The sequence below is a fragment of the Loxodonta africana genome, chromosome 20 (assembly GCF_030014295.1).
Source record: "Loxodonta africana isolate mLoxAfr1 chromosome 20, mLoxAfr1.hap2, whole genome shotgun sequence".
Lineage (NCBI taxonomy): Eukaryota > Metazoa > Chordata > Mammalia > Proboscidea > Elephantidae > Loxodonta > Loxodonta africana.
Window position 1 is genome coordinate 74127547 of NC_087361.1, and position 71722 is coordinate 74199268.

A 71722-nucleotide genomic window follows, 5' to 3' on the forward strand; every position below is an offset into this window, starting at 1 on the left:
AAGGCTATTATTAATAGTCAAACATTGATATTCTAACATCAACTGGGCACCTGCCAGAAGCTAAGCACTTCCACACAAATTCATCGTTTAATCCCGGCAACCACAGAACACAGGCCTTATCACCCTCATTTGGTGGATGAGGGGCTGGAGTGTCCCTGAGGTCTCCTGGAGGCTGGTGGCCAGGGACTCCACAAGGCACTCCAGACAGGAGTCTGATGCCTGGGCCCAGTCCAGCTGTTAGCTGAGCAGCTTCAAGGGACCCTGCTTCAGGTGGGCCAGCCTCTCCTGCAGTGTGCCTTCTGGTCCGGCAGCTCCATCCTGGCCCAGAGAGCCTGGGCCAGTCTCACCCGCGGTGGGGAGGGGGCTTTGCCCAGTATCTTTTCAAGCTCCCCTGTGGCTTCTCAGAGCTCCTGCCCCTGCTGGGTCTGCACAGTCCCAATCTCAACCAGCTCCTGCTCCAGGACCCCACATTACAGCTCTGCAACATGGCAAAGCAGGGAGTCACCTTATCTGAGCCATGTCCTGCGCAAATGCTGCTCTCTTAGCCATTTATGGTTACAACAGCCCATAGGGCACCTTCTCCGTGCCAGCCCCTATGGGAGGCATTTTATGGACTTTTATTCTCACAGCTCCTTGAAGGGAGTACGGTTTTTGTGTCCACTTTACTAATAAGGAAGTCGAGGTTTAGAGAGGTTAAGTAACTTGCCCAACATCACACAGCTGGTGAGTTTATTGAATTGAGACATCAGTCTGACTCCAAAGCCCATAATTTAATTACTACCCTGTTCACTATCAAAATGTGAGTATCTATTGTGTGCCAGGCATTATTTTAGACCTGGGGATAGAGCAATAAACAAAAATGACAGTGTTTTGTTCTCATGGAGCCTATATGCCCATGGGAAGAAACAGACACAAGGCAAACCAGTAAAATGAATGTCAGCGATAAGTGCTTTAGAGAAAGCTGTTGTTAGTTTCCATCAAGTCAATTCTGACTCACAGTGACCCCATGTATGCAGAGGACAACTGCTCCATAGGGTTTTCAAGGCTGCGACCTTTCAGAAGCAGATCACCAGGCCTTTCTTCAAGGTGCCTCTGGGTGGGTTCAAACCACCAACCTTTCAGCTAGTAGTCGAGTGCTTAACTGTTTGTGCCACCAGGGACTCCAATGAAGAAGGATAAGCCAAGGAAAATGGACAGGAACTGCTGGGGTAGGGGAGGGGTGTTGCCATTTGAAATAAGGTGGCCAGAAAAGACCTCACTGAGAAGATGGCTGAGCACTGACCTGAAGGAGGTGAGTGACCCACACAGTGTCTGGAGGAAGCCTCTTACAGCTGGGACCAGCAAGAACAGTGAGGCTGGAGCAAAGGGAACCAGTAGCTGAGCTCAGAGAGGAAAGAAGGGCCTGAGACTCCCCAGAGAGTGATGCTGGGTGGAGTGACAGGACTTAACAAAAAGAAGTCAATCCTTTGGAATCCCAGAAGAGCTTAAATCAGCTGTGGGTGGAACCAGGATTCTCATTCACCCCACATCCACTGAATCACTTCATCAGCCCTGCAGTGTGGAGAGGCCTGTAAGGGAGGATGGACTAATCTTACAGCCATGCGGCAAATCCATGGTAGGACAGGGGCAAAAACTCAGACCCTTATCTCCGAGAACTAGGTTCATTCCTGTCTCTGGGCCCCTCTGTCCATCACCCACCCGTGAAGTGTCCCATCTCCAGGCGGCTCCTTGGCCAGAGCAAAAGGGGAATTGCCCAGATGACAATGTCTGTTCCTTTGCCTCATCAGGATCTGGGGGAAGAGTGGAAAGAGATACTGTTTCCTTGGCACAGGGGTATATGCTAGTTTGTACCCAGAAGCTCTGTCCTCCCCAACCAGCACCATGCCTGACTTTCACCTGGGCTGCAGGGTCTCCAACCCAGCCAGTGTCTTTTTAGGGTGGTGGGTTAGAGTCTGGATTGAGGAGAGATATCAGTGAGGTCCCTGCTGTGCTTGCTCTTGGCATCCATGGACAGGACTAGGCCCAGCTCCGCCACTAACCTAGCTATGTGGTTGGACAAGGCCCTTGCCCTCTTTGGGCCTCAGTTTCCTACACTGTAAAGTCAGAGTGATGGACTGTTTAAAGAAGGCGGGTCCTAAACAGTGGTCTGACCCTTTCAGAATGGCTTGGGGGGCACCTCCTTCCATGGATGCGGTGGAGGTAAAGCAGTACCCAGTTTGGATTGGTACCACCGGCCTCCAGTAGCACACACTTCCTTGCCCCCTGCCGAGCACCGCCTACTACAGAAGCCTAAGGCTGCGCCCTCTGCCTACTTGCTCGCTGAGCTTGTCCGGACTGTCCTGCAGCCTCTGCACCGTGGCCCCCAGTGTCTGCAGCTGGGACGTGAGCAGCCAAGCCTGCAGCCCCACGCCGACCGCTGCCAGCAGTAGGGCAGCCAGGAGTAGTCTGGCCCTGCGGACCCGGGGCTCCAGCGCGCAACCACTGGGGGGAGTGCTCCGAACTCCTGTAGGCTGTCTTCCAGCTCACCTGTGAGTGCCTCAACGCCATGCCTGCGCCACACAAGGCTAGGCCCCGGCCTGCGACCACCTGTCGGGCAGCCAAGGGCAAGGCTACACAGAGCCCTCAGCTCACCCCTCGGCGCGTCCCACAGCGCGAGAGCCCAGTGCGCCCCGGGCCCAAAGCGGCCGGGAAGGGTCATCAGGGCAACCGGCTTCTGATTGGCTGCTGAGCTGCAGCCTTGGCCAATAAGGGGAAAGAGAGCGAGCCCTGGGCTCACTCAGCGAGCAGGTGGAGCCCAGAAGGGGCCTGGGCGAGGAGGGGCGACGCTGCGTGTAGCTGAGTGTTGGTAGGGGACGGGATGTGACTCGGCGAGCCCATGTGGGCTGGGAGGGCAGGTACCCGCCAGCGAGGGCTCTCTGCGCTTCCTGTGAGAACGAAGTTGTCATTATTTTATCTCATATTTCCTTTACCCTCTCACCAAAGCAGACGGTACCCAGCAATTCTACATTATCTTTTATAACTTGGTGCAGGTGAATGAACTTTTTTCCTATGCAGGGTCATCGCCCTTCGAAAATTATGTACAAGTAAAAGGCACTGTAATTTAGTTTAAAAGACAGACGCGGGGAACATCTCACTCACTCACCTTAAAATTAAGAACAGAAGAAATGCAACACAAATAAATCTGCAATGTTTGTCACAAATCAATGCATTCAGCAGCGCTCTTTTAATGTGATGTATTCCATATCAAAGTCAATCAAGGTGAGAAGGTGAGTCAGGCAAGAAGGGGGAGGAAGCAAAAAAAAGGGGGGGGAAGGTGAAGAAAAAGAAGAGAAATTCAGCACAGATTTTTGTGCAATGGTTCATTTCTTGTTTTTGTTGTTTAATACAGCATACATACACATGTGTATAAATGTAATTTTTAAGTTTAAGGAATGATAATAAAGTAAACTCCCTGTAACCACTATCAAATTAAGAGAGAGCTCATTACAGGTTCCTTAAATGCCTCCTCTTAGCTCCGCCCCAGTCTTATCCGCTTACTTTCTCCCAGGAGCAGCCATTATCCTGACACTTTATTTTCTTTGTAGTTGTACCACGTATGCATGCGTCCTAAACAATGTGTGTTTAGTTTTGTGGAGTTTGGACCTTTATGTAAATTAATCATACTGAATTTAGCATATGTAACTTGCTTCTTTCCCTCAAATTGTTTTTGAGATACATCCATGCTGATGAGTGAAGCAGACGTCCAGTCTTTTTCAAAGCTTTATTACATTTCATTGTATTTTTTTAACCATTCTCCTATGGATAGGATATCGGGTTGTTTGCAGTTCGTGGCTATTACAATAGCCACAATGCTGCTATAACATCCTTCTACAAAGGACACCTTTACAAAAGTTTCTTGTCTAGACTATAGATCTAGGAGTAGAATTGTTGAGTCAGAGGGCATAAGCCTAATGTTCAACATTGTCAGAAAATACCAGAAGGTTCTACCAACTTACACTCCTACCAGCAGAGGGTGAGAGCTTCCATTTCTTTACAGTCTCACCAACCCATGTAACAGAGGTGAATTGTCACACAACTACGGTTTTATTTTGCACCTCGAGGATTACAAGGGGAGCCCTGGTGGTGCAGTGGTAAGGAGCTCGGCTGCTAGCCAAAAGGTTGGCAGTTTGAACCCACCAGCTGCTCCTTGGAAGCCCTAATGGGCAGTTCTACTCTGTCCTATTGGGTCACTATGAGTCAGAACTGGTTTCACAGCAACGGGCTTGGTTTTCGGTTTGCAGAGTTACAAGGAACCCTGGTGGTACATGGTAAAGCCCTTAGCTGCCAGCCAGAAGGTCGGTGGTTTGAATTCACCATCTGCTCTTTGTAAATCCTGTGGGGCAGCTCTACTTTGTCTTATAGGCTTGCTATAAATTGGAATTGACTCTATGGCAATGGGCTTGGGTTTTGGTTTTAGGGTCACAGATGGGGTTACACACCTTTCATATATTTATGGGCCAATGTTTGTATTATTGAATGCTTTATCTATATCTATGGAGAGGATCATATGGTTTATATCCTTTAATATCATTGTGATGAATTATGTTAATTCCTAATATTAACCCAATGTTGCAGCTCTGGTATAAACCTATCATGGTCATGAACATTTTTCCTCCTTTTTGGATTCAGTTTGCTATTCCAGTTTTGCTAAGGGTTTTGCGTCTATTTTAATAAATTAGATTGACTTATAATTTTGCTCTTTCATCCTTGTGGTTCTGGTATCATGGTTAGGCTAACCTCATTTGATAAGTTAGGGAGTGTCCTTTTTTCTTCTGTTCTCTGGAGAAATCTGCAAAGTTTGTGAATGATCCTCAGACATCTGGAAGGACTATTCACCTGTCAGCCTGCTGAGCTATGCTTTCTTTGTGAGAAAGTGTTTAATTACCAAGTGATCTTCTTTAACGATATAGGCTCTTCAGGTTCTCTATTTCTTCTGAGTCTGTTTTGATAAATTATTTTTTCTAGGAATTTACCCATTCATCAAAATTTTCAAATGTATTAATATAGAGTTTTAAGTAATATCCTTTGTCCTGGCTGAACTGGTAATTATGGCCTCTTTTTTATTCTTAACAATGCTTATTTTTGCCATTTCTGTTTTTTCCTTGAGGCTTGTCAATAGTATTAGTCATTTCAAATAAATAATTTTTAAATTTGATTATCCTCCCTATTATGTGTTTTTTTAATTTATTAATTTCTTATCTTTATTGTTTTCTTTTAATTTCTTTAAATTTGTTCTACTTTCCCCCCCCACTTTTAAAAAGTTAGTTGCTATCTTAGGGTAGGCTAACTACTTTAACAAATAACCTCCAAATCTCAGTTTTATTGTTGTCTTGTGCTGTCAAATAGATTCTGACTTGTGGCAACCCCATGCGTTACACAGTAGAATTACTCCATAAAGATCCAAAGATTTCTAGGCTGTAGTCTTCACAGAAGCAGATTCCCAGACCTTTTCTTCCTTGGAGCCTTAGAACGACTCTGTAAAGATCCAAAGATTTCTGGGCTGTAATCTTTATGGAAGCGGATCACCTAACCTCTTCTTCCTTGGTGCCACGGATTGGGTTCCAAACAACCACCTTTTGGTTACCAGCTGAGTGCAAAGTTTGTGCCACCCAGGGACCTTACTTAACACAATTAAAATTGATTTCTCATATCACAGTCCAGTGTGGAATGGCATGGAAGACCTTGTTCTCCATGAAATTATTTAAGGTCACCAACTGGCTCCCCCATATTCTGGGACAGAGTCCTACAAAGGATTCTTTGTATTCCGCTGGTCGATGAAGGCAGAGAGGCTGCATATATGTTTGCACGGGAGCTTTTAGGGGTAGATGTGGCAGTTATACACAGTACTTCGGCCCCATTCCACTGAACTCAGTCATACAATCAAGGCCCAGCATGCCATGAGCACTGGGTCTCAGCCTCCGGGGAAACCCTCCTGTTCTCCCCATTTTTGACACCTCAGCAGATAGGCCTGAGGCCCTGCCCTCCCCCAATCTCCAGGACCCTGAGCTTGGAAGGCACTTATAAGAACAGCCCCACAGAGGCTGAGGTTTCCAGCCATGCCTCTCAGTGTCTGAGTGAGTCTTCTCTTCCCATGGCCCCATTTTGCCCTGCTGTAGTAGGACCAAAGGACCTTCAGAAAAGAACAAACACAGCAGAGATGGCAAGAGAAATCCCCAGGCAACTGGCCCTTGACAGGTTTCCTTGGTAAGGGCAGGGGTGAACCATAGCCGACATTGACAAAGGTCATGTGGTCCATTCCACTGCCTCTGGAGAGACAACTCTCTCTCCAATTCAGAAATGTCTGTCTAATCACTGATTCTGACACGCATCCTCAAGCCCTCCTCCTGTGATGCCAGGGGAGGCAGAGAAAGCAGAAGACTGGGTCTGAGCGCGGGCAGTGAGGAGCAGACTGTGCTCCAGATCACCGGGTGACCTGCTGGGCATCTGAGCTGACTTCCTCAGGGAGGGTGGGACTCGCTCTTTGCCAGGGCTCCCTCCCCTCCTTCTGGCCCTTCGAACTCTGGGATATGTCCTGGGAACCTGAGAGGGTCAGTGGACATGCCTTGCTCCAGTGGCCCGTGGTGTGGGGATGAGGCCTGGTGAGAGCTTCTTCACAGGAAAGGGAGACATCTGACCTGTAGCAGGGGCAGTGAGGGTGTGGAGAAGGTGCGGGAGGCCCTCAGGACCTCGTGTGAGTCAAAATCCTCATACACTTGACAATCTCTCTCCTGCCCCCTCTGACAGGAGTTCAGAGTAGAGCCTGGAGTGGGATTTTCCCCAAACTCAGGCCCTTTCTGGCCCCGGGGAGTGGTAGGCATATGAAAGTAGTTAGCAAACCTCATGTTTCCCACACACGTAGCCCCCGGAGGGGCCTCTAGCCCTGCAGCTCACAGGATTTTCACCAGACAGAGGAGTGCCAGGAACATGGCCCCAAATAAAGGAGGCCTCTTCGCCCTATAGCCCCTCTAGTCTTTCTCGGTCTTTCCGCCCTTGGTATCGGCTGCATTCAGGAGAAGAGCTGAGTCTTCCATCGAGCCAGGCCCCACTCATCTCCACAACTAGAGCCTGGTACAAAGGCTCTGAGTTGGGAATATTCCCTCCAACACACCAACTCCAAGTTAATTTGCAAGTGATTTGTCTGTATTCACCCAATGTTTTAATGAAGAAAAGAACAGAAAGAATTCCCAGACACATACACACACACTTGCCCTTGATGCCCTAGTACTCACCCAGGTCCTCTGACCTTCCTCACTCTTCCCTCCCTGTGGTCACAGCAGGCCCAGCGGGTCCCTCTCTTTCTCCCTTTAGGGGCCCAGGCTAGGAAAGCAAGGAGTTGGCCTCTACTCTGCAAACAGGTTCTCACTGGCTCTCCTGACAAGGAGAAGAAAGGAACCCAAAGGGTGAGCATGGGGCAGACTCAGTGTAATCCCATCTAGTGACTTAGCTTGGGGTCAGGAGGCTGAATGCTGCCCCCCACCCTTCTTCTTTTTCCTCCTAGTCTGCCCAGGAGCCCCTCATGCCTATCTCCCTTGGGTCTGGGCACTACCAGTGGCCCCCAGACTCTTGGGGTTTGCTCCCCAGGCCTGCATGGGTGTCAGGAATGAAACTGTGGCTGCTGGGCCGGGCAAGGCCATCCCAGGTTGAGGCAGGGCTAGGAGCTGGATTCTGCAAGATACAAACACCAGGCTATTCCAGTTGCTTGGGAAGGGGCTGTAGCCCTCCCACCCCTGCTAAGTGGTGGTGGCAGAACAGTGTAGGTGTTAGGCCCGAAGGCTCTGCCACCAGGGTGGGTGGATTCAAGTCCAAAGCCACCACGTGCTCTGTAAGCTTGGGCAAGGTCCTTCCCTGGCCCCTCTGGCAAACATAACCACCCCCAACCACCAGCTTCTGTTCATGACTAGGTGTGTGCACAAGCTGGGGCATCTTGAAAGTGGCTTCCTAAGTGACATGGCATAGATGCCATGAAGAGATATTCTGGTGACTCAGTGCTCAAGGGCCATTTTTGCACAAAAGCCAATTCTGAATGATTAAAAATGTCTAGGAGTTACTTTTTTTTTTTTTGGCTTGTTATTCAAATGTAAGATGTTTCAAGCACCATATGGGAAAAGGCATATTCTTATTAACATGTATTTTTGCTTTGCTGAAAACGGGGCTACCAATAAGAGAATCAGCACAGACGGTTGGACACTAAATATGAGTTGGGCATATTTATACAGGAGCAACACAGAAGAAGTCTCTGACTGTCTCCTCTTGGAATTTGTTGCAAAGCCATGCTGGGAAGCTTAGGTGGGCAGCATGCAGCCTCTTAAACCAAGAGTTGTTCATCACTGATTGAATCCAACTGTTTCTTTACAGATGGGTATATGGAGTGATTGCCAGGTTACATAACAGTTCATACAGAGCCAGCCTTAGACGCCTGGTGTCCTGACCCCCAGCCCAATCACTCTAATGTGGGACAGGTCCCCTTCAGAAGGGGCTCCCTGAAGGCAGGCAATGGCTGCTGCTCCTCTGCCTCTTCCTCTCCCACCCCACCCCACCAGCTTGGCCCCTTTCTCAGGGCAGCCACCATTACCTATGACGATGAGGGTGGCTGTGCTGACAGCCTGGCCCAGTGTGTTTTCAGCCACAGCCTTGTACTGGCCACTGTCCTTGAGGGACACGCTGGGGATGATCAGGGAGCACACGCCCAGCACATTGGTGCTGTAGACCGCAGGGTTTCCTTCCAGGCTCTGATCATCTTTGAACCAGGTGACGTGAGGTCTGGGAGAGCCCCGCACGGCACAGCTCATGCAGCACTCGGAGCCCTGTGGCAGCAGGTGAACCCGCAGGCCCACCGGGAACCAGGGCTTCTGGCTTAGGTTGGGCTCCTGGTAGCTTGGAGCCTTCACCGTGAACCTACCTGTGGTGAAAGTTCAGGACAAGTAGAGGGTCAGAAAATGAGGAAGGCCTAGCCGATGCACTGGGGTAGGAAGAAATAGGCAGTGCTACTTAGGTGCTGGAGCCCTGGTGGTGCAGTGGTTAAGAGTACAGCTGCTAACCAAAAGGTCGGCAGTTTGAATCCACCAGCCACTCTTTGGAAACTCTATGGGGGCAGTTCTGCTCTGTCCTATAGGGTTGCTATGAGTCGGAATTGACTCAATGGCAATGGTTTTTTTTTTTTTTTTTTACTTAGGTGCTGTCTGGGGGAAGGTGGTGGACTTCCTGCCACATGTTACCTGCAAATCTGATCTTCAAGGGCTGAGTCATTTTTTTATCCTTTTCATAAAATACTTCGGATTAATTTTTTTATCCACATAGCTCAATACACATTAGAACATACAAATTAGAATACACAGAAAATCAAAAGAAAGAAAAAATCACGCATAATCTCACTACCTACAGATCACCAACATTAACAATGAGATGTGGAAACTTCCAGACATTTTTGTAGTTTATAAAAATGTAATCACCCATCTCATTTTATTCATTATTTCGTGTTGTTGTTGTTGTTTGCTTTTTTGTTTTGTATTTAATTTCAATTTTTTTTCCATCTCATTTTATAGTCCACTTTTTTTAGTGATTACTTTTAAGATCCACATCTATTTGACTGTAAAATGCACTTCATTTTCAAAGAAATATTAACCTCCGGTGGCCCAATGGTCAAGCACTTGGCTGCTAACCGAAAGGTTGGCAATTCAAACCCACCCAGGGTCTCAGAGAAGGATCTGGCGATCTGCTCCGGTAAAGATGACAGCCTAGAAAACCCTGTGGGGGAAGTTCTGCTTTGTCACATGGGGTTGCCATGAGTCAGAATCGACTTGATGACGCTCAACAATTTACCTTATTGCCTGCCACTGCCCTTGAGAATCCCCCTAAAGCCATCCCAGACACCCCACAGCCCTTCACACTCTCGCTGGGACCCGCCATGAGTCACGGACACAGAGGACGTCACCGTAGGTGTGTATGAGACAGGAGGTGGGAAGAAAAACAGGCTGTGTCTAGCTGTTCATTTAGAAGTGCTCCCACCATTTCTGCCATTGTTCCCCCCCGACCTCCTCCAGCCCCCGCGCCGCCCTGGGCTTCAGTGCGCAGCAGTGGGTACTGCAGCCCCCTGAGCGCTTGGCCCTGGCGGCTCCGCTGGCCCTGGGGGCCTGAGGCAGGAGGAGCGCTCACCTCGACGCCGGGGGATGTACCAGGGCTGTCTGGTGTCTGAGGGTCTGCTGGCCCCCAGCTGGTTCTTGGCCACCACCCGGAAGTGGTACTCGTGGCCAGGGAGGACGTTTAGGAGGGTGAAGCGGTTGGTGTGGACACGGTCAGCCACCTCCCACCAGGAGCCCTTTGCGGCGGAGCGCGTGAGCACCGTGTAGTGCAGCGGGCCACCCCCGGTCTCGGCCTCGTCCGGGGACGGCTCCCACTCGGCGGTCACCATCCCAGGCACGTTTTCCTGCAGATGGATGGGCCCCGGTGCCCGCGGGCACGCTGCGGAAGAGGCAGAGAGAGCCCGCGTTAGCGGGGACCCGGCGGAGAGAGCCCGCGTTAGGAGGGACCCGGCAGAGAGAGCCCGCGTTAGGGGGGACCCGGCGGAGAGAGCCCGCGTTAGGGGGGACCCGGCAGAGCACTTGAAAACGATCACGAGCTTCTGCTGCGGCACCCCCCCCCCCCACTCCCCAAGTCTTCGGGGTCCCCTGGGAATGCAGCCTTAGAGGCTGCTGGTGGCTGGAGCCGGAGAGCTCCACCAGGGATACGGTCATGGCTAGGGGGTGGAAAATGTCTCCAAAAATCATAATTTTAACTCACTTTAGTTTTTAAACAAAATGACACAGGACATGGAGTGTTTTTTTTTTTTTCTCTCTCTTTGGGCAGAGGTAGGAACTTCACATAACCAAGTTATAGAACCCCGTTGTGGGTCTGTACCATCCTTTCTGTATATCCAGAAATTCCTTAAGGTCAGGGGCTGTGTGGGGTCTCAGTTACTGAAAGGCACCCTTTATCTTGCACAAGGATCACAGGCAACTCTTCCCAGGGTGCCCTTCCCAGGAGGTAAGGTAGTGTTATGGATTGAATTGTGTCCCCCCGAAAATATGTATTGAAATCTTGGCCCTTATACCCGTGGATGGAAACCCTGGTGGCTAGCAATGGTTAAGAGCTACTGCTGCTAACCAAAAGGTCAGCAGTTCAAATCCACCAGGCACTCTTTGGAAACCCTACTGGACAGCAATGGGTTTTTATACCTGTGGATACACTCCTGTTTGGAAATAGGATTTCCTTTGTTATGTTAATCAGACCACACCCTGAATAGGGTGGGTTCTAAACCTAACCACTTCTGAGTTATAAATAGAGCAGAATGAACACAAACACACACTGGGGAAGGGGAAGACAGCTGATGGAGACAGAGGCAACTACAGCAATTGCTGGCAGCTACTGGAAGCTAAAATAGACAGGGAACACTCACTTCTGAGAGCCACACCCTGGATTCTGACTTCTAGCCTCCTGAACTGGGAGAAATTAAATTTCTCTTCTTTAAAGCCACCTACTTGTAGTATTTGTGTTATGGCACCACTAGGTAACTAAGACAGGTGAAGACTGCCTTTGCTTACTAGATCAAAATGAAGAACAGCTAAGGTCGGGTGAGGGGGTGTGACTTAATTAACTGCCCCCAAGGTCCTGAGGCAGAAGGAAAATGAAGCCCTCTCAGAGGCTGTTCTCTGGCCTTTCCTTCTTTCTACCTTCCTGCACATAGGGAGTAGCTGTCACCTGGCAGTAGGTGTCACCTGGCTACCCAGGCCTGGTAGAACAGCTGAGACCTATGACCTGGCCAGACCAGTGTCCAGAGCCCTAGCCCATGCCTGCCTCACCTGCCACCCTAACATGGAAGTTGTAAGTAGCCTCCTTTCCCTGCAGGTTTCTCAGCACCACGGTGTAGAGGCCGCTGTCGGAGAGGCTGGCCACAGGAATCAGAAGCTGGGTGAGGCTGTCCTTAGTGGTGGTCACACTTCTTTTGGGCAAGGGCAAGCCATCCTTCAGCCAGGTCACCTCAGGCAGGGGGGCAGCCTGGGAAAAGAGAGGAAGGAAATGTTGAGAGGGCAAGTCTTATGGAAGCGATGCATTTGAGTTGGGCCTAAGGGAGGTGAAAGGAATAGCATGCTGGGAGGAGAAATCAGTCCAAGCTAAAACACAGAGGTGGGAATGTGCCTGGCAGAGGTGATGAAGTGTGGGGTTGGCAAGTGGGTGGGGGAAAGGGGATGGAAGAGGACTCTGGAAAGGGGGTTAGGTCACAGCCATACAGACATCTGGGCTTATTCTATAAGCAATGATTTCATTCTGTAAGTAAGAGTTTGAATAGGAAAACATAATCAGACTGGATTCATATGGGGGCTGGGTGGGTGTGAGAAGGGGCTGGGAGGGGAGTGTTACCACCCTGATGCCCAAGACCAAATGGAGGATGGCTTAGGAAGCCCTGCAGTAGTCTAGGAGGGGCACTATAGTGACCCTAGAATAGTGGTGATGGGGAGGCCAGTCTAGTGGCCTGATGTGACCCTCAGCACTGTGTACACTGGGCATCAGAATTAAATGGGGATGATGACACCCATGGGATCGTCTTAAGGACTAAGGGAGTTAATACATGGAAAGCACAGAACAGGGCCTAGGACATATAAATACTCAGTGTGCTAAACAGTATTATCATTGTTATTATTATGACCTAAGGGTTAAGAACGTGTAATTTGGAGTTAGAAAGATCTGGGTTTGAATCTGGCTCTGCCACCTATGAGCTTCCCACACAGGAATTGCTGATCATTATCATCATTTTAATAACAATAAAAGGTAACACATTGGGTGCTTGCCATATGTCAGGCACTGTTTATGCATTCCCATGTATTCATTCCTTTGCTCCTCAGCTCTTTAAGATACTAAACCAAAAACCAAACCTGTTGCCATTGAGTTGAGATGATTCTGACTCATAGCAACCCTATAGGACAGAGTAAAACTGCCCCATAGAGTTACCAAGGAGCGACTGGTGGCTTCGAACTGCTGACCTTTTGGTTAGCAGCCGAGTTCTTAACCACTGTGCCACATCATTATCCCCATTTGATAGATAAGGAAGCTGAGACACAGAGAGGTCAAGATATTTGTTCAAAGTCAAGCAGTTAGGGAGCAGCTTGTGGGTTCAAATCGCCGACATTTTGGTTAGCAGCCCAGTGCTTAACCAGTGTGCCACCAAGGGCCCTTTTACCCACACGGCCAAAACACCAAAAACCAGTTGCCGTCAAGTAGATTCTGACTCATAGCGACCCTATAGGACAGAGTAGAAATGCTCCATAGGGTTTCCAAGGAGCAGGTGTGGTGATTCGAAGTGCCAGCCTTTTGGTTAGCAGCCACCCGTGCTGAACCTCTACACCACCAGGGCTCCAACAACAACAACAAAACCCATTGCTGTCCATCCATTCCCACTCAGCAAACCTGTAGTTCCCACTTGTTTGCAGGTGCATTACCAGAACGCACCACTAGAGGGCTCTTTAGACGCTGAGCAGAGCGGCCACCCAGTGGCCAGGTGAGCGCTTTGCCGTCAAGGAGGGCCCTTCTTCCTCACGTCTGGTCTAATTTCTAGCAAAGGTCTAGGCCAGTGATTAGGGGCAGGAAAGGAACAGAGAGGGAAGCAGAACCACAGGGCTGAGTCCGGCTCCCTTGGCCTCTCTGAGCTCCTCTCCTCACACCCCACCAGGTACACTCACCTCAAATGGAACAGGCACACGAACCGTGTCCCCAGCCCTGACTGTCAGCAAGTCCTTTGTGCTGGAGTCCTTAAGGAACTTGGGATGGACTGAAACACACAAGATGGCTCGTCACCTCCCTCTGCAGTTGGCTCCAGTCCCAGGTCATCAAAAAGTCAGAGCTGGCCGAAGAAGGCTGGGCCAGTTTAATTGATGCTCAGATCCTGATGGGGACTGGAGGCTCCAAAGGAACTGGGGAAGAGAATCCTGGAGGCAAGTGGCAGGAGAGTGGCCAGTGGGGGGATGCCAGTGGGAGAGGGACAGGAGCTCAGGAAGGGAAGCCACCCAGAAGAGGGTTAGGGTTAGGGTTAGGCTGGAGCAGAAGAAAACAGCAAAATAATAATAATAATCTGACTCCTTGCCTCTACAGATAAAGAAACTGCTGAGGCCAGAAATGACTTGCCTGAGATCACACCCGTGGAGTTAGGGCCAGAAGCCTGGCAATATTTTGGGACTCTGGACCCTGGGTATAGTGTGCTTTTTACCATATTACGTCCCCCTTATTGTCACAGGGACAACTAGGGTCAGTGGGATGGCTCGGTGTCAGCCTGGGTCAAAGACAGGTCAGCTGCTTCCAGGGATCAAAGCCCAAGCGGAAAGATAATCCACCTTCCGATAACAGGACACGTGGGGCTTGCTCCATCTCGAGCAGGAACCACATGAGCCAAGCAACACTGTCTTCTTAGGCTGTGCTTGGAAGGCAGTAAAGGGCCCTGGAGAGGACCAGCTTTGGAGTCAAGAGTCGCCTGGCTTAAATCCCACCTCTGCCACACACCAGTGGTAAATTGGGGATAAAGCGTTAACCTTAAAGGAGTGTTATGAGCTGTCAATGAGAAAACATCTCTGAAAGGGCCTTTAAATAAACATTACTTCACTAAATTGGGGAGGGGTGCATCCTGGCTCAGCAAGTCATGGATGTACCCAGGAAGGGCCTGTGGGGCTCAGGGCTTTGAGAAGGAGGCGGCACCCACCAGAAATGGGCATGGCTTGCACTAACATGTCCAGGGCTGTGGGCTGGCCACGTCCCCCATCATTAACAGCTGTCACTCGCACGAAGTAGCCCTCTCGGGCCCGGAGCCCCTTGGCTGTGTAGGTGGTTTCTGCCACGGTGCCCGTGTGGCACGGGCTCCATTGGAGACTGTGTGAGCCACACAACTCTACCACATACCCCAGGGCTTCGTCCCCATCTTGGGTGTCTGGTCAGGCCCAGCTCAGGGTAATGCTGGTGTTCGATGCGTCTATCACTTGGAGGTTCCACACAGGCCCTGGGGGTCCTGGCCAACCACCATGGGGATGTCAAGAATGGCATCATCCTCGGGAGGGTGATGCTATTCATTGGCCTTCCTCGTAGGAGTCTGGAGATTTCTATCACTTAGGAATTCTGCCTCTAGACTTTCTTGAAGCCTGAATTCTGCCCCATTATGCACCAGAGATCTGAGGTCATCTCCTCTAGGAAGCTTTCCCCAACTCATTCCATTCATTGGCCAACCTGCCAACATGATCTGACATCTCCCTTCCGCTACCTGTTGTTGCTAGTTGCCTTCAAGTCCATTCCAACTCATGGCGACTCCAAGTGTGCAGAGTAGAACTGCTCCATGGGGTTTTCAAGGCTGAGATCTTTTGGAAGCAGATAGCCAGGTCTTTCTTCCAAAGCACCTCTGGGGGGGTTCAAACTGCCAACCTTTTGGCTCGTAGTTGAGTGCTTAACCATGTGTGTCACCCAAGGACTCCATTTCCCCCACCTACACTTTCCTAATTCCTAAAAATTGGTATTTTGTTGATGACTTCTTAGACTCCAAGATCCTTGGAGATTAGAATTCTGCATCTTTTTACTCTGAACTTTAAGCACCAAGCCAAGACCCCTTTTGGGCACTTGGTCCAGACTTCTTATTCTTCACCTTTTAAATGGGAACAGTACTAACACAAGCCCTACCTCCCCTCGGGGATTCTGGAATAAGCAAAAGGCATGGTGAGTGATTAAGAGCTTTGTCTACCACTCTGGTTCTCAAGCCTGGCTGCATACTGGAATCACCTGGGAAGCTTTCAAAGATGCTGGTGTCTAGATCCCACCCTGGAGATTCTGATTTAATCATTCTGGGGGTACAGCCTAGGCATCAGGACTTTTAAGAGCTCTCCAAAGTGTTTCTATAAAAATGCAGCTAACTTAAGAACCACTGGTCAGTGCTTCTCAAATTTTAATTTGTATACAGATCACCAAGGGATTTTGTTACGCACACAGGTTCTGATTCATTCAGTCGAGCTGGAATGGGGCGGAGGAGTCCACATCTCTGACAAGCTCCCGGGGGATGCTCTGACACCTTGGCAGCAAGGGTCTAGGAAGTGTAGTTACTGGACTAGCTACTTGTCAGTGGTTGATGTGGGGTCAATTCCAGCCCATGGCAACACCATGTGTGCAGAGTAGAACTGTTCTCCATGGGGTTTTAAAGGCTGTGACTTTTCGGAAGCAGACTGCCAGGCTTGTCTTCCGATGCAGCTTTGGCTACTACTGGGCACCGATTATCCTACCCGTCTCTCCATTCCCATCACTGATGAAAGAGAGATTAACAGTAAAGTAGGAGATGTGTGCTCCATGTGGAAGGAATAAGATACCTGGACTAGCTTTCCTCCCCCATCTCTCCATTCTACACCCTGTCCTTTCTAGGACTAAAACTTATGTGCCACTGGAACAATTAAAGTTGTAGAATGTTCTATTCTTGTTGGGTTTGTTCAAACAACCTGAGCACCTACACTGTACCAGGCCCTGAGAGGAACAAAGATGCTCTCCAGGTCTTTATCACCTGGTCAGTCCAGCAGGTGCCAGGACATGCTGCTGCCTGGAAGACTGGTCACCAGCAGGGCCATAACAGGATGAGGTATAAAGAGCAGTGGTTCCCAAGCTGTATGCCTTCGAGTGCCAGAATGGAGCTCTTGGTAGGTGTTTTATGGAAAAGGTATCCATTAATCAAGTTTGGGAAATTTGGATTGAACAGATTTCTTCCCTGCCTGGTTTGGGTGTAACGGAGGCTTCATGTAAACACCTTTGATCACAGATCTTTTTTGTTGCTGTTTTCACAAGGTCTATTGGCATTTCTTGGTCCACGAAGGTTCCTGAGACCATAGACAGGGAAACGCTGTTCTGGGCCTTAAGTTTCTCGAGGGCAGAGACCAGATTCATACAGCTGGTTCCTGACATAATGCTGAGCACTCAGTAGGTGACGAGCAAATGTTTGTTGGATAGAGAATTGATGAGTGAGGTTCCCTGGGGCCCTCAGCAATGATAACACCTCTCTGGGGTGAGGGGGTAGTTATAAGCTGGGACAGGTGGGCCTGCTTGGGGACTGACCTGCCCAGGGGCCGAGGAGAAAGTAATCTTGGGAAAGAGATCTAATCCCCACTGCCTACCTCTGGGCCTGTTTGGCCTCAATTTAGGGGCTAAGGAGCCCTGGCGGCACAGTGGTTAAATGCCAAAAGATCAGTGGTTCGAACCCACCAGGTGCTCCATGGGAGAAAGATGTGGCAGCCTGCTTCTGTCAAAGATTACAGCCTTGGAAGCCCTATGGGGAAGTTCTACTCTGTCCTGTAGGGTTGCTATGAGTCGGAATTGACTCAATAGCGATGAGTTTGGAACGCCTCCTGTGGAGTCTGGGTGATGCAAGCAATTTGCAATTGGCTGCTGACCAAAAGCCTGGCGGTTCAAATCCATGCAGCAGCTCATCTAAAGAGAAGGCCCTAGCAAACTGTTTCCGTAAAGATTACAGCCAAGAAAACTCTATGGAAGGTTCTACTCTGTAACACATGGGGGAGCCGTGAGTCGGAATCCACTTGACGGTATCCAACAACAACACAACAACCCCCTCCTGGACCCCAAAGCTACATCTAGCCCCAAAGGCCTTTTGAGGCTTACCTCCCAGCACTCCTAACCATTTCCTTAGGGACTGCCCTTGACCCGAGGTCTCCTGTCCTGTTCCAGCCAGCTTTAGAGCTACCCCATGCTCAGCGCCCCCTCCCCATCCTGGGATGGTGTCCCACTTACTCATGGGGTCCCGAGCAAAGACGGCCTCCGATGGGGGTCCAGGCTCTCCGGGGCCTGGGGGAGCCACGGCCGTGACCCGGAACTCGTACTGACAGCCCTGCCACAGGTCCACCACCGTCCACTTCCTCTCTGTGAACAGCCCACCCCACATGAGTCCCACCTTGATGGGACCTGGCAATGGGGAGACAGCTCGGTGTCTCCACATTCTGGAGAAGACCAAGACTAGGGCCCCAACACATCACCACCCCACCCCCCATCTAGTCAGCCACGTGTGACTCAGTTCTCTCTAAAGTGACAGGAGCACTACTCAGGCTGTTAGGGGCCCAAGTCCCTGTCTGGTTCTGCTGCTAACTTGCTGGGTGGCCTTGAGCAAGAGCCTTAACCTCTCTGATTCTCTCTGCCTCACAGAGTTGTTATCATACGTAAATAAACAGAGCCGCTAAGTGAAGTTGGAGCATCTTGCTATGCCTTTAGTTCACTGCCCTTTTTCCAGAGATGAGGAGACTGAGGCCCTGAGAGGCCTTAGCTCCTAGGCAGCACAGCCATGACTAGAAGCCAGGTGTCCTTGACAACCTGTGCAGCACTTTTTCCTCTGCAAACCTGGGCCTGCACAGCATGCCTGCAGCTGGAAATACTCTGAAGAGCATAAAACTCTGGGACGTAAAGCAAAGGCTTATCTGTCCAGCACTTAGGCTTTTCCAAGTTCTTCCTGATACCAGAAAGCAGGTAGTTTCTTTGGAAACTATTTGGAGGAGGGACACGTCTCTTCATTTTATAGATGAGGAAACAGGGATCCGGAGAGGAAAGTGGGCTACCCAAGATCAAGGTCACGACTAAGAGCTCCACCTCTGATTTCCAGCTGGGATTTTTTCCATCAGACCAAGGTTTCTCGGCCTCTGTACTGTTGACGTTTTTGGCCAAATAATTCTTATTTTGCGGGGTGGGGGTACTGCCCTGTGTGTCGCAGGAGGTTTAGTAGTATCCTTGGCCTCTTCACACTAAATGCCAATGACATGCTCACCACCCTTCGCCCACCCCACCCCCATTTGTGACAACCAAAAACTATCTCCAGACATTGCCAAATGTCCCCTAGGGGGCAAAACCACCCCTGGGTTAGGACCACTGCATTAAGCCAATCTCGCGTGATAAGCCAAAGGACGCTGATGCCAGGAGGCGGTCTAATGAACCTTTGGAGGTAGGACGGAGCGCAAGGGGGCCATTAAGGCCTGCTCACCAGGCACGGGCTGGTGGTTCACTGCCATCCAGGTGTTACTTCCCTTCTTGCGCTTCTCAATCAGGTAGCCCAGGAGGTGGGCACTGCCAGGGCCCTGAGGCGCTGTCCATGTCAGCGTGATGCCCTGGCTGGAGGCTGACAGGATGGCTGGGGCAGAAGGGGGCCTGGGGAGAGCTGGGGGCAGAGAAGGGCTGGTTAGCTAAAGGCAGGGGCAGGTGTCAGCTCCTGGAGGGGAGGTCCTGGGGGACAGGGAGGCACCTGGGGGCAGGAGTGTCAGGGGTCTGAGCCAGCCTGGTCTAGACACTGTTCTGGCAGTTGAGAGGCAGGAATGACAGGGACAGAGAAGACATTTGGGCCAAGAGTCTAGAGCCACCCCTCAGGTTCCAGTGTCCTGATAGGAGGCTCCAGCCTGGGGGCATCCAATGGAGGAGCATGCTAGTCCCTGCCCAGAGTCTTGGGAGAGTGGGCTCTGCCTGCCCATCCACCCACCCCCGAGAGTCACAGCTGGGAGAAAACCAGTTGCCATTGAGTTGATTCCAACTCATGGTGACCCCGTATGTGTCAGAGTGGAGCTATGCTCCACAGGGTTTTTAATGGCTGGTTTGGGGGAAGTAGATCACCAGGTCTTTCTTCCAAGGAGGCTCTGAGTGAATGTGAACCACGAAGCTTTCAGTTAGCAGCAGAGCATGTTAACCCCTTGTACCACCCAGGGACTCCGAACAGCTGGGAGAAGACCCCATAAATCTTGCTTCCTGGTCTGGCTACCAGATCTCAAATGAAGCTGAGGTAAGGAGCCTCCACATTGCTCTAGGAAGGCCTCAAGAACCCCAGCCACTGGTTGGTGTCCCTCAGCCTTGGGGACAGACCTGCCGGTACTCTGGGAACGGTGAGTAGCCCACGAGTGTTGCCTGCCCCCAGCCCCAGCCTGTCCTCTCACCCTCAGGAGCAACCAGCACCTCCTCGGATTGCAGGGCCTCTCCAGCTCCCTCAGAGGTCGCAGCAAGCACTCGGAAGGCATACTTCCTGCCCTGCTCCACGTGGGCATCGGTGAAGGTGGTGCTGTCTGTGGGAGGCTCGCCCACCTTCAGCCACGCGCTCCTGCCAGCCTGCCGCCTCTCCACCACGTAGTGCTGTATGGCCCGGCCCCCATCATGGCGTGGAGCCTGCCAGCGGAGGCAGACACCAGCCCTGTGGCCATCCTGCACCTCCAGGGGGCCCTGTGGGGGCTGGGGCTTGTCTAGGGACCCGGGAGAGAAGCAGGAAGAGAAGGGCGTCAGAGGAGCTGGAAAGGGAGCTTGTTGGCCTCCCGCCACCTCATCAGCAGATGAGCTGGGCAAATTGCCCAGGAGGCCCTGGGTATGACCCAGAGGTCCACTGAGACAGCCAGATGTCCCTGGTCTCCACCCCCAACACATACATATATACCCAGGACTGTGACATGGAACCAGCCCCAAGCCCAGCCCTACCACTCAGTGGCTGGTATGGGCACCTGCCCAGCCCCTGGATCCAGCAGTCCTACCTACCTGGCACCACTCAATCACCCCACCCCACTCCTTCTCTAGGCCTCAGTGTATTCGTGCTCAGAGAGCTGCAGCCAGTTCCTCCAACGAAGAAGGGCCCAGCCCCTTACTTATCTAAACTGCTCCATCCTAACCAGTCTGAGTTGGGAGAGGTAGACAGCTTGGTTCTTAGGCAGCATCAGGCAGGGAGCATCCACAACCATGGGGACACTCGGGCTGGGGAGGAGGCTGGAGCTGGCACCTATGACCTGCAGGGTGAGCTTGGCCTGTGCAGAGCCTCCGTTGCTCCTCAGCGTAACGCTGTACTCACCACGGTCCTTTCTGCTGGCGCTGGGGAGGCACAGCCGAGTGAAGCCGTCTCCCAGGGCCACCTGGACCCCGCCGCTGCTGCCATCCAGCACCACAGCCCTGTCCTTCCTCCAGGTAGCTTGAACCGGAAGACGACTCTCAAAGGGAATCTTCACTGCCACCGGTTTCCCAGCCTTGGCCACCAGTGGCTCTCTCAGTTTCTCTGTCACATTTGGAGCGATGGTGGGGGGGTCTAGAGATAAAACAGGGCACGAAAGTCAAAGGAGAGCAGGGCACTGGGCACTGTGGATGTGGCAAGAGAAGGACCCAGAGAAGGAAGCTTGGGGTAAGGGTAGGGAGCCCCTGACCCCACCTCTTGAGGACTAACAAGGGGAGCGAGCTTCATCTGCACCAGGAGGGACTGGGTTAGGCTTCCCCAAAATCTTCCTGACCAGGAAGGCAGTTAGGTGCTGGACTAGGGAGGGTGTGAGCTGGCATTTTAAATTCACAGATGCTCTTCTCAGGCTGAGGATGAGATTAGATATTGGCTGTAGACCAGCAACAAATTTCAGGTGGTTAGAAGTGGAGCATATTGCCTGATGCAAAGAGATGGTGGGCAGGGATGCCTTACCGTGGACGGTTAGGGTGGCCTCGCTCTGCTGGTTGCCGGCTACAGACGTGTACCTCCCGGCCTGGGTCCCCTGCACACAGGCAATGAGGAGTCTGTGCACAAGACTGTCTTGCTCAAAGATGACTCCATCCTGGGCAGTGAGCTGGAGACAAGTGCCACAGCAGGCAGGAGAGTGTCATCTGTCCCTACCCCGTTCCCTGGCCCAGCTTTTCTAATGCAGTTGCTGGAATGGTAATAACAACTGCCTGTATTAAGCACTTATCATGTGCTAATGCTGTCTGTGTATATAAAAAAAAAACCCAAACCTATTGCCATCAAGGCGATTCCAACTCATGGCGACCCCACGTGTTTCCGAGTAGAACTGCTCCACAGGGTTTTCAATGCTACAGAAGTAGATCATCAGGTCTTTCTTCTGCAGCACTGCTGGGTGGATTCGAACTGCCAACCTTTTGCCACTCAGGGACTTTTCTCCATGTATAAGATACCTCATTTATTTCCACAACAACCTTAGGAGGTAGGTACTATGATCAACCCCATTTTATAGATGAGGAAACTAGAATGTTGAGCAACTTGCCCAAGATGACAGAACTGGTAAGTGGCACAGCTGGGATCTGATGCCAGGCCTCGCTGAGGCCACAGCCCTTGCTCTGAACCACTGTGACACTCTTCCTCCTGTGATGACAGCTAGAGTGGAGACCAGAGGGGATGTCCAGAGAGAGGAGCGACCTCAACTGGTCAGGAAGAGAAAATGGCACTTGTACGAGGCCTTGAAGGAGGGGCAGAACTCAATAGGTGGAGGCACCAACCAAAACATCCACTGCCATCGAGGTGATTGCGACCCTATAGGACAGAGTAGGACTGCCCCAGGGGGTTTCCAAGGCTGTAATCTTTATGGAAGCCGACTGCCACATCTTTCTCCCGAGGAGCCGCTGGTGGGTTCAAACTGTCAACCTTTTGGTTAGCAGCCAAGTGCTTAACCACTGCGCCCCCAGCGCTCAGTGGAGGTACAGAAAAGGCATTTTGGATAGTGGAAGGAAAGTAAGGCACGCGTTGAGGGAGGAGTGAAGTGAATACACATCCATTTAAAAATCTAGTTCTCTTTTAAATACATCAGCTTTGTTGGCCATTTGAACTTCTCCCAGGGTGGGTGCATTAGAAGAATGAAGAATGAAAAATCCTTCTTGCAAAGCCTCTCCTTCTTCTGTACCTCCCCCCGCCCCTCTCCCTCAATTGGCTGGTAAGGAGAAGGTGTGAAGGGGCAGTACCTTGACTCCATCCTTAAACCAGGCTCCAGGTCCCAGGTCACGGGTGAGGGTGCAGGAAAGCATGGTAGCCTCCCCTTGCTTGGCTTCTGTGTCAGCCAGGCCCTGGGAGAAGTGGCCCCTGGGGACTGGATAGACACAGAAGGTGTCTGGGGGCTGGTCACAAGGGGATGCTCCCAAGACCCAGCCTCCCAGGCCATGGCCTGCACTGCCCTGGCTGGCCACCACAGCCCAGCCAGCTGGGCTCAGCCAGCGCTCTCAAGGCCAAACTTCTCGTTTTTCTCAGCAGCACCTAGGCTAGTACAGATCTAGGGTACAGGGTAGATTTAGGGCTCCCAGAGTCACACAAATGGCAGGTCTGTGGTCAGAAACAGTGGGCTAGGCCAACAACTCTGGTGCTTTGGATATAGGGCTTCAAGACAGATACTGGGGAAACCTCTGAGCATATGCAGCCTGGATTGCATCTGCACGAGGAGGAAGACGTTGCTTCCTGAATTTGAAAGAGATACCCGAAAATGAGGGTCACTGGCAGGGACAAGCTCCTGGGGCTAGAGGCAGAATTGGGACCAATCCAGGCACCCTAGTATTCAGGGCATCCCCCCTTGGCTCTACCCCATGGAGATGGCCCAGCTGAGAAATACCTACCTCGGGCCTCCTTGGAGAAACTGCCAGTGCTGGGCTTGTGTCCAGATCCGGGACTTTGGCGGGCATCCGCCCCCCCGCCGTAGACATTCGCCCTTCCTATTGTGCCACCTCTCTTGCTGCCCAGATGACTTGGGGGCTCCTGGCTCTGGTCTTCACCCTCAGTTTCCCCCTGGTGCCCTCTGCTCTCACCTCCACGTGGGTGCCCCAGGTCTTGGGCCTCCTCTGCTCCCCTGCTCTGAGCTACTCCCACCTCAGCCCCTGACTGTGTTTGAGACCTGCTCCTGAAGGAACCTGCTCTCCTGTCTGACCCACCAGAGTCTTCTGCTCCCTGCCCCTCATTCTCTTTCAGGGCCCCAGAACCTCGGGCCTTGTCCTTCTCACCCTCCAGGGACCCCTGCTCTCCAAGGGCCCCACTTCTGCCTCTCTGTCCTTTGCCTTGCTGAGAGTCCAGGCCCCTTCCAGGACCTGAGTCTTTGCTATCCAGGGACTGTGGGTCTTGACACCCACCAGCCTCTTCTTGGCCTGGTGCACCCTCCATGCCCCTGGAGCTCCCTGGACTTCCATGGGTCCCGCAGAATATGGCATCTCTCTCCTGCAGAGACCTGGAAACCCTGGAGCTTGGGAGTCGGTTCTCAGTACCTCTGCTGCCTTGGCCATGCCCTTCGCCTTCCCATTCTGGGACCCAAGCACTGCTCAACCCTTGTCCATCGGCACCCCCTAACGCTGATTTGTCCCTTCCCCACGGTGCAGAGCTGCTGTCCAGAGCTTGACCTGGCCCTGCTGAGCTCCCCCAGCCTGCTCCCATTCTTCTGCCTCCCCGCACAGAGTCCCCACCTCCCTGAGGTGCCCACTCCCCCTGGCCAGCAGCTCCACCCCTGTCTGCTATCCGTGGGTCTGCTCTCCCAAAGTCCCGTTCATGCCGAGACTCCAGAGCAGCTGTCCCTGTCTGGTTCTCACCCTCCACTGACCCCTGACTACCATCAAAAAGCCCAGAAGGCCCCATGGCCCCTGCTCGCTCTGCAGGCCTGCCCTCCTCACTGGGAGCCTCTTGGTCCCTAGGAGACCCTGGGATTCCAGAAATGTTTTGCCACTTACTGACTCCTGATTTTCCCTTGGAGTCAACAGCCCCCAAGGCCTCCAGGGTCCCTGAGGTTCCACAGCCCCCAAGACCATCCCTGGAGCCCTGGCCATCTGAAAAAGTCTCTGGCCCTCCCTGAGTCCCCAGCGGCCCTGGGCCCCTGGGGCTGTCCCTGTGAGTTGTCCCAACTGCAGACCTCTGCAGTCCCACCATCCCAGAGCCCACCCCAGGAGCTGCTCCATTCACGAGCCTTGTTCCTCTGCCGCTCTCTGGGCTGTCCATGGAGCTGGTACTACCATGAGATGCCTCTGATGCGACCCAATAGCCTGACCCCTGCTCCATGGCATCTTGGCTTTTGGATCTACCCTCATATCCCATTCCAGCCAAGGAGCCTGTGACTCCAAGCGTCCCTGAACCCTTCTCACCCACTGCTCCCATTTCCCCAGATCCTCCTGGGCCTCCTCTATAACCTCCCTTGCCCCTTGGCGCCATGCCCTTAGTACCTTCCAGGACTCCCCTATAACCTTCCTCACTCCGTGACAAAGTATGCCCAGAATCCCGTAAACCATCCCTACAATCTGTTTCACATAACGTAAACCTCCCAGGACCCCCTAATTCATTCCTATAACTGCCCTCACCCTTTGACCCAATTTTCCCAGGTGCCCCTAAACCATTCCTATAATCTTCCTTTCTCCCTGAACCCATTCCCTCAGGAACCCCCAAATCTTTCCTATAACTTGTCTTACCTACTGACCTCATTTCCCCAGAGCTCCCAATACCATTCCTATAACCTGCCTCACCCCCAAGCCTCATTCCTCCGAGACCCCCTGAACCATCTCTGAAGTCTGCCTCACCCCCCAGCCTGATTCCTCTGAGACCCCGTGAACCATCTCTGAAGCCTGCCTCACCCCCTGACCCCATTCCTCTAAGACCCCCTGAACCATCTCTGAAGCCTGCCTCATCCCCTGACCCCATTCCTCTGAGACCCCCTGAACCATCTCTGAAGCCTGCCTCACCCCCTGGCCCCGGTCCCCCAGGCTCAAGACTCCTTGACCCTTCTCCGTAAGCTGTTCTGCCTCCAGTTCCCTGAGGCCCTGGAATTCCTGATCTATCCCCACAGCCTAGTATACTGTCAGACCCATATGCCCACTGGCTCTCAGAACCAACCCCATCACGAGAAGGTAATGCTTCAGGGTATCTGGTATCATCCCAACAACCAGTCCCAGGCCCAGATGCCCTGGCACCAGGGCCCCTGGGCCCACCCCCATCATCCACCTTGCCCCCTGCCCTCAGAGACCCTGGCTCCATGGCTTCTGGATCACCAGAGCCATCTTCATAACCTGCTTCTCTGAAGGACCCCAGAGTCCCTGAGGTCCTGAAGACCCCACAATCTCCAGTCTGACCCCAAGGCCTTACTCCTGGCTCTGCTCCCACATGTCTGTCCTCAAATGCCTCAGAGGCCCCCAGACCACCTCTACTCACAGACCCCACTGTGCCAGAACTCCCTAAACTACCACCTTGAGGGCCTATTTCCCCCTGGCCTCTGGATGTATCCCTATGTCCCACTGCACCCATGGGTCCTCCACCAGCGCCACCTGGGCCATTCTTGAAACTGCCAACTCTCCCAGACCCTCTTCTCTCCACATCATAACCATCTTTGTCTCCAGACCACATTTCCCCAGGCACCCCTGAGCTATGCCTGTAGCCACTCCCTTCCTCAGACTCTATTCCCCCAGGTGCCCCAGAGGTGACTCTATAACCAGCACCTTGACCAGACCCCATTTCTCCTACCACCACCCCTGAGCCATCGCTATAAGCAGCTCCATTTCTGGGACCTATTCCTCTAGAATACCCTAAGCTGTTCCCGTAAGTAGAATCCATTCCCTCCAGACCTCCTAAGCCATCCATACAGCCCATCTCATCCCTGGGTCCTTTTCCTCTTGAGCCCCATGATCCATTCCAGAAATCTGACTCAGACCTGATTGCTATAGGACCTCTTGACCCATTAGTGTCTCCTAGTGTCCCCCCAGACCCCTGAGCATCCAGGCCTGTAGATCCAACTAGCCTGTGGCTTCTGGCATCCACTCCCTGACCAGACCGCATTAGCTCAGCATCTTGGGCACCACCCATACCACTCACATCACCTTTCCCTCCACTGGGCCCCAGCACTCCAGGCCCACTGTGGGCCCTGGTTTGACCTGTGCTATCAGCCGCTATGTTTCCAGTCCCCTTTGTTCCCCTCTGATCTGCTATCCAGCCCTGGGAAGACTGGAGGCTTCTGGAGCCATCCTCTGTCCCGTGTAAGGGCCCAGCTGTCTCCTGACCATCCTTGCAGCCCAAGCCCCTTCCCCTGTGCTCTTGTAGGTTGTCTTTCCAGTCTCCAGGGCCTCCAGAGCCTCCAGAGCCAGTTTTATAGCCCCTTCCCTCAACCACAGACTGCCCTAGGGCCCCATCGTCTGCCTCCCGCAATGATCCCTCAGCTTTGGCCTCAGTACTCCTGCCCCCCAGGGGGAATTTTCTGCCACCTGATATTGATGGTTCCTGGAAACCCTTACCTCCGAATGTCTGTCCCAGAGATTCCCCTGATTCACTGTGGACCCCGGCTCTCCCAGGGTCAGAATCTCTGCCCCGCCGAGAGTCCAACGACCCAGGTCCCATGCCTGCCTTGGAGCTAGAACCTCTTCCACCAGGAGACCCCAGGATTCCAGGATCTCCTGTCCCACTGATGTCTCCAGGTTCCCCCAGGCCAGTCCCATAACCCCACACTGCCCTCGGCTCTCCTCTCCCCCTCCCCCTCCCCCTGCTCAGACCATTCCTTCCCTCCATCTTATCCAAGCCGTCCCTCTCCATCACCTCACCTGTCAGCAAAGACCCCACAGGATCAAACTGGGATTCCAGGAGGGCTCTCCTTTCTACCCTCGGTCCCAACTGAGCATCCCAGAGTTGTTCCTGGCCCTGCTTGTCCTCTCTGTGCTCCTTTCCTTCCGAGGTGCCTCCCAGTTCTCCAGCCTGAGGAGGCCTGGACCCAGCCTCCCAGCCTCCTGATGACCCCCAGCATCTGTCCCCATCACTGTCTCTGCCATGATCTTCCTGTTGGCCTTCCATGAGGCCAAACCCTGAATCTGGGCCCTCATCCTGTAGATGGGGCTTCCTTGGAAGGCTTCTGCTCCGGCCTCCCTCTCTGTGGAGCTGACTTTCCCCAGGAAGGGTGACTCTGCCTCCCTTTGCTTCAGGAAAGCCCTCTCTCACCTGCCCAGGACCCCAGGCAGAGTCAGCTGTACCCTCGTTTCCCATCAAGGAGTAGCCATGCCCACTAAAACCAACTCTCTCTGGGCTGGCTGTAAGCTGGAGCCTGGAAGTCAGCCCAGCCCCCTTGAGGGAGCTCCCCATGGGGTCCTGCTCTCTGGGTTTCCCTCCCTCACCACTCATCCTCCCAGAGTCTTCTGCTTCTGAGACCTGGGCTCCTGGTGCCTGCAACTGGCGGTCATCACTGGTGGTCAGAAGGCCTTTATCCTTCCCAGCTTTAGTCAGGTGGTGTTTTTATGGGATGTCAACACCCCCCATAGAGAGACAAGAGACAAGAGAAAAAACCCCTGTTACATTGGGCCAAGGCACCTGGCTGACCCCAGTGCCTTGCCTGACCCTCAGTTTCCCCAGTAGAGAAACAGGTTAAATACACAAGAAGAAAGCCAGGGTGCACTGGCTGATGCATGAATAAACCCCATCACTACCTCCCCAATCCTGTACCCACAGGCCAGCCCACCCTGCTACCTGGTGCATGAGGATCTGAGAGAAAACACAGAAGCCAAAAGTCATTTGCTTATTGAACGGCCACAAGCAGCTGCATGGTTTTTAAAAGCTTGACTTGCCCTACTGCCTGCCTTACAAATTTCCACTTTACAGTTTCCTGGGATCACTGTGAACCTGAATCTCAATCCCCAGTGGGGTTTAAGGGTGTTCTTTGGTCTGGCCCAGGGACTGCTCATCCACACTGAACCCAGGCCATTGTCCCAAGCCCTGACCAGGACTCTAGAGCCATCTTGGACCTGTGCCCCAGAGTAATTCCAAGGGCCCCGACAGAGTAGAGCAGCTGAGGAGGATTGGGTTGGCTGAAAGGGGTCTGAATATGAGAAAATTTACTTGTTTATTGTTCATCTCTGGCTCACCAAAATATAAGCCCCACAAAGACAGAGAATTTGTCAGTTCTGTTCACTAATATACCCATGTACCTAGAATACTGTCGGGCATATAATAGGTGTTCAACAAATATTTACTGAATAAATAAATACACTCACATAAAAAAAAAAAGGCTGACCAAAGGAAGCCTCACCTCCCCCTGGCCTTCCTCCTACCCTCGCCACCCTGAGATCTTGCTTTGGGGAAGGCAGGAAGAGGCAGAGGGGTGAACCACTCACCTTCAACCACCAGCCAGGCACTGGAGGCATGGAGCCCGGTGACCAGTGAATAGAGGCCCATGTCTGAGAAATGGGCCCCTTTTACCACCAGCCGGTGGGTCAGCCCGTCGGGGGACACAGTCACTTCATATTTATCGCTGCGCTGGAATGGCCGATGCTGGAAATGCCAGGTGGCATTGGGGCAGGGGCTTGAGAGAATGCACTCAAAGACAGCCCTTTCCTGCTGCTGGCAGCGGACCTCGGTCAGAGGGACCACTACCCTGGGCGGGATGGCTGCCAGGAAGCAGAACGGTGCAGTCAGCATGACGCAGTGGGGCTGTGCGCTCAGAAACCCGGGTTCAGACCAGCACAGCCACAAACCCCCGTGTTACCTTGGATGGGTCATCTCCTTACCCTAGGTGTCTATTCCCCAAATATGATATGATTTGATGTAATTACAATATTATATGATAAAATTGTTGTTGTTGTGTGCCGTTGAGTTGATTCCAACTCATAGTGACCCTAGATAACAAAGTAGAACTGCCCCACAGGGTTTCCTAGGCTGTAATTTTTATGGGAGCAGGTTGACAGTCTTTCTCTAGAGGAGCCGCTGGTAGGTTCAAACTGGGAAGCTTTCAGTTAGCAGCCAAGCATTTAACCATTTCGCCACCAGGGCTCCATATATGATAAAATGAGGAACTGTGATTAGCGATTGCCAGGTTATGGTCAGTGGGCTATTTTCAGCTCTGGAATTCCATAACCCTAAATCTAAAAAAAAAAAAAGCTCTATCTGAGGGTGAGGTGAGTACACGAAGGAAACCAATGTGCTGAGTGCCAGTACTTTATGTTTGTCAAATTATTAATCCTTATGACCACCCCTGAGGTAGGTATTATCACATCCTTTGAAACCCTGGTGGCGCAGTGGTTAAGGGCTACGGCTGCTAACCAAAAGGTCAGCAGTTCAAATCCACCAGGCACTCCTTGGAAACTCTATGGGGCAGTTCTACTCTGTCCTACAGGGTCGCTGTGAGTCGGAATCAATTCGACGGCAGTGGGTTTGATTTGGGCTTTTTGCTTTTTACAGATAGGGAAACTGAGGCTCAGAAAGGTTAAATGACTTGCCCCAATCTTACACAGCTAAGAGGCAGTCCAACCAGGATTCAAACCCTGATCTGATTAACTCCAAAGCTTGTGTTTCTTTTCCGACACCGGGTTATTTCTAGAGTATTCAAAGCCTCACCCAGGCACTCTAGGCCTGTCTGTCTTCCTCAGCCTTGATTCAGCTGTGTCTTTTATCATATGTGTGCCCAATGCTTCCCTCACACAGGCCAGTCCTTCCCTTCCAAGAGGCCTCTCAAGCTGTGCAGTGGCTTGAGGGTCATGTGTACACAAGTACTCATGAGCAGTTTGATGAGGGAAGAAGGGGCGGTTCCCAGGTGGGGAGGGGACCTGGGCGGCAGGGAAAGAAGAGGTCTGTGTAGGGCACAAGTGTGCCTAACCCGGACGCTGATTCGTGCTCGGTAGATGTGGGAGATGAGGATGGTGCATCAGAAAGGAGTGAGGTTATAGCTTGAAGGTAGGAAATTAGTTTGGATTTGATCTGGAAATAATTGTGAGCTACAGAAGGTCTATGAGCATGAGCATGACATGTTTGCTCCACATCTGTGACTATAACTCAGTAGAGCCCAGCTTAGCACCAAGAGGAGACAGACCTTGGATCAAGGCTTTTGGAAGCCAAAGCTCAGAGTTGAGCCATCTGGGTGTGCATCCCTCTCCCCAGCTTTGCTGGCATTGAGATGGGGGCCACACCACATTTATCTCCCCCGGAACACGGCACTGACATGGGCCCCACTCCCCACTTGCACAGTGAAGACCACTCACTGCTGGCCTCCAGCTCCGTGGAGAAGACTTCGGCATCCTCCACCCTGACCTGGTAAATGCCCGCGTCCTCAGGCTGCAGGTCCCGGATCTGGAAGTGGTAGCGTTTCCCCAGCTGCCGCAGGCAGTGCTTGGTCTGGTTGTCAAAGCCGAAGGGAATCATCTCGCCATCCTGAGGCCAGAGATGGAAGGGGTTTCAGAGCCTCAATCCCATCCTGGTCACAACCAGCAGTTTTCTCCCACTGGCCTGGGCATCAGACAACACATTCCTGGGACCATAAATGGGTAGCTTGCGGGGCTGGGTGGCAAGGCCCAAAGGACAGGGGAGCAGGGAGTCTGAGGCAGAGGGGAATAAACACTCTAGGAATTTCCATCACTCTTTCCATGGAGTAGGAGCCCTGGTGGTACAATGGTTAAAGCACTTGGCTGCTAACCGAAAGGTCAGCAGTTCGAACCCACCAGCTGCTCCGTGGGAGAAAGATGTGGCAGTCTGCTTCCGCAAAGATTTACAACCTTGGAAACCCTATAGGCAGTTCTGAGTTCTACTCGGTCCTACAGGGTTGCTACGAATCAGAAACGACCTGACAGCAGTGGGTTTTTTTTTCCCCCATGAAGGAGAACCCTGGTGGTGCAGTGGTTAAGAGCTACGGCTGCTAACCAAAAGATCAGCAGTTCAAATCCACCAGCAACTCCTTGGAAACCCTACGGGGCAGATCTACTCTGTCCGACAGGGTCGCTAGGAGTTGGAATCAATTCCACGGCAACAGGTTTGGTTGGTTTTGGTTCCATGGAGTAAACAATCTGCAAGCCTTATGCAAAGAGGCACCTGAAATTGCTGAGACAGAAGCTCAGGCTGCAAGTATGGCCACTAGCCAAGCTGTCCCTGCCAGGTCAGCAGGAAGACAGGAGGCAACACCGTGGCCCAGGTGTTCATTCCCCAAGGAAGACTCTCTGAGAGTGCCACCAGACAGCACTAAGGCTTTAAACCCCTGTAGTCTATACACACACCCACTTCTGCTAAGCCCTCGCTAGATTTGCTACTTGTTGAATAGTAACCAGCAGGAAACCCTGGCGGTATAGTGGTTAAGAGCTATGTCTGCTAACTAGAAGGTTGGCAGTTCAAATCCAGCCAGGCGCTCTTTGGAAACTCTATGGGGGCACTTCTACTCTGTCCTATAGGGTCACTATGAGTTGGAATTGACTCAAAGGCAATGTTTTTTTTTGGATTTGGAATAGTAACCATAGCTAACAGTCATCAGGTGCCCACGGTGGGCCAGGCACTGTCGTAGGAAATTGGAACACATCAGCAAATAAAACCAAAGATTCCTGCCCTCAGGGAGCTCAAATCCTAAATATAATAAATAAGTAAACAATATAATGTATGTTAGAAAGTGATAGAACTAGGGGAAAAAGAAAAGGGAGAGGGTTCAGGTGTGATGGGGTGGGGCTGGGGGAACGAGGTAGGAGGAACAGGGAGTCAGGGGAAGCCTCATCGAGGGTGAGGGGGTGAGCCATGTGGGTATCAGACAAAAACATGCCAGGCAGAGGGAACGGCCAGAGCAAAAGGACAGAATAGCAGGAGGGGGTCAGAGAGGCAAGGGGGAAAGCAAGTCTTGCATTATCTAATTCATCATCTCAGCACACCACGTGATGGGTCCAATATTATCCTCATTACATAAATGAGAGAAGGTCATTTTCTTGTCCAAGGTCACATAGCTAGTAAGTGGTGGAGCCAGGATGAGTCTGACTACAGAACTAGTGTCGTGCTTTACACCCCACCACCACACCTGCCCCTGGCCCCACTACCACACCTGCCCCTGGCCCCACCACCACACCTGCCCCCAGCCCCACCTGGTGACAGGTAATTACTCTTGTAGCCCATTTAAGGATGTGTCAAGTCTCTGGAGAGAGCTCTGGTATAAGGGGTGATCTTACTCAGCACCTCTTTTTACTCCCCATACCCTAGGCTAGACACAGCTTACATGGTTGCAGGCCTGGCTGGAGAGCCTGGTTGCTCAGTGAGAGGTATGGGGTCTCTCTGGAATGCTGGCACCAGGTATGACCTGACTCCAACCATAAACCCCAAGGAATGAGGGGCTCACCACCTAGGTACTTTGTTTGTTCCCACAGGGGACCCAACCACCCAGAGTTCCTCCCTCTGGGTCCTACCAGGACCCCCCTCCCATGGCTTCTCTAGCCTCACCTTATACAAGTAAATCTTGCTCTCAGGATTCTTGAGATCCAGCTCCAGGTCAAACGTTGCGATCCCGTCCTTGGTGACCTTGATGTGTCTCAAGTTGAAGATGGCGTTGATGTACTATAGGGAAGACAAGCCCACTGGAGCTCTCTCAAATCTCTCTGCAGAGAACTCCAGACACTCATGGTCCCTGGTGCCATCTCAGCCCCACAATATCCCAGTGGAGCACTCATCTGTTCATTTTACAGGTGAGGAGACTTAAACCCTACAAGGAAGGGAATTCTACAAGCTCAGAGATCAGGTCAGGAAGGCAACCAAGAAAGGAACCTAAGTGTCCAGGTGCTATGAGAACATGGTAGGGTCTTTCTAGTCATTTGTTCTTTCAACCAATAAACATTTGTTGAGCCCCTACTGTGTGCAAAGCTTTGCACTGGGACCTGTGTGAAAGCAGATCAGATAACTTGGAGGGAAGCTTGGAGGAAAGTTGAGGCACTAGATAGGAGGTTTTGATGAACCACCTTCAAGTTGATAAAATACTATTTCAGGATAATGAAAACTAGTTGTTTTCCACTCCCAGAAAAAAAAAAATGTACATAAAGCACTTAGCTTAGTGGGGCTTCATATCAGCAATCGTTAAGCTGATTTAGGTTGGGTTAAAGTCCCTGGGTAGTGCAGTTAATGCACTGGGCTGATAACAGAAAGGTTGGAGGTTTGAGTCCACCCAGAGGCACCTCGGAAGAAAGGCCTGGCAATCTAGTTCCAAAAAATCAGCCATTGAAAACCAGATGGAGGTGAGGCGGAGCCAAGATGGCGGAATAGACAGATGCTTCCGGCGAGCCCTCTTTACAACAAAGACCCGAGAAAACAAGTGAAATGAGTATATTTGTGACAAGGTGGGAGCCCTCAGCTTCAAAGGCAAGCTTAGAAAACAAACTGAGGGGCAGGGGGAGGATGAGACCGTTCAGAAGAGGAGAAGAGTTACTGGACCTGAATCACGGGGAGCCCTCAGGCACCATTCTGGGAGCAGCTGCAGCAGCGGGCTGGTACTAGCATTCGGCCACAGTTTCCTCAGGGAGAAGCAGCCAGCCACACAGCCTACTCACACCTCAGGAACCTGAGGAGAACGGTGCTCTCGGCAAAAGCTAAGTACTTGGATATATTTTACCGCGCCCCCCCACCCACAAACCAGCTTCAGCAGCTGAATTCCCTGGGTCTGAGATAGGCACTATTGAGCACCTAGAGCCATCTACCCAGCCTTGGGGAAGGAAAAAATTTGCATTTGGGGGAAAAGATGATTTGCTAGCTCCACTAACCAGGGGAGCTCAGGACAAAAGAAGCTCCTGTCCAGGCATAAACCGTCCAAGGACTTTGAGCACCTTTCCCTTCTACAGGGACCTGTATGGGCCTATTTCAGGAGAATAGGCCCTTGTTGGCAGACTCCAACCATTTCAGCTGTGCGGTGGAGAGGTGGGTGTTTGATGTTTGACATTGCTTTGCCTATTAAACAAGGTCCTCACCTACCCACATCAGGGACCTAAGGACTGGTAGCTCCACTCAGGTCACCCAGCCACCCGTGACAGTGGTCCAAAGATAACTGGTTCCTCCCAGTCCTTACAACCAAAAACTTTGGGTGCCCGTGGTCTCTCTGCAGAACCCACCCACCTGCACGCTCTAGGGAACAGGGACGTGCTTTCCTCAGAGACACTTGGGGGTCAGTTCTCAGCCCCCTGTCTTGTTCAGAGTGTGACCCCCTGCTGCGATCGGATACCAGTATATATGCCAATCACCTTTGCCCCTCTAAGACTGTAGGACAGAGCCTATACCACACACTTGATGATCAGCTACCTGGAAACCTGAGCTGAATTCATACAAGAAAACTGAATGGACTCCTAGACTGATATACCTGATAACAGCTCTAGCCAGCTGGGGACAGGACATCAGAGCTCCAAAGGCAAAAATAATCAAGCTAGCTCACTCAAGCAACCTATGGGGTATACCAAAACAAAACAAAGCAAGAAGCTATGACACAGTAAGCAAGCATAAACTAATACAATAACTTATTGATGGCCTGGTGACAACAGTCAATATCAACTCACCACAGACCATGATCACCTCAACAGGCTCTCAAAACAAAGAATCCAGGGATCTTCTAGATGAAAGTGCCTTCCTGGAATTACCAGATGCAGAATACGAAAGTTTAATACACAGAACCCTTCAAGACATCAGGAAGGAAACGAGACAATACACAGAACAAGCCAAGGAACACACAGATAAGGCAACTGAAGAAATTAGAAAGATTATTCAGGAACATAATGAAAAGTTTAATAGGCTGGAAAAATCCATAGACAGACAGCAATCAGAAATTCAGACGATTAACAATAAAATTACAGAAGTAGACAACTCAATAGAAAGTCAGAGGAGCAGAATTGACCAAGTAAGAGCTAGAATTTCTGAACACGAAGATAAATCACTTGGCACTAATATATTTGAAGAAAAATCAGATAAAAGAGTTTTTAAAAATGAGGAAACCTTAAGGATCATGTGGCACTCTATCAAGAGAAATAACCACGAGTGATTGGAGTACCAGAACAGGGAGGGATAACAGAAAATACAGAGAGAATTGTTGAAGATTTGTTGGCAGAAAACTTCCCTGATATTATGAAAGATGAGAAGATATCTATCCAAGATGCTAATTGAACTCCACATAAGGTAGATGTTAAAAGAAAGTCACCAAGACATATTATAATCAAACTTGCCAAAACCAAAGATAAAGAGAGAATTATAAGAGCAGTGAGGGATAAATGAAAAGTCACCTACAAAGGAGAGCCAATAAGAATAAGCTCGGACTACTCGGCAGAAACCATGCAGCCCAGAAGGCAATGGGATGACATATTTAAAAAATTGAAGGAAAAAAATTGCCTGCCAAGAATCATATATCCAGCAAAACTGCCTCTTAAATATGAAGGTGAAATTAACATATTTCCAGATAAACACAAGTTTAAGCAATTCGTAAAAACCAAACCAAAACTACAAGAAATACTAAAGGTAGTTCTTTGGTTAGAAAATCAATAATATCAGGTATCAACCCAAGACTAGAACACTGGACAGAGCAACCAGAAGTCAACCCAAACAGGGAAATCCAAAAACACAAAGCAAGATTACACACACACACACACACACACACACACACAAAAGCTCAAATCAGGGTAACAGTGATGTTACTATATAAAAGAAGACAAAATTAGAATAATAAAGAGGGACTAAGAAATGTAATCATACACCTTCCATATGGAGAGGAAGATACGGCAATACAAAGAATTAAAAATTAGGTTTAAATTTAGAAAAATAGGGGTAAATAATAAGGTAACCACAAAGGAGACAAACTATCCTACTCACCAAAATAAAATGCAAGAAAAAAATAGAGACTCAGCAGAAACAAAATCAACAACAACAAATATGAGGAAGGGGCAATATATAAAGATAATCTACCCAGCACATAAAATTAAGTGGGAAAAAGAAACTGTCAACAACACACACAAAAAAAAAGACATCAAAATGATAGCACTAAATTCATACCTATCCATAATTACCCTGAATGTAAATGGACTAAATGCACCAATAAAGAGACAGAGAGTGGCAGAATGGATTAAAAAACAAGATCTGTCTATATGCTGCCTACAAGAGACATACCTTAGACTTAGACACAAACAAACTAAAACTCAAAGGATGGAAAAAATATATCAAGCAAACAACAATCAAAAAAGAGCAGGAGTGGCAATATTAATTTCTGACAAAATAGACTTTAAAGTTAAATCCATCATAAAGGATAAGGAAGGACACTATACAATGATTAAAGGGACAATACACCAAGAAGAGATAAACATATTAAACATTTATGCACCCAATGACAGGGCTGCAAGATACACAAAATAAACCCTATCAGCATTGAAAAGTGAGATAGACAGCTCCACAATAATAGTAGGAGTCCTCAATACACCACTTTCAGTGAACGACGGACATCCAGAAAGAAGCTCAATAAAGACACGGAAGATCTAAATGCCACAATCAACCAACTTGACCTCATAGACATATACAGAACACTCCACCCAACAGCAACCAACTATACTTTCTTTTCTAGTGCTCATGGAACATTCTCTAGAATAGACCACATATTAGGTCATAAAGCAAGCCTTAGCAGAATCCAAAACATTGAAACATTACAAAGCATCTTCTCTGACCATAAGGCCAGAAAAGTGGAAATCAATAACGGGAAAAGCAGGGAAAAGAAATCAAACACTTAGAAACTGAACAATACCCTGCTCAAAAAAGACCAGATTATAGAAGACATTAAGGATGGAATAAAGAAATTCACAGAATCCAATGAGAATGAAAACACTTCCTATCAGAACCTTTGGGACACAGTGAAAGCAGTGCTCAGAGGTCAATTTATATCAATGAATGCACACATCCAAAAAGAAGAAAGGGCCAAAATCAAAGAATTATCCCTACAACTTGAACAAATAGAAAGAGAGAAACCCCCAGGCACCAGGAGAAAACAAATAATAAAAATTAGAGCCGAACTAAATGAAATAGAAAACAGAAAAACAATCGAAAGAATTAACAAGACCAAAACCTAGTTTTTTGAAAAAATCAACAAAATTGATAAACCAGTGGCCAAACTGACAAAAGAAAAACAGGAGAGGAAGCAAATAACCCAAATAAGAAATGAGATGGGCGATATCACAACAGACCCAACTGAAATTAAAAGAAACATACCAAAACATACAATTTTACTATGAAAAATTGTACTCAAACAAATTTGAAAACCTAGAAGAAATGGATGAATTCCTAGAAACACACTACCTACCTAAACTAACACAAACAGAGGTAGAACAACTAAATAGACCCATAACAAAAGAAGAGATTGAAAAGGTAATCAAAAACTCCCAACAACAACAACAAAAAAGTCCTGGTCTAGATGGCTTCACTGCAGAGTTCTACCAAACTTTCAGAGAAGAGTTAGCACCACTACTACTAAAGGTATTTCAGAGCATAGACAAGGATGGAATACTACCATACTTGTTCTGTGAAGCCACCATATATATCCCTGACACCAAAAGCAGGTAAAGACACCACAAGAAAAGAAAATTATAGACCTATATCCCTCATGAAGGTAGATGTAAAAATTCTCAACAAAATTCTAGCCAATAGAATTCAACAACATATCAAAAAAATAATTCACCATGACCAAGTGGGATTCATACCAGGTATGCAGGGATGGTTCAACATCAGAAAAACAATTAATGTAATCCACCACATAAAAGACAAAAGACCACACAAAAGTCAAAAGACAAGAATCACACGATTTTATCAATTGATGCAGAAAAGGCATTTGACAAAATTCAACACACATTCGTGACAAAAACTCTCAGCAAACTAGGAATAGAAGGAAAATTCCTCAACATAATAAAGGGCATTTATACAACGCCAACAGCCAACATCACCCTAAATGGAGAGAGCCTGAAAGCATTCCCACTGAGATCGGGAACCAGACAAGGGTGCCCTTTATCACCACTCTTTTTCAACATTGTGCTGGAAGTCCTAGCCAGAGCAAGTAGGCTAGATGAAGAAATAAAGGGCATCCAGATTGGCAAGGAAGAAGTAAAAGTATCTCTATTTACAGATGACATGATCTTATACACAGAAAACCCTAAGGAATCCTCCAGAAAACTACTGAAGCTAATAGAAGAGTTCATCAGAGTATCAGGATACAAGATAAAAAAAACTTACAAAAATCAGGTGGATTCCTCTACACCAACAAAAAGAACATCGAAGAGGAAATCACCAAATCAATGCCATTTACAGTAGCCCCCAAGAAGATAAATACTTACGAATAAATCTTACCAGAGATGTAAAAGACTTATACAAAGAAAACTACAGTACACTTCTGCAAGAAACCAAAAGAGACTTACATAAGTGGAAAAACATACCTTCCTCATGGATAGAAAGACTTAACATTATAAAAATGTCTATTCCACCAAAAGCGATCTATACATTTAATGCAATTCCAATCCAAATTCCAACGACATTCTTTAATGAGATGGAGAAACAAATCACCAACTTCATATGGAAGTCAAAGAGGCCCTGGATAAATAAGGCATTACTGAAAAAGAGGAACTAAGTGGGAGGCCTTACTTTACCTGATTTTAGAAACTATTATACCACCACAGTAGTCAAAACAGCCCGGTACTGGTACAGCAACAGATACATAGACCAATGGAACAGAATTGAGATTCCAGACATAAATCCATCCACATATGAGCAGTTGATATTTGACAAAGGCCCCAAAACAGTTAAATGGGGGAAAAGACAGTCTTTTTAACAAATGGTGCTGGCATAACTGATATCCATCTGCAAAAAAATGAAACAAGACCCATACCTCACTCCATGCACAAAAACGAGCTCAAAATGGATCAAAGACCTAAATATAAAATCTAAAACGATAAAGATCATGGAAGAAAAAATAGGGACAACGTTAGGAGCCCTAATACATGGCATAAACAGTATAGAAAACATTATTAAGAACATAGAAGAAAAACGAGATAACTGGGAGCCCGTAAAAATCAAACACCTATGCTCATCCAAGGACTTCACCAAAAGAGTAAAAAGACTACCTACAGACTGGGGAAAAGTTTTTAGCTATGACGTTTCCGATCAGCGTCTGATCTCTAAAATCTACATGATACTGCAAAAACTCAACTACAAAAAGACAAATAACCCTATTAAAAAATGGGCAAAGGATATGAATAGACACTTCACTAAAGAAGACATTCAGGTAGCTAACAGATACATGAGGAAATGTTCACGATCATTAGCCAATAGAGAAATGCAGATCAAAACTACAATGAGATTTCATCTCACTCCAACAAGGATGGCATTAATCCAAAAAACACAAAATAATAAACGTTGGAGAGGCTGCGGAGAGACTGGAACACTTATACACTGCTGGTGGGAATGTCAAATGGTACAACCACTTTGGAAATCGATTTGGCACTTCCTTAAAAAGCTAGAAATAGAACTACCATATGATCCAGCAGTCCCACTCCTCAGAATATATCCTAGAGAAATAAGAGCCTTTACACAAACAGATATATGCACACCCATGTTTATTGCAGCACTGTTTACAGTAGCAAAAAGATGGAAGCAACCAAGGTGCCCATCAACGGATGAATGGATAAATTATACTATATTCACACAGTGGAATACCACGCATCGATAAAGAACAACGAGGAATCTGTGAAACACTTCATAACATGGAGGAACCTGGAAGGCATTATGCTGAGTGAAATTAGTCAGTTGCAAAAGGACAAATATTGTAGAAGACCACTATTGTGAGAACTTGAGAAATAGTTTAAACTGAGAAGAAAACATTCTTTTGTGGTTACGATAGGAGGGAGGGAGGAAGGGTGGGAGAGGTGTATTCACTAATTAGACAGTAGATAAGAACTATTTTAGGTGAAGGGAAAGACAACACACAATACAGGGGAGGTCAGCACAACTGGACTAAACCAAAAGCAAAGAAGTTTCCTGAATAAACTGAATGCTTCGAAGGCCAGTGTAGCAGGGGCAGGGGTTTGGGGACCATGATTTCAGGGGACATCTAAGTCAATTGGCATAATAAAATCTATGAAGAAAACATTCTGTATCCCACTTTGTAGAGTGGCATCTTGGGTCTTAAACGGTAGCAAGCAGCCATCTAAGATGCATCAATTGGTCTCAACCCACCTGGATCAAAGGAGAATGAAGAACACCGAGGACATAAGGTAGTTACAAGCCCATGAGACTGAAAGGGCCACATGAACCAGAGACTACATCAGCCTGAGACCAGAAGAACCAGATGGTGCCCGGCTACAATCGATGGCTGCCCTGACAGGGAACACAACAGCGAACCCCTGAGGGAGCAGGAGAGCAGTGGGATGCAAACCCCAAATTCTCATAAAAAGACCAGACTTAATGGTCTGACTGAGACTAGAAGGACCCCGGTGGTCATGGCCCCCAGGCCTTCCATTGGCCCAGGACAGGAACCATTCCTGAAGCCAACTCTTCAGACATGGATTGGACTGGACAATGGGTTGGAGAGGGATGCTGGTGAGGAGTGAGTTTCTTGCATCAGGTGGACATTTAAGACTACGTTGGCATCTCCTGCCTGGAAGGTAGATGAGAGGGTAGGGGGGGTTAGAAGCTAGTGAAATGGACATGAAAAGAGAGAGTGGAGGGAGAGAGCGGTGTGTCTCATTGTGGGGAGAGTAATTGGGAGTGTGTAGCAAGGTGAATATGAGTTTTTATGTGAGAGACTGACATGATTTGTAAACTTTCACTTAAAGCACAATAAAAATTACAAAAAAGAAAAAAAGAAAACGAGATGGAGCACAGTTCTAACTCTGACACACATTGGGTGGCCATGAGATGGAGTCAACTCGATGGCACCTGGTTTGGTTTCAGTTTATAGTTAGGTTAGGTGCAGGGAAGAAATTCCTATACAGTTTATAAGGCACTGGAATGAGAGCACTAACAGAGACTGTGATATTCCCTTCAGTGGATGGCTTTGAAAAATAAGACAGGTACTCATGTCATAAGGAGCCCTGGTGACACAACGGTTAAGCCCTGGCTGCTAAAGAAAAGACTGGCAGTTTGAACCCACCCACCTGCTCAGAGGGTGAAAGACCTGGCGATCTGCTTCCTTAAAGATTACAGCCAAGAAAACCCAGGGCAGTTCAACTCTGTCACTTGAGGTTGCCATGAGTGGGAAGCAACACACGGCACCCAATAAAAACACTGATATGTGGTGGTGATGATGATGACATTAAGCCCCACTAGGCTAAGTGTCTTATGTACAAATTCATCCTTTCAGCAACCCTGAGGGGTAGAAAAAGCTATAATCCTCATTTCACAAATAAGGAAACCGAGGCACAGAGGTCATAACTCTTCCAAAGCCCCAGAGTTTAGTAAGCAGCAGAGCCATGTTTCAAAGCCAGCAGACACCTGACTTGGGAGCCTAGCTCCTTAGTAAGAAGCCACATTTGTGGAGCCGGGACCTGGAGCTAGATAGATGAGTGCCTGCTCCACACGTCCACCTCCGCATAACTAGGTTCCCCAGTTCTGCCTCCAAGCTCAACTCCTGGTCTGCGCCCCAGAGCGCACCTGCGCACCGGCGTGCTGTGCGGGCGGAGGGGGCAGGGGCGGGTACCTGCGCCATCTTGACCTCGCGCTCCTTCGGCATCACCTGCAGCTCGTGCAGCATGCCCCGGTAGTCCACGACGCCGTACTTCATGCAAATCCGTTCGTAGTCTTTCCGGTCCGCAGTCATCAGCAGCTGCCACACCTGCTCCAGGTCTATCTTCTTCTCTGGGGCTGGGAGCGGGGCCCTGGGGAGCAAGGCAGGCAGGTCAGAGGTCAGGGGAGCCCCAGGTGCTGGTCACCGAGTCCTGGCATCCTAGGGGGCCTGGGGAGCTGCTCTAGCTGTGCCTTCCTGCGAGGAGCAAATGGACACAGGGACTGGAAAACTGTGACTATAACCACAGGTCAGGGACTGGAAGGAGCCAGAGATGGGCAGGTGTGAGCCTCAGCCCATACTCCCAGCTTTCACTGGTGAAACTCTGCTACTAATAGTTTGCATTTAATTTCTGAGTAGGATGTATTTAGAAAGAAAAAGTGTTCTGTTCTTTTAAAAAAAAAAAAATTTTTTTTTTTTTTTTAATCACTCTTCTAGTGGAGCATTTTTGAGTAAATCATGGCCCAGAAAGGAGAGGTGATTAAAGACCAGTTGCCTGGAGTTGACTTTGACTCCTGGCGACCCCATGTTTTCAGAGTAGAGCTATGCTCCATAGGGTTTTCAGTGGCTGATTTTTTGGAAGTTGATTGCTAGGCCTTTCTTCTGAGGCACCTCTGAGCGGATTTGAGCCTCCAGCCTTTTGGTTAGCAGCTGAGCACATTAACCGTTTGTACCACCCAGGGACTTTGGAGAGATGATTAGCTCAAGGATATGGAGCTGAAATTCAGTGGCAGAGCTGGACCCAGAATTCCCAGACCAGTGCGCTTTCCATCCTCCTGCCTGCTCCCAGGAGTCAAACTTCCCTGAATGTGTTGGAGGGTCAAGACTTAGCATAGCTTGCTTATGGAAGTGGCAGGGGACAGACATAGGCGTCAGTAGGGTTGCTGTCATCCCTCCTCCCATGGATCTCTTCCTTACCAGACCATACAGAATCCTTAGTGATGTTTTTTGTACTAATGTTATTTGTCAGTTGTAATTCCCATATATCACTTCTTTTTTTCCTTTAATCGCTATTGCATTCTCAAAAAAGTTATTGATACAGGTTCACGAATACTATTTATCACAATATTGTAGCTAAAACACCATAAAACTTGACAATCGGCAAAGATAAAAACATTAGCAGCAATGAAAACAACAGCGCGTGCTTTAAGCTTGGGCTTGTAGTGTGTGCAGGTGAAACCACGTGACTCAAAGAGTCGTTGTTATTGGGTAATAATGACATCTCTGACCAGAGTGCATTAAAAGGCTCAAAAAATAAATCAGCATAGAGTTTTAACCTTGTAGGTATGTTGAAAAATGTTTATGTTGTTACAACTAACTACAGGGATGTTTTGATAGACAGTCATTTTGGTGTCACCCCTCTGACAGTGTTACCTGGTACAGTCTGCACCCCCCCCCCGCCACACACCCCCTTAGTGACGCCGCTGGGGCAGACCAAGACTCACCTCTTTTTCAGCATCTTCCGGAAGTCTATCAGCTCCTTTCTGAGGTCTAGAAAAGGATCAGAAATGAGGCCCTAGTCCCTGGGTGGGAAGCCCAGGGCTTAATGCAGGGCTCTTCTGTAGAAAGAGGGTAGGGAGGTGATGGGAGGAGGACCTGTGGTCCTAGGCTGGCAACAGCGCTCTCCTGTGGACTGGTGGTGACCCACAAGGTGTGCGGGTTTTGGGGAGGGGGTTGGCCAGTTGGGGAGCAACAGGCAAGGGGTAGCCCATCTCCCCAAGGCCACAAGGAGATTTCTAACAAGTCCACCTACCCTCTGGGGGTTCGTTCTGCCTCTTCCGACTCTTCCGAAAGCCAACTGGACCATTCAGGGAGGAGGGGAAGGAGTTGACGTGGATAGGCAGGGAGAAAGGCAAGATACATTGATGGCCTTCCTAAGAAACTGACTGAACACCAGGGCCCTGACCTCCCTACCCTCCTTGGAGGCCAGCAACACCCCACCAAGAGGATGGAGCAGGGCAAGGGTTGTCCATGAGCTTTGATACCCCAGGGCCTTAGCAGGATGAATGGGAACAGACCTGATAACCATCTCATGCAGGAGAGGCACACTCACATGCCTACAGGGGCCAGGGAAGTGGCAAAAATGAGGGAAGTGGCCACTGGTGACCACAATAAACTGAAGAACATCTAAAGGGAAGCAGTTGCCCTTTCTTTCCACCTGAGAGCTGCCATTTCAAGGTGTAGGACCAATATAGTCAAATATGTTAGACACTGCTGGTCCTGCAGCCATTCCTAATGTCCTTCTTCTTTGCCCACTTCCACTAGAGAGGCTGGAAAAGCTAAATATTTGCCTTCCCAGCTTCCCTTGCAACTAGAGGTAGTCACGTGACACTGTTCTGACCAATGAGATGTAAGCAGAAGTCTCTAAGGCATTCCTGAGAAAGCTTTTGCTTTCTTGATAAAAGGGGGAGATGTAACTGAAGCCTCCTCTTTCCCCTTCTTCCTGTCTTGAACGTGGGTTACGTTTGGATCTGCAGCAGCCATCTTTTGACTATGAGGTGACAAATCAATTGCTAAGGATGGCAAAGCAGTAAGACAGCAAGAGTTTGGCTGTTTGGTCACAGCAGTGAGCTGTGTTATGAGCCCTGGACTCTTTTTTATGTGAAGTAATTAAAAGGCTTTATTTCTTGCTACTCTTTGTGGAGTTGTCTACTACTTGTAGGCAAAAGCATAACCAACGGAGGGACTAGATCTGCTTTTCAAGAGACGTCTAACCCAGACGTCTATCTTCCAAAAATTACATGTTAACGATTAATTCTAAAAAAAATGCAAGCAGTGTGTAAATCAAACAAAACATGTCTGAGAGAAAAATTTGGCCTTTCTATTACCTGTTTGCCACCTCTGGCATGTTGTTGTTGCTGTTAGGTACTGTCGAGTCAGTTCTGACTTATAACGACAATGCTACAGGACAGATTAGGACTGCCCCATAAGGTTTTCAAGGATCAGCTAGTTGATTTGAACTGCCAACCTTTTGGTTAGCAGCCAAGTTCTTAACCTCTATGCTGCCAGGGCTCCCATGTAAAACATCCTCTGACAGGGGAGAAACTGAGGTCCAGAGAGGAAAACAAAACCCACTGAATGAGTTAGCAGAAGATCCAAGACTGAAAACCAACTTCCAGGTCCTGACCTCATTCCACTGAACCAAGAGCACATCATTCAAAGCATCTGCAACCCAGTGCTTGCCAAGTGTGCCCATACGCAGGGTTAGCGTGCAGGTAGGTGGAACGAAGGGCTTCCTCTCCTCCTCGCACTGGCTGCACGGTCCCTGGTTCCTCCGAGTCTCTCTGGGGAGGAAGCCAGGGCTGACCCCTGTGCATGGATTAGACAGGCACCTTCAATGACGGTGAGCCTCGCGGAGCACGAAGCCTCTCCGCACATGTTCACTGCTCTGCAGCGGTACAGGTCTGTGTCCTCGCCTGTCAGCTTGATGATCTGCAGAGAGGGCAAGGGCAGGGGAACAGGGCTAGCACCTCCCCGCCCTCCATTCACTAGACATGACTGTGCCAGGGGTATAAAGAGGAAAAAGACATGGTCCTTGTCCTCACGGAGCTCAGTCTTCATCTGGAGAGATAGACCTCAAAACAGAAAACAGGACTAGGACAGGGGCTGGATGTACCAACTCTTTGCCATCAGTGGCAATGTCGTGTGGTAGAATGAGCTATATTTGAGTCAGATGGATCTGGTACCTAATACCATCAGATATTACTGGCTGTGGGACCCTGGGCAAGTTACTTAACCTCTCTGAACTTTAATTTCTTTGCTTGTGATATTGGGATAATCACACCTCAAAAAGTAGTGAGTGGGTTTATTTTAATGGGGGAGGAACAACTCAGAAAAGGAGAGTGAGAATGGTTGCACAACTTGAAGAATGTAATCAGTCTCACCGAACTATACATGTAGAAATAGTTGAATTGGTGGATGTGTTTCTGTGTACATTTTCAACAACAACAACAACAAAAAATAAAATTAAAAAAAAAAGGTAGTGAGTGAGTAGTCAGGATTAAATCATATAAATGATGTCAGAATGTCAAATGCTTAGCCCAGCCTGGTACACAGCAGGTATTCAATGATCAGTAGCTACAATATTACTAATATTTATGAACATTGATTGAGTGCTCACTATAGGCCAGGCACTGGCTAGACGCATTATATATGCCATTAATCTTCATAACAACCCTGTAAAGTAGGTGTTACTATTGCCCTAGAGTCCCTGGGTGGTGCAGTTAACGCACTCAGTTGCTAACCAAAAGGTTCGTGTTCAAGTCCACCCAAAGAAAGAAAGGCCTGGTGATATATTTCTGAAAAATCAGCCATTGAAAACCCTATGGAGCACAGTTCTACTCTGACACACATGGGGTCACCATGAGTTAGAGTTGACTTGAGTGCAACTACTTATTACTATTATTATTACCCCACTTCACAGATTAGGAAATAGAGGTACTCACCCAAGGGGTAAATAACTTGCCAAGGCCACACAATTAGTAGGTGGCAAAGCTGGGATTGTAACCCAGGCAGTCTGACTCTAGACCTTGTCCTCTTAAGTTCCAGTCTACCTGCCTCTCAGGGTAGCAACAGGGGCACCTGTCAGCCTGCCAGATCCAGTCCTGGTGCAGGTGACCTCGAGCGACAGGATGGAGTTGAGTGGACTTCACCTCAACTAAGAATATCTCTTGCTCCTCTAGGAATTGGAGACTGCCAAGGAGAACTTCAAAGGGATGTGATGAGATGGATAGTCCCTGGTCAGGGGGAGAAGCCAGGGTTCTTACCTGCAGGACATGCTCCTTGCTGCCAGGGGCAGAAGAGATTTGGTACTTGCTGGGATCACTGAGATCACCTTTCGTGCGCTCCCAATGCACCTTGGGTCTGGGCTCCCCGCATACCACAGCCCGAAAGATGGCATTTTTCCCTGTGGCAGGAAGAGGAAGAGGCAGGCCAGGAGGGGGACGTATTGGGGGAGGGGGTTGTTAGATTTTAACGTATGTGTATCCTCACTGCTCTAGGTATTTCAACTGCCCATTCCAAGAAGGGTACTGGGCTGGGAAGGAGATGAGGTTTTGTGGGCCCTGTGTTTACTCACTACCGGGGAGATGTCAACTTTGGAGAGAAATGGCTGTTTGGTGCCCAGAAGGACCAGTCCTGAGGCACAGGATTCTAGCCCCAGAAGAGACTGGAAGCCTCAGAGCCACTCACCCTCAAGGAAGCACTTAGGCTTTCCCCAGGAGCATCTCAGAAGGCAACAGTATTGATTGAAGGCCCAGGGGCCCTTCCCAACCATGAGAGACTAAACTTCTCACAATTTTGTTGAGTATGGACTTGAAGTCAGATTTAGTAAAATAAAGCTAATGTTCTTTTTCTTTTACCAGAATGTTGTGACTAAAATTCATGACAGGGACCTGTGTTGGGGAAACAACACCAGTTCCCACCTCTTCCCCCACAGCCTTTATCCCACCACTTTCCTGGACACTTTGTTCATGTGGCCTTCTAGAATGGCCTTTATAGCCCAGCCTGTGAGCCACTGGGGGCTTGGCTTGCTGAAGGCAGGGGTTGGGAAGTGTCAATATTAACTTAGTTTCAGCAGTACATCTCTGCAGCTGTGGCCTTGGAGCAGGGAGAGGGGAGAGAGGAGCTAGTGAGCACCACAACCTCTCCCCTGTCCCCAATTAATATTTCCCCATCCTGGTCTTACCCCAAAATATTTCCTGTATCAGTATAGGCATCGTACCGCTTCACTCTCTGTACCCACTCTGCTCCCCAGGCCCCTTGCCCCTTCTCGGAATCCAGGCAGATGGGTGCCCCACAGGCATAGAGGGTTCTGGGACACACTCTTGGCCAGGTGATAGACCTAGGGTGGGGAGACCAGCCCAGGAAGGTGGGTGTCTAAGCCTTCTTCCTGTGCATGCTAGGAGGTAAGATCAGGGGTCTTGCCTCCTCTTAGCAGCTCCCCTCCCAGTCCTCACCCTCCTGCAGAGCCAAAGTGACGGGCTTCTGCTGAAAGTCCGGCATGCTGCATCCTTCAGGGATCTTCTCCACCAGCTGCTGGATGCTCACCCCAGGGACAGAGGACTTCTTGAGGGGCTTCCCTGGGGAAGGCAGGAGAGAGGGGGATGGGCTTCTCTGCAGAATGGAGCATCCACCTGCTCACCCAAGGAGCAAGAACTGCCTTCTCTATCCTGTTGCTGGGACAAGGTTGGCACTCATAGCATCTCCTGTGAACAGTACATTTTACTTTTCTAGTGAGAATCTGGGTGGTGACCCTCCGGCGGTGTGAATGGAGCCCCTGGAAAGCAGGCAAGGTGCACCCTGGGAAGAGCCTGAGCGTGTCACCGGGGGAAAGTTGCAGAAAGGATGGTTGCATCAGGTTCCTTCTCAGGAAGCAGGAGCCACGTGAGGGCTCTGCCCACTCTACTCGGGAAAACAAATCCAAAACCAAAGCCAAAGCTAAAGAAAGCAGAGACAGGTGAGTCCCCGAAGACCTCTGACCCCTGCCCCTTCCATCCTCTTCACACCGGTAGGAGCCCCAATAAGGGGCTGAGGATGAGAGTGCGGGAGGAAGCAAGAAGTTAGTTCTCTCACCTGCCATAGTTGGGGCTCTTCTTAGGCTACTCTGAGGGTAGAGGCTGGTCTCCTGAGAATAGAAGATAGAATTGCTTATGAGTGATCCAGGCTGGTCTTATCCCACCTCTCCCAGCCCATCAGTGCATCAGCCAATATCTGGGGTGGGAGCTGGGAAGAGCTGCTACCCCCAAGAAGGTCTTATCTACCTCAAACTGATGACACTGATTGGTGTCCTGCAATGCCCTGTTGCTAGGTGCCATCAAGTCAGTTCCCACTCATAGTGACTCTATGTACAATGGAACAAAACACTGCCCGGTCCTGCACCATCCTCACAATCGCTGCTATGTCTGAGTTCATTGCTGCAGCCACAGTGTCAATCCATCTCCTTGAGGGTCTTCCTCTTTTTTGTTGATCCTCTATTTTACCAAGCGTGATATCCTTCTCCAGGGACTGGCCCCTCCTAATAACATGTCCAAAGTATGTGAGGCAGAGTCTCGCCATCCTTGCTTCTAAGGAGCATTTTGGATGTACTTCTTCCAGACAGATTTGTTCACCTGACCTCAGCAAAAGCATTCTCCCAGAGACCAGAAGAGGGGAGGGTGCTGCCCAAGTGGAACCTTTCCAGCTAAAGGAAGCCATGGGGCTGAGCCCCACATGTTGAGCTGGTGACTTGGCCCCCTGGTGGGACTCCACACCCCATGACTACTCAGGTGAGACACAAGCTTTCACAAGCCTCAGGGAATCAAACTCTGGGCATTTAAGCTTCCTCCAGCTGTTGAACAGCCTGGCTGTCTTGGCTTTGGAATGTGAATTCTCTTGGGACATTCTCTGAGCCTCCTGGATTCTCCCCCAATCCTGAGATTTTCTAGCAAGGCCCAGCAGCCTTCTACCTCTCACCTTCAACCAATCTAGAATTCTTCAGATCATCAGATCTGTGGGGGAGGGTCCCTGACTTAGATACTCTGAAGCTCTTCTCTACCCACACCAGTGGGATTCTCATAAATCCATCTGCTCCTCTCTGAAACCAGTGAATTATGGTATGAGATGAACAAGAGTGTTTTCCAGCCTCTTCCAGCCACTACTATCTCCCCTGATTGCCTCTCAATTGGATCTGTCTGTTATGGTCAATGGGGAGTACCACTCAGGAGAGTAAGATGGTTAGCTCTGGGATGGGAGCTTCCTTGATAAGAGTTACAAGCAGGGATGTGGGGAGTCTTGAAAGAATTCTCCAGCAATCCTACTTTCTGTGTGGCTGGCCCATGTTCAAGAGGTTCCATTGTGGGGGACTCTATTCCCTGCCTAAACATCCCTGTCATCAATATAGAATCACCCATGACAGAGCAAATTCCTCCTTCCAACTGACACTCTTCCACTTCACAACTGCCTACCCACTGACTTTTCTAGCTGCAGGGTGTCCTCTTACAGCCCAGGCACTGCCCCTCATTGCGCTGGAATGCCATGATGTGCCAACTGCATTCTGGAGCAGTCATGGAAGCCACAGCCCACAGGTGTCACAGCCCACCACGACTCAGGGATTCAGGAAGGAAGGCAGCCAATGGAGCATGGCCCAGCTGGCCATGGCTGAGGGGAGGATCAGAGCTGAAGCTTTGGAGTCCTCTGTTCTATCCACCCCCCAGTACAATCCATCTGGTAGAAACTGAGACCATTGGCACCTGTCCATGACCCCCACATTGGAATATTTTGAGCTGAACACAGATATCTTCATCATTGTCATCATCATAGTCATTATCACCACCACCAACAGCAGCTTTCAGTTACTCAGCTATTTGTCACACATTAGCAGTATATGACAGTACCACTCCTCTCCCTCCTGTCTTCTGCCTACGGTCCCAGCTGAGAATTGAGACAGAAGCAGAACCTCTGCGGGAACTTGGTGGCAGCCCTATGTTAAACCATCTCATCACCTGGACCTCCATCCTCTTCCAGAATAAGCCAGATTTGGTACAGGGCCAATGACAAAGAACAAGAGATCTGCTTGGTTGGAGACAGGAGAGATGTTGTCTCAAGTGGTGGGGATGATGAAGGAAATGAATTCTCTCCACCATAGTTCACACTCGCATTTGAGAAGAAACGGAATTCTTCTCAGCACCACACAGCAGCTTGTATCCTCACTTCAGCCTAGCAACAGGACTCTCGTCGCAGGACCCCAGGCACTGTCGCCCACTCCCCAGGTCTCCAACACCCTCCCACCCTCTGTCCCCATCCTCTGTTCATCCTGTGGATCCAGGTTCCTACTGCTTCCAGCTTCTCAACTGGTAGGAGCTGAGGCAGGGAGAACCAAGCAGGGCTTCTCTCGATTGCTTTCACCATGTTATTAATCAAGATGTGATGAGTCCCAGGACTGGGGCCCTTATTCTGGACAGTTAGTGAGATTTTTAATCTAGTCATCGTATCACTCTAACCCAGGCAATGCCTGGAAAATTAGACCCAGGACAGAATCACCGGGACAGGACTCACTGAAACCCTCTGCTCCCAATATCCTGGTGTCCTCTATAAGGAATATATATGCATCTGAGGGGTGATCAGCCAGCCAAGGAATGTCTCCGGGCCAAGCTCATGCCCACTGCCTGCCCATTCTTGAGTATAAAAGCTAGAAAGCAGATTAGCGTCTCCATCTCTGGCCTTGCCCTGCCCTCTGTGGGAAGCTAGGTGTGTGATGCCCACTTACTTGGTGACACAGCGGCCTCCAGCCTCCTGTACGCTCCCTCCTTTAGTTTCCACTGCCAGAGGTTCTGAGCTGACTGCAATAGATGGTCAGCAGTGCTAGAGCAGATGTAGGTCACGGCAGACTCCTCCACTCCCTCTGTCCCTCCCACTGACTCCGCCTCCCTCCTCCTTTTGCACCCCTGCTTGGCAGGGCAGACCCCTTAGGGCTAATGCCAAGCCTCAAAGGAGCTCAGAGATAGAAGAGTCCTGTGACATCAGCTCACTCAACTTCTCGCTTTGCAGACCTTTAAGCTCCTAACCAGATGGCTAAATGCATGTTTGCTCCATGTTGCCTCATTGTTGTTAGGTGCTGTCTAGTTGATTCCAACTCACAGCGATCCTATAGGACAGGATAGAACTCCCTCTTAGGGTTTCCAATGCTGTAATCTTTACGGGAGCAGATTGTCAAGTCCCCCCGCCACCCCACCCCTGAAAAGTGGCTGATGCTGACCTTTTGGTCAGCAGCTGAGAGCTTAGCCATTGCACCACGAGAACCATTGCATCACCAGAGCTCTTTGTTGCCTCGTTACGTGGCCCCTTTTCTCAGAAGTGTTCTCATCATCCAAAGCCTTCATTCCAGTTGGCTGATCCGTTGGGACTCTTGACACCATAAGTCACTCAGACACATCAGCCACTGCCCTCTCGGGAATCACACAAAAAGTGGTATCAAATAGGCAGCAAACTTCAGGACTAATCTCAGACCCAGACGAGCAGGAGGGCGTGATCCCAGAGAATGTGCAGTGGGCGCACACCATGCAGAGAGCAGTGGGAAAGGGGGAGAGACCCTGGGGGTCATACAGCCAGGAGTCCTTCCTGGAGGAGGTGAACTTTCTTCGGAGCTTTTTAAGGGATAGAAAGGCTGACCTGGCCAGCTGGGCTGGGGGCTGAAGTTGGCAGGGCAGATGGTTGGCTTTTTGAGGTTGCATGGATGGATGGGGGGTAGAAGCCGGGGTAGGATGGCTGGTAACAGATATTCTTAAGGGGCGTGAAGGGCAGGCAAGGCTCAGAAGGAGATAGGTGATAAGGCCACCTAGTGTGCTTTGGCAACTCTTACAGGCTTTGGAAGACATTTAAGAATTTTGATCTTTATCTTAAGGGCTATTGAGGTTAGTTTATTAAGCAGAAGGGGTGATGGGATCCAATCTGCATTTTTAAAAACTCACTGTGGTTGCAGGGTTGTTGTTAGGTGCTGTCAAGTAGATTCCAACTCATAGAGACCCTGTGTATAACAGAACGAAACACTGCCCGGTCCTGTGCCATCCTCATAATCGTTGCTATGTTTGAGCCCATTGTGGCAGCCACTGTGTCAATCTGTCTCATTGAGGGTCTTCTGTTTTTTGCTGACCTTCTACTTTACCAAGCATGATATCCTTCTCCAGGGACTGGTCCCTGCTGATAACACGTGAGACAACGTCTCACCATCCTCACTTCTAAGGAGCATTCCGGCCATACTTCTTCCAACACAGATTTGTTCGTTCTTCTGGCAGTCCATAGGATATTAAATATTCTTCTCCAACACCATAATTCAAATGCATCAACTCTTCTTTGGTCTTCAGAGAATATTGTCCAGCTCTCACAATACATATGAGGTGATTAAAAATACCATGGCTTGGGTCAGGAGCACCTTCATTCTCAAAGTGACATCTTTGCTCTTTAGCACTTTAAAGAGGTCTTTTGGAGCAGACTTGTACAATGCAATACATCGTTTGATTTCTTGACTGCTGCTTCCATGGACATTTATCGTGGATCCAAGTAAAATGAAATCCTTGATAACTTCAGTATCTTCTTGTTTATCATGATGTTGCTTATTGGTCCAGGTGCGAGCATCTTTATTTTCTTTACATTGAGGGTAATCCATACCGAAGGCTGTGGTCTTTGGTCTTCATCAGTAAGTGCTTCAAGTCCTCTTCACTTTCAGCAAGCGAGATTGTGTCATCTGGATATCACAGATTGTTAATGAGTCTTCCTCCAGTTCTGATGCTGTGCTCTTCGTATAGTCTAGCTTCTCAAATTATTTGCTCAGCATACAGATTGAATAACTGTAAAGATATAACCCTGATGCACGTCTTTCCTGGTTTTAAACCATGCCATATACCCTCGTTCTGGCTGCAGGGTGAGGAAGGGATTAGAGGAGAGCAGAAGCAACAGGCAGGAGCCCAGCTCCCAGGAAAAAGGCCCAATAACCCCAAAGTGTTCTTTCTTATGGTTGCACCCTGGGCCTTCAGGGACCTCTGAACCACAGTGCTGTACCACACTGGAGCTCTCAAAAAGAAAAATCTCGCAGGAGGTGTAATAAGGTTATGCCATGGGAGAAGCAATAAAGGAACAAGTTCCTGCCTTCATTGATTAGGGGCATATCCACGTCAGAAGGGATCTGAGTGGAGGATTTGCACGCACTCTTCATTCGTTCTCAGAGCAGACATGCACGTCTCACGGGAAGGGCTTGGTGACCAGGTGGGGAATTGGTCGCCATTTATTAATGCTCTTCTGCTCCCACAAGAGGGAAACACGTTATGTGTAAGATGCCAAGAGCAATGATTGTGAGGATGGTGCAGGACGCGGCAGTGTTTTCTTCTGTTGTACATACATAGGGTCTCTATGAGTTAGAACCCATTCAACGGCACCTAAAAACAGTAGCAAGGGACTCAGGTGCCATGAATGCCTCCTTCTCACGACCTTCTTGCTTTCCATGGTATGGGTTGGACGAGGTAATTGCTGAGAATGAGACCAACCTTAACAGTCTACTGTCTGTGAATTACGGAGTGTGTTCCATGGACTAGACCCTGTGGACCTGAAAACCAGTATCATTTCATGTGACTCGGGGGAGAGTTTGAACATTCACAGACATCCATTGCCTCTACATCTGGGTGTAAATTTGGCTCTGAGTCAGCTGGTGAGCCACTGAGGACGCTCTCCACGGAATGGTGTCCTCTCTCGCCCCCATGGATGTCCAGTAGATGGGATGGGAGGTCATGAATCTAACCAAAGACACACTCACAAGACATCGCTGACAGCTGTGCTCCCTTGGAAGGTAGAAGGCCCCAAGCTGCTCTGGGAAGGCTTCATCGATGTGGGCCCGTTCCTGGACCTGGGGCTGGGAGGTAGGGGTGGGATTCTATTTTTACCACACTCCTAACCCAGGACTATGAGGGCTGGGTGGGGCAGACAACATCCTTTCCTGTGCTTCATACCAGACCTCCCTGGGCCACTGTCAGGGTGCCCTCAGTCTGGATCCTGCACACTTGAACCATCCACCTGCCCTATGGCTGCCTGCCCGGCAGATTTGCCTCCCGACTTCCCTCCCAGCCTGTGGGTCAGGCATAGCTCATGCCTTCCTCACGCTACCTTTGTGTAATGAACCCCTTGTGGCTTCATAGGAATAAAGACCTTGGAGATCCCAAGGGCAATTTCATGCTTGCAAAGCCAGCTTTCAGCAACAGAGAAACTTGTATCAGGAATAGTCCCCTAATCTGAGAGGGCCTAGCCCAGCAGGCCCAGCTTGCCCGAGGCTGCAGAAGGGGTGCTTTGGACGCCCCAGGAGGAGAGGCTGAGGAGAAGCCGCTGCTCCAGTTTCCAGGAGGGCTTAGGCCACAATCAGTACATTGAGGCAGTGTAGAATCTCATCGAAGACCAGAGCTGTGTAGGACCTTTGAGGACATCTAACAACAACAATAAAATTATAAACAACAACAAACAAAACACACACAAGCACAAACAAAACAATATTTCACCCTTACATAGCACTTACATGCTGTTACTTGTCAGGCATACTTCAAAATTTTTAGCTATAACTCATTTGATAACAACAAATCCAAAAGGTAGAATCTATTACTTACCCCATTTGACAGGAGGGGACACTGAGATGCAGAGAGATTAAGTAACTTTCCCAAGGTCACACAGCTGGTGAGTAGAAGCCAGAGTGTGGACCAGAGTAGCCTAGGGCCAAGTCTGCATTCTTAACCCCTAGTATTCCGTGGGTCTAATCCAACTCTCCCCTCTTCAGACATGGACACTGGGGCCTGGAGAGGAGCTACGACCTGCCTAAAGGCACCCAGCAAATTGGTATGCAGCCAGATTAGCCTCCCTTATTGGGGAGGGGAGTCTCTAGGTGATGCAGCCACTTGGCTACTAACCAAAAGGTTGAAGTTTCAAATCCACTCCAGGGCACCTCTGCAGAAAGGCCTGGCTATCTGCTTCTGAACAATCAGACATTGAAAACCTTATGGAGCACAGTTCTATTCTGACACACATGAGGTTGCCATGAGTTGGCGTCAACTCAATGACAACCGGGGTGGTGGACTGGGGAGAAGCACCAACTACTTAGTCATTCCAGGAAGCTGCCCCCTTGAGGTGAGGGTAGGCAAGGAGGTGAGTAAACCACTCCTGCTAGACAAGACCCAAACCCTCTCTGCTTTCTAAGTTTGTGTTTTCATACAGTTGGCCATTTGACAGAAACATAACTATTTGCAGATTCTTGTAGCATGTGCTAGGTCCCAAGCTACTATGTAATGTTCATTGCATGGGTTATTTTATTTAGTCCACCTAATAGCCCTTGAAGTAAAAAATTGCTATCTTCACATTATAAAGAAGGAAACTGAGACCAAGATCAATTAAATAACATGCCCAGTGTTGTACATCCAGTAGGAACGTAAACCAGGCAGTCTGATTCCACTATACTTCTATCTCCTGGCCCAGATATCTTGAATTCTAAAAAATAGACATACTCTAACATTTTGCAGCCTTCATGGCTTAATAACTTCAGTCACGAACATCATCTTCAAAAGGCCTACCAAGTCCTCTCAGAAGTTTGGGGAGGAGGGCAAGCTACTTCCAATTTTTGAGATTCCTGGTACGTTAAAATTTTTAAAAAAGGAAGAAATGAAAAATAGGACTAAAAATGGTAGTATATTTTAAAAATTTACATTTAACCACTTAACACTTTTAGCCCATAAACACAAACCTCTTGTTGTTGTTAGGAGCTGTCGAGTCAGCTCTGACTTATAGCGACCCTACAGGACAGAGTAGAATTGCCCCATAGCGTTTCCGAGGAGCGTCTGGTAGATTTGGACCACTACACCATCAGGACTCTATTATTATTAGGTGCCATTAAGTCGTTCCAACTCATAGGAACCCTGTGTGCAACAGAATGAAATGCTGCCCGGTTCTGTGTCACCCTCAGAATCATTGCTGCGTTTGAGCCCATTGTTGCAGCCATTATGTGAATCCATCTCATTGAGGTTCTTCCTCTTTTTCACTGACCCTCTACTTTACCAAGCATGATGTCCTTCTCCAGAGACTGGTGCCTCCTGATAATACGTATAAAGTAAGTGAGATGAAGTCTCACCATCCTCGCTTCTAAGGAGTGTTCTGGCTGTACTTCTTCCAAGAAGATTTGTTCATTCTTCTGATGGCCCATGGTATATTTAATATTCTTTGCCAACACCATAATTCAAATGCATCCATTCTTCTTTGGTCAGGGTTGTATCCTTTCACCATACCTGTTCAATCTGTATGCTGAGCAAATAATCAGAGAAGCTGAACTGCATGAAGAACATGACATCAGGATTGGAAGAAGACCCATTAACAACCTGCAATATGCAAATGACACAACTTTGCTTGCTGAAAGTGAAGAGAACTTGAAGCACTTACTGATGAACATCAAAGAATACAGCCTTCAGTATGGATTGCCCTTCAACATAAAGAAAACAAAAATCCTCACAATTGGACCAATAAGCAACATCATGATAAATGGAGAAAATATTGAAGTTGTCAAGAATTTCATTTTACTTGGATCCACAATCAACGTCCATGGAAGCAGCAGTCGAGAAATCAAAAGACAAATTGTGTTGGGCAAATCTGCTGCAAAAGACCTCTTTAGAGTGTTAAAAAGGAAACACATCACTTTGAGGACGAGGGTGCTCCTGACCCAAACCATGGTCTTTTCAATTGCCTCATATGCATGTGAAACACAAAATACCATGCGATATAATGGCGCTGTTCACAAGACTATTACAGGATGTATGAAAATGGTTAATTCATGGGGCCCTGCCAGAAGTATGGTATGGGAATGAGCACTATTCATGGCTGAAAGTGTAAAGCGAGTATTCCCTTCTTTCATTGCCACCAGTGTTTTATCTATGACCGGATACATAGTTAATTCGGAGATAATGTGTGGGCCTTCAAGGAGCCTCTCTCTCACCCCCCATGACAGGTTCTGCCTGGGGCTGGAGCCCAGGAGGGCAGGAAAGTCTCCAGGGTTCTGAGGAGGAGAGAGGCGCCTTGGCTCTGCCTAGCCCCTTTCCAGGCCCAGTGGCCCCAATTCACACAGTCCTTGGGAGCCCAGTCCAGGACCAGCATCCTGGGAGGAAGGTAGCCTGCTGATTGGGAAAATGGCACTCTCCTACCCGTGTCTCCAAAGAGCTGAGTTGAGAGTGGGCGTGCCCACCACCACCTCTTGGCAGCCTGCAGCCCTGTGGCTCCGTGCTGCATGCCCCTGACAATTGTGTGCTGCTGCTTCTCTGCAGCAGGACCTCCCGAGAAGCCTTATGCCTACAGAAGACAGGGAGGGGGAAGGCTAGAGACCCCACCTGAACACTCCCGTGAAATCCTCACCCAGCTCTCAGCCAAATCACCTCCCAGAGACACAAAGCTGAAAGCCCTTTTTCTTGGGTAGAGTCCAGAAGGGGCTAGGAACCCGGGTAAGCAGTACAGAGAGGCAGCTTGGAAGAACCAGCCACTTTGAGCTGGGAGAACTTGCAAGAGGCCCTGATGCAGCCTGGGGTTGGGAACCCAGGAGCCCTGAGTAGTAGAACTGCTCCTGGGAGTCCCAGAAGGACAGCTTGGCTCACAAAAAACCAAACGAAACCCATTGCTGTTGAGTCAATTCCGACTCATAGTGACCCTATAGGACAGAGTAGAACGGCCCCATAAGGTTTCCAAGCAGCAGCTGGTGTATTGAAACTGCTGACCTTTTGGTTAGCAGCCGAGCTCTTAACCACCAGGGCTCCCCGATATTAGAAACAGACCCAGAGGGGGCTGGCTCAGAGTGGAATCTCTCTTCCATTCTGAAGAGGCTGCTCAGCCTGCTTATGCCGAATCTAACTCCTCAAAGCATTCGAAGCCTTTCTGCCAAGCAACACCCCTCCCCACCTGCCCTCCCAGCTTGTTCCTTCCACCTCAACCAAGCTGACCTCTCGTTCCCTACTCCATTCTCCTCCTGCCTAGAATGCTGACTTTCCTGCTGTCCTGTGATCCCCGTATTAAGTGACATTTCCATGTGATTGCATCAATGCACTTCAGCTTTTATGTCTCAGGCCTGTCCTGGGAGCACGCCCTGGCTTCCTCCAAGTCCTGGGAATTTCCCAAGGGCAGAAAATGGGTTTCTCCATCTTTTATACCTTTCCCCACCACCTCCCCTCTCCCCCCTCCATTCCTGGGACAAGGTTCTGCTCGTAGAGCAGCTTTATCATAAGACAGTTTCGCCTCAAAACAGGGTCACTTCCCTGCACAGCCCTGGGCTTTGGGAGATGGTCAGAAGCTGTATCTGTCCCTTCTCCCTCCTTTCCTGCAAGAAAACATTCCCCTTAAGCAAAAGAGAGTCCTAAGCACAAACCTGTTGCAAACTGATAGCCACCCTACAGGACAGAGCAGAACTGCCCTATAGGTTTCCAAGGAGCGCCTGGTGGATTTGAACTACCAACTGTTTGGCTAGCAGCTGAGCTCTTAATCACTGCACTGCCAGGGCTCCACCAGGACTCCTTAAAGAGCATCTAAGCAGGTCAAATTCCTTGACATGGCCAGAAAGAGCTCTTCACCAATAGGCCCACCTACCCCATGGATTTCACACCCAGGAAGGTCGTCTTTTGTGAGTTACTACAGATTTCGTATTTGTTTTGAAGTAGAGGAGGGAGGTTTTCAGGTAGAGAAATATCTTATCTCTGTGTTGTGTGTTGGTAAGATTGGAGTGGAAACAACCTGAAGCTGGAATCTACCTTCCCCATTAGACTGCCACTCCCTGAGGGTGGGGACTGTCTCCCATATCAGACTGGGGGCTCCCGAGGACAGAGACAGAGACCGCCAACCCCTGTGTCTAAGCCTGGCTACACACTCAGGGAAAGGTCGATGCTTGTGGACTGGTTTACCTGAGGAAATCCAGGCCCAGCTGGGGACATGACCTGTCCCTGGTCCACCGCCATTGTCTAGCCAAGACCAGGAGCCTGGAGGTGCAGTCCTTTGACCCCATCCCCTGCCTCCAGCTCCACGGGCAGCAGGGCCCTTCCCTGGGATCAGTTATCCTCCCTCTGGCACCAACATCACAAGTTCCCAGCAGGCTGGCCACACGCAGCTGGTGGTAAAGATCACGCTGAAACCCCATCCTTGGCCAGCAGGTTGGCCCTGGGGCAACATGCTGAATCAGGGCCCGAGGGCAGGGACTGGGGTGAGGGCTGAGCAGGGAGCTGGGCTGGGGGATGGCTGGGCACCTCAAGCCCTTGGGAATTCCATTTACAGGGAGGAAGAGTGGCCGTCAGTCCCTTGCCTAAGAAGCTCTGAGGATGGGACCTAGGCTGGGTGCTGAAGAGAAGATAGTTCCTGCTCCTCCGGTGGAGGTGACAGCACCTGCCCCCCATGTCTGATGGCAGAGCCCCAGTCCTCAGAGCTCGCCTCTGAGTGAGGAGACACAGTCTTCGCCGGCAGGTCACCAGTAAACAGTGAATACCAATTAATACCAATTACTGTTTTTTTTTTTTAATGTTTTTGGTTCTCACAACCAGTTCTGTGACAAGTAGAAATGGAAATTAACACGCATTAAGCATTTACAATTGATCACGGGGATGGCACAGGACCGAGCAGCGCTTTGTTCTGTTGTGCTTAGGGTCATCATGAGTTGGGGGCCAACCCCACGCTAACTAACACCAACAACAAGCACCTACAACGGGAGACTATGTGAGTCTCATTTAGCTTTTGTATTTCCGCTGTGGAGTGTGGTGAAGCATTTGGGCATGCGGTGCCTCTGCCTAGCTGACTTCTTGTCACTTGGTTCCAACGTCACCTTCTCTGATTATCCAATACAAAGCAGCGTCCTCCGGCTCTCCCATCATGCACATTGCATTTATTTTCCTCACAGCACCTATTGTTACTGAAATTATCATATCCATGTGTTGGTTTATTGTCTCTCTCTCCACTTTAAAGTGTCAGCCCCGTGAGAGAACAGACTTTGTCTTCTTGTTCACTGAGTTGAGAACAGTGCTTGGCACTCATTTGTTGAATGAATGGGGCCCAGGAGAAGCTACCTGTAGTTTACCTATTTGAGCTAGTGTTGGGGTCCAGTGAATGACTGAGAAGACAAGTAGACACTATTTAAACAAAAATCATATTAAGCCAATAATAGAATTCAACCAAAGTTTGCGAGCTGCGATAATATTTCAACTAAGCTCAAAAAAATCCAAACTCATTGCAGTCAAGTCGTTTCCAACTCACAGCGACCCTACAGGACAGAGTAGAACTGCCCCATAGAGTTTCCAAGGAGCGGCTGGTGGATTTGAACTGCCAACCTTTTGGTTAGCAGCCATGAGGAAAGGTGACAAACCCCTTTGGTTTGTTTAGCTCAGTGATACCCTTTGGTTCTATTCTGTCCAAATGCCCGGTTAATATCAACAAGTGACTTCAGGCACCCAGAGTTGCTCCTCCCTTTATGTCCCCACTTCCCTTTTCCTAAAACTCCCATGCCTCCCACTCATCATCCAGTTAATTCTAGAAAATGCCCCAGGCAGTCCCTGTGCTAGACTGTAGACCATGTCCCAGGGGGCCACATGTCAGCCTAGGTCTTTAGATGCTTGCTCCTGGGAGATTGACGGGAGCCGGCTGGGTTTCATACATTCCCAAGGCGGAAAAGAGCTTTGCTGCCTGGTGACTGATTTATGCCCCTGGAGGAACCTGAAACCAACTGACACCACACCAGCATGGTGGCTCCATAGAGCTGACATCCTGAAGACCTGAGGTCCATTGGTCTGGTCTTGTGTCCATTCTGAAGACAGTAACTCTGGTGCCCCATCTCCACGCTGGAGAAAGTTCTCTGGAGTCCTCTTCCCCATTTCTTCTCATTGTGTGACTGTGGTCTGACCCACGTGAGTGGAAGATGATGTCCCGAACCTCTGGATTCTCACCTGGGGTTGTCTTGTCTGATGGGCCTTCCTCTGTCCTCTAAGGTGGTCGCACCGATACAGTGAAAGTTGTCACTGGTACTCCAGAACCTGGCCCCGAGAACTGTCTCTTCAGGAGGCTGGGAGCAGACCCTGGGTACCACGCTCAGCTTTATTTACAAAAAATGACAAGGACGAAAAAATTGCTCTTATATTCTGGGTAGCATGAGAATTTAAAGGAAGAGAAATTTTCATTTTCTGGCTGACTTTCTGAGATCAATTTAAGCTGACAAAGACCACAAGCTAAGTAAAAATAAAATTTGAAGGGAATTTGGTCTGATGGAAGTCACTTGAACTGTCAACAACATTATTCTCCTGGTCTACACTGGGTGGACAGTTATGATCCTCTAGAAGAAGTGGTAAGGGGTCTATCCCAGGATTTGTAATTAGGCTGACCTGGGTTTAAATCCCAGCACTGACATTTTTCAGTCATATGGCTATAGCTTAGTTTTAAACTCATTGAACATCTGTTTCCTCATTTGTAAAAAGAGATAATTTTATCAGTGGAGGGGTCATGGACTTCTGACTCTGACAGACCCAGGTTTGAATCCGCTTCTCATACTCACAGGCTGTGAGCCTGGAGTGGACCGAGCAGGGGACGAGTAGAAGGAGATTTTCTCAGAGAGGCAAGGGGGACAGCAATCACATAGGGTCATAAGGCCACAGTAATGACCTCAGCTTTTACTCTGAATAAGATGGGAAACCATCGCAGTGTTTTGAGCAGAGGGATCTTAAGATGTGACTTATGTTTTTTTTAGAAGACCATTTTGGTTTCTGGGTTGAAAAGAGACTGAAGAGAAATAAGGGTCGAAGCAGGGAGACCAGATAAGCAGCCACTAAGATAATCTGCATGACAGGTGATGACGTCTTGGACCATAGGGTAGCAGTGGAGATGTGAGCAGTGATCAGATTCTAGGTGCCTCTGCAGGCAGGGCCTGTAGGATTTGCTGACTTGGCAAGGTTTATCATTTTGTATTTGAGTAATTATTTTATTTATTGTTTTGAGTAACTTTTTAAAATTTTCTGTCTCTTCCACTAGGCTGAAAGCTCTGTGGGCAAGAATGGTGTGTTCTGTGCCCTGATGATTTCTCTGTGTTGACCCTAACTCAATAATTGTTGAATGAATGGAGCCTGAGTATCTTCCTGGCAAACTCTGTTGTGTCCCTTGAGCCCATTTCCTCTTTCCTTCCTCTCTATTCGTCTCCAGCAGTTTCCTGACTCCACAGCAAAAAGGGCAGGGTCAGATGGGCTGAGGGTGGGGAGGAGTTACAGTCACAGGCAACAGAAACTGGGAGAGAGGCAGAAACACAGTGCTGGAGGCAGAGGGGAAAGGAAAATGGGGAGGAAAAGGAAGCTCTGAGCCAGCAGCCTGAAATATCACAGGGCCAAAGACAGGGAGGAATGATGGGAGAGTGAGCGATAGGGAAGATGGAAGCTAGGACAAAGAGGAGAGAGAAATAGGGACTGGGCTTTCCAGCATGGTTGCCACATGGCTAATGTTGGGGAAGGTGCTGCTTGGAGGTAGGTCGTTCAGCAACATTGGTTCACTGGCCCATGAGGGAGAGATGGGAGGGTGGAGGCAGGTTGGGCAGACGGGCATTGGGGGGCAGACTTCACATCAGAAACCCTGGGAGGGGGCTTGTTTCTCTGCAGAAGCAGTGGGCCTGGGGGCTTGTGCTCTTAACTGGGCACCATGGTTGAAGGTCTACGTCTTGCTTCCTGCCCCTTTTCCAGCCTGGTGGTTCTGGAGGCAGGGTGGAAGGTGGATGTGAGTGGGTGGAGATGTTGGGGGGAGGGGTACATGTGTGAGAGAAAGAGAGGTGACTGTGTAAGTGGAGGTGTGGCAGGGCATGCAGGGAGAGGCAGAGGCAGGCAGAGTGACCGCTGGCAGAGAGGGAGACAGAGAGACCGAGGCTGGGGTCTGGAGGAGAAGTTAGAAGAGAATCGTTCACAGGAAAGTTCAAGTGCAGGGCTGCCCTTATTCTAGCCAACATCCCATACTTCCTTCTTTTCGAACTAGTCATCTGCACTGGACCCTGGTCCTCTCATGATCAGGGCCCTCGGCAGCCATTCCCACTTGCTCACTGGCTGTCCCAGCTCACTCTGATGCTCAGCCCTCACACACAGCTCACCTGGGTACCTACGGCACACACATGTGCGCTTGTTTCCTCCACAGCCCCACCCACATAAAAATCCCATACCTTTGATGGTCTAATCTTCCTTTCTGGGGAAATTGGGAAGGTCAGTATGATAATACCTGGAAAGTTCTTCTCACTCTTTGGGAGACAGTTGTTAGGCCCAAGGGGTGTCAACAGAACCCCTAGACTGAAAGTCCGGCCCATGTTCCCCCATCCCTTGGTGGGGGCTGCAGTTAATTTGCAGTGATGCGCAAACCCTAAATCCGATTACAACTGGATTTTCTGAAGAACACAAAAAAGCTCAGAAGCTCCTCTTTTTAAAAGAAAGGAGTTCCTAGGTTAAGTGCTTGACTACTAACCAATAGGCTGGCAACTCCAACCTACCCAGAGTGCACCTCTGAAGGAAGGCCTGGTGATCTCCCTCAAACTACTCCGGAGGTAAATGTTCACTCCCTTGAGGGTACCTTTCTCTTTCTCTCTCTCACACACTCACACACACACACGCACACCTGGGTACCAGACGACTTAGGATTGTCAGCCCTTCCCTGGAATGTGAAGCCTGTCTTGCCTCATGTCTTCTCCTAGGTCTGATCCAAGGAGAAAAAATGCCATAGGTGATGCTGGGTCTCTTTCTCTGGCCAACATACCTGCTCACCATCCTTCCAGCAGAAAGCCCCCTTTCTGTCTCTGAGTCCCATTATTAGGGCACTTAATCTGCCTTGAGTCTGGGTCCCTTTCTATTGTCAAATACCATTCTTCCAAGTTTGTTGAAGTCCTTCTCTGCAGAAACCTCCCCGGTAATTCTTCTTGACTCAGTGGTCCCTGGCCCTTCCCTCTTCCCCACACAAATACCAGAAGTTTGCCGGGGGTGGAAGGCCTGCCTGTCTTGTCCTCCCCTGACACACACACACACACACACACACACACACGCGCGCGCGCAAGCTCCTCAAGGAGAGGATTATGTCTCTTCTTCCCTCTGGTTATCCCTATAGCACCTCAGCCTGAGTTCCGCCCAGGAATTACTCAGTCTTGGGTGTTTTGCCAGGAGATAAGATCCTTTAGAGCAGAGACCTGAGCAGACTAAGCACATGTTTACCAAATGACTACCCGAGAAATGGAGGTGGATGGGGGCACAGTGGGCAGGAGGAGGAGGGAGGGACTGGTTCAGGCCTGAAGGCATTGGGGTTAAGGTCCTGGCTAGAAAGGCCAATCTCAGAACTTGAGACAGATCTCCCTACTCAATGGCCTACAGACGGTTGCCTTTGACAGGCTGAAGAAGATTTATCACCTCTCAGCTCTAGCATTTAAGGAGCTGCCCAGTTTGTTAATTGCCTCAGGAGCTTTTCTGCCAGGGACACCCTCTGGTGAGGAGAGAAGGTGAGAAAAACCAGAGCAATCCAGAATAAGGGGGTAGGACTCCCATGGCAGAGAGTTGGGGCGACTTTAGAGTCCAAAGGGAACCTGAACAAAATCAAGGTTTGTCTCAAGGGCCACCCCAGGAGGTGAGAGGTCAGAGGCAAAGAGTCAGGAATAGAAAGAGAATGATATATTTGTTTGCAATCTATTTTTAATAGCCCACAAACAGGCCTCGCTCTTAACCAAGGCCTGGCTGAGCTGCCAGGCAGGCTCATTCCAGTTGCCCCCAGAGAATACGTCAAAGATTATCCATCAGAGGCACAAAACCCTGAAATCAAGAGAGGCAGCAACTCCCTAGTCACAGGTCTGGCACTGCCCAAGGGCTATAATTATAGCCATTTATGACTGACCCCAAAGAAAGTGTGAAAAGAGACTAGGACAAGTTTTCCGAAGAGGAGAGGAGAAATGGAGTGGAGAAGAGAAAATGGTCAGAGAACTCTGGAAACTCATTTCTCTTTCTCATTTTCCTCCCCTCCTGTCCACCTTCCCTGCCACATGGGGCTACCAGAGTCTCTGAAGTCTGCCAGCCCACAGGGTGGTCATCAACCCAGCCTGGGGCCACAAAGTCACCACCTCCAGTGGACACAGTGGGGAGACAAAGGAATACAGCAGTAGTGGGGGATCCAGGAGGGAGAGTGGGCTGATATTTGAATTTAAATTTTCTTTGGCTCCTTTGACCTGATTTTCTCCAACCTGTGTCCCAGTGTGCCTGTCTCTACAACCCTCATCTCCATCCCTCCACTCCTTTGGGCAGAAATTAGAAAGATCAGTATGATGATATCTGGAAAGTTCTTCTTGCTCTTTGGGAGACAGTTGTTAGGCCCAAGGGGTGTTATCAGAACCCCTAGACTGAAAGCCTGGTCCATGTTTCCCCCAGCCCTTGGTGGGGGCTGCAGTTAATTTGCAGTGATGTGTAAATTCTAATTCCAATTACAGTTGGATTTTCTGAAGAACACAAAAAGCTCAGAAACTCCTCTTTCAAAAGAAAATTTCCCAAACTACTCCAGAGGTAAACATTCACTCTATTGAGAGTTTCTTCACACACACACGTAGACACTCAAAACCCACAAACACTGTGCCTTCCTACTTATTAAGGGGGAAACAAATCCCGGAGAAATAACATGGTACCCATATCTAAGCATAGCGAGAGTCAAGAGGCTCCCCTTCCAGGCAGAGTCTAGGAAACAATTCCTTTTGTCACTTGCCTCCTTAAATGAAGGCCCAGTAAGACAAGATGTCTGCCTCTACTCGAACAAGTCTTGGAACATATGTTGCACACATTTTGGACTTCAACTAGTGGAAATAGGAGCTGAAGGAAAGGCCAGGTTCTATAACCACAGGAAGGGTTTTCATTCCCCCAAACTTCTTGGGAAGTTTATGGAGAATGTAATAGACACATTTATTCTTACAATAGTTAAAGGAACGTTCTGCTTAAGGATGTGGGTGAGATTCATTCATTCATTTGATAAATATTTATTGAGCAACTACTGTGCACCAGGTATTGTGCCAGGTACTGGGGTCCTTTGGCCTCATAGAGTTTTCAGTCTAACTGATATTCTAGCAGAGGTCATAAAAGACATGGAAGGGCACTACCAGGGTTAATGGGAACACATATAGTGACGCCAACCCATACCTGGGGAGTGGACCAATCTGAGGAAGCTTTCTGGAGGAATTGGCAGGATGAGTAGGATCTAGCTAAGTAAAGAAGATGAGGAAGAGTGCTCCAGGCAGAGAGAACAGCATATGTAGAGGCTTAGGGGTGGGAGTAAAAGCCCTGATGGTGTAAATGATTAAGTGCTCGGTTGCTAACCTAAAGGTTGGTGGTTTGAACTCACCTAGTGGCTCTGTCAGAGAAAGGCCTGGCAATCTGCTCGCATAAAGATTACAGCCAAGAAAACTGTGGGGCAGTTCTACTCTGTCACATGGGGTCTCTATGAGTTGGAATTGACTCAATGGCACCTAACAACAACAATAACAGGAGTAGGAGAGAAAAGGTAGCCCCAGAGGAAATGAAACAAGTCCGTTACATCTGAGACTATTCCTCCAGGCCCTTCCGCATCAAGGACTTCCACCCAACCAGCCACATACAACCTAATGAGACTTTGCTTTGGCTTTTCTTCTAAGTGGATCAGAAAAGGTATTGTCAATAAAATCTTTTAAGAAAGCATTCTGCAACCCATTTTGTAGAGTGGCATCTGGGGTCTTAAAAGCTAGCAAGCAGCCGTATAAAAAATTGGTCTTAACCCACCTGGAGCAAAAAAGAATGAAGAACACAAAAGACATAAGGCAATTATGAGCCCGAGAGACAGAAAGGGACACATAAATCAGAGACTACATCAGCCTGAGATCAGAAGAACTAGATGGTACCCAGCTACAATTGATGATTGTGCTGACAGGGAACACAGCAGAGAACCCCTGAGGGAGCAGGAGAGCAGTGGGATGCAGATCTCAAATTCTCGTAAAAAGACCAGACTTAAATGGTCTCACTGAGACTAATAGGACCCTGGAGGTCATGGTCCCCAGACCTTCTGTTAGCCTAAGACTGGAACCATTCCCAAAGCCATTCAGACAGGTATTGGACTGGACTATAAGATACAAAACGATACTGGTGAGGAGTGAGCTTCTTGGCTCAAGTAGACACAAAAGACAATGTGGGCAGCTCCTGTCTGGAGGGGAGATGAGAAGGCAGAAAGGGACAGAAGCTGGCTGAATGGACAAGGGAATACAGGGTGGAGAGAAGGAGTGTGCTGCCTCATTAGGGGGAGAGCAACTAGGATTATACAGCAAGGTGTATGTAAATATGTATGAGACTGACTTGATTCATAAACTTTCACTTAAAGCACAATAAAAATTGTTAAGAAAAGGTGTTGTCTTAGTCATCTAGTGCTGCTATAACAGAAATATCACAAGTGGATGGCTTTAACAGAGAGAAATTTATTTCTTCACGGTGAAGTAGGCTAAAAGTCCAAATTCAGGGCATGAATTCAAGCGGAAGGCTTTTTCTCTCTCTGTCGGCCTTCTCATCAGTCTTCCCCTAGACTAGCAGCTTCACTGCCCAGGGACCAGGGTCCAAAGGACGCGTTCTGCTCCTGGCACTGCTTTCTTGGTGCTATAAGGTCGCCCTGTCTCTCTGCTCCCTTCTTTCTTTTATTTCTCGAGAGATTGCCTCAAGGCACAATCCAAACTAGATTGAGTTGGGCCTCACTAACACAACTGCTGCCCATCCTCCCTCATTAACATCATAGAGGCAGGATTTATAACATATAGGAAAATCACACAATACTGGAAATCATGGCCCAGCCGAATTGCTATACACATTTAAAAAAAAAAAAAAATACACATTTTAGGGGGGACATAATTCAGTCCATGGCAGGTGTCATGAGCAGTTGCAGCTCCAACAGTGGAAGTAAGGGTGTTAGCCAATGATAAAGTTTGTGGGGAGCTCCTCTCTTGAGGAGAGAGCAGTTGGAGCAGGTGAGAAGGACTGAATGCAGTTATCAGAAGACCTGTGGCGCTCCTCACTCTTGAGATGGCACCCAGGGCTCCATCCCCAGTCTGCTTCCGGGACAGCAATTCTGACCCTTGGCCAGTGTTCCCCAAAGGCTTTGCCCTCTGTCCAGTCATGACCTCTGGTGGGGTAGGTGAGTGTCATGGATCGAGTTGTGTCCTCCAGAAGTATCTGTCAACTTGGCTAGGTTATGATTCCCAGTATTGTGTGATTGTCCACCATTTTGTCATCTGGTATGATTTTCTTATGTGTTGTAAATCCTATCTGTATGACGTTAATGAGATGGGATTAGCAGCAGTTATACTGATGCAATCTACAAAATTAAAGTACAATTTAAGACAATCTCTTTTGAGATATAGAAAGAGAGAAGCAAGCAGAGAGACAGGGGGACCTCAAGAAATGAGAGCCAGGCAAATAGCCCTTCCTTTGAACCTGGGGTCCCTGTGCTGAAAATCTCCTCGACCAGGGGAAGGTTGATTAGAAGGACCTTCCTCCAGAGCCAACAGAGAGAGAAAGTCTTCCCCTGGAGCTGACAGCCTGAATTTGGACTCGTAGCCTACTAGACTGTGAGAGAATAAATTTCTCTTTGTTAAAGCCATCCACTTGTGGTATGTCTGTTATAGCAGCACTAGATGACTAAGACAGTAAGGTAAGTTCTCCCTGCTTGGGCAGGTCCGAGGTACACCTTAGCTAGTCAGCAGGATTACACAGCAGCTGGCCACTGTACCAGCTAGGGTGTTCCACCCAGGCCCCATCCCTAACAACCTGCTATCAGAAGTTGGCAGCCTGTTTTTAAAAATAAAGTTTTATTGGAACATAGCCACACCCATTCATTTCCATATCATCTACGGCTGCTTTTGTGTTACAACAGCAGAGTTGAGTAGTTGCAAAAGAAACCTGTGTGGCCTATGTAAAATATTCACTATCTGACCATTTACAGAAGAAGCTTGCTGGCCCCTGGGCTGGATGAACTGAATACTTTAAATCCTTGTATGTACCCCGACAAATTCCAGGAAGCCTACCCCCAGAAACCCATCTCACTGAATGCTCTGGACTTATAACTTTGTAAGCAGGGAGATGCGTTGACAAGGAACGTGAAGAATCTCTTTCTATGGGGATTTTTCAGAACAGCTCTCAGTTGGCCATGCCAAGGGAGTGTCCCGCAGAGAAGCAGGAGGTGGATTTCTTAACCTTCTAGCCCTCTACGCAAGACAAAACAGGATGGCAGCGGGATCACTTTGAAGGTTTGAAAAATGTGATGAAAACAGCACTGCTGTGAGAGAAGGGTCAGGTGGAAACAAGAAGGGCTGGGTCATGGGGAGGCTAGACAGCTGGAGGAGAAGGGAGAGGGCACCATGCTTGGCCCTGGGATTATTAGCATCGACTCAGTCTTGTGAAATAGAGAGGCTCTGTCAAGTGATGCTGTTTTCTGATGGCTGCCTCATCAGCACTCCTAATCCTGCAGGGGTTTGCACACTCCTCCCCCGGCTCCACAACGACAGATGAGCTCAAACAAGAGGCCTAGACCAGCCTGTTAGGTGCTACAGAAAGAGGAGAAAATCTGAGAGGGAGGAGTTCTCCAGGGGGAATTTGAGGATTGGTCATCTGCAGTGGCCCCCAGAGGTCATCTTAGTCAACCCTCTCTCCAGGGAGGGCTGCTCACATCTGGTGGGTGGGGGTGGAGGCTCTTTCAGTGTGGATGAAGCCTGAGCCTGACAACCATACTGTTGACAAGTTTTTCCCCATGCCCATCCTTTAAGAACATAGATCTTGAAACTCAGCTCTGCCACTTCTTTGCTGTATGCATGACCTGGGTCAAGTTATTTAACCTCTCTACACTTCAGTTTCCACATCTGTAAAATGGACATAAAAATAATACCTGTTTCACAGGGTTGTTGGGAGTTCTAAATGAGATATTTGAATAGCATGTAAAAGAGTGGTTGGCATACGGTAAGTTCCATATATATGATGGTGCTAAACTCAATCAAATTATTAAATCTTCCCTCCTAAGTTTTATTCACTTGCTCTTGTTCTAGGTTCAGGGTTAAAATAAATAGTTGGCAAAAGACGATAATACCCCTCTGATTTAGGCCTTAAAGGGCCTGAAGCAGGTTGAATATGGCCATGTACAAATCCCTGGAACCTGTGAATGTGACCTTATTTGGAAAAAGGGTCTTTGCAGATGTAATTAAGGTAAGGATTTTGAGGTGAGGGCCTCCTGGACTACCCAAAACAAACAACAACAACAAAAAAAAACCCACTACTGTTGAGTTGATTTCGACTCATAGCGACCATACAGGAGAGAGTAGAACTGCCCCACAGGGTTTCCACGGAGCGCCTGGTGGATTCAAACTGCTGACCTTTTGGTTAGCAGCTGAGCTCTTAACCACTGTGCCACCAGGGCTCCAGGTAGACCCTAAATCCAATGACAAGCGTGCTTATAAGAGACACACAGAGGAGAGACACCCAGACGGAAAGGGCATGTGAAGACAGTGAAGAGATTTTCAGTGAAGAGATTGGAGTGTTGCAGCCACAAGCCAAGGAATGCCCAGAGCCCCCAGAAGCTGGAGGATGCCAAGAAGGATGCCACCCTAGAAACTTCAGAGGGAGCAAGACCCTGCTGACACCTTGAGTTCAGACTTCTGGTCTCCAGGACTGTGAGAGAATACATTTCTGCTGTTTTAGGCCACTAAATCTGTGATAAATCTGTTACGGCAGCACGAGAGTGTGTTGAGTCCTGATGGTTCAGTGCTGGGCTGTAGGGCACAATCTAACTGTGGTGTGGGATGGAATGTTCTAGGACATGATGGTAGCCCTTCCCTATCTCCTCTGCACGGAGCTATCTAGGACTCTTTTGGGAGGCCTGGGAGTCCAGAAGGCTAGTCCACCAGAATCCTGGTC

The 71722-nt window shown here is 49.1% G+C and overlaps 1 protein-coding gene across 1 annotated transcript; it reads right to left on the reverse strand.

Annotated features, from left to right (window-relative positions):
- Nucleotides 1-1661: 1661 nt before the first annotated feature.
- Nucleotides 1662-48858, reverse strand: IGFN1 (immunoglobulin like and fibronectin type III domain containing 1). The gene is given in 27 exon segments (XM_064272992.1): nt 1662-1790; nt 2313-2416; nt 2527-2586; nt 2632-2736; nt 8612-8938; nt 10192-10497; nt 11874-12069; nt 13749-13837; nt 14759-15061; nt 17821-17949; nt 19055-19228; nt 19992-20291; nt 20816-21115; nt 21494-21635; nt 22759-22883; nt 23401-23528; nt 27957-27999; nt 28894-29166; nt 30754-30922; nt 32954-33067; nt 42195-42372; nt 43724-43769; nt 44032-44076; nt 45611-45710; nt 47045-47184; nt 48236-48358; nt 48852-48858. Coding segments are annotated over 27 exon segments (4155 nt in total).
- Nucleotides 48859-71722: the final 22864 nt, after the last annotated feature.